Here is a 72089-nt window from a genome sequence, read left to right on the forward strand (position 1 = left end):
CCACCTACTGGCTTCTGAGACTGCATTCATTAGCTCAACGCTTAGAGCAACTTTGAGATGGTTAATAGTAGAGATTTAAGAAACCATGGAGTTCTGCTTATAACAAACACTGTCTCTCACTTTTATTTGTGATGTTAAACTTTTATCAATAACCCCATGTTTGTGTGGCATCTGTTCTATGTACCTATCTATCTATCTATGTGTCTATCTATGTATCTATCTATCTATCTCCAGTCCTAGATTCTTCAATCATTTATATCTATTGCTTAAAGCAAACATACATATACATTAAACAAGAATGTTTAAAAGTACCTAGGTACTAATGCTAGGTGCCTATCGAGGAAATCAAGAACAAATACAGAAAGTGCTTAAACTTCTTGGAAGCAAATGCAACAGATGGACTTTTTAAAACCAATTTTCACATTAAAATATACATACTGAATAGAGCCAGTGAATAGCAAACAAGAGGAGGCTCCCAACAAGTTCTGGTTTCTGTGAACTGATGTTCCTTCCTTTAGTTTACAATACTCGTTACATACTGTGTGCATAGTTCACATTTGCTAGGAAATTAATGGGTCCATATAGCACCATGGTTACTCCATACAGATTTTGTAAATAAAAGCATACTAATTTTCAGCTAACTGTGCTTAGTTTTAGTGTTTCACTTCTGGTATCACATTTGAAATTACATAAGTATTTAAAGCATGCCTATATTCGCAGGGGAAACCCACCAATGGAAAATAATTCCTAGTTTTAGCTTTATTTAAAATTCTAAAGATGGCAATTAAGTGTTTGCAATACACAGAATAAAAATAAGAAACTCATTCAATCTTGTGAAATGAGACCTGGAAATACATTGTCCGGTTTCAAGAGATGCCAGTAAATCGTTGCTCCCAATATGATGTTTAAAAATTGCAATTCTAGTACAATTTTAAGTACCTTCATAAATTTGCCTGTATCTCGTTCCCAGAGAGATTATAATTTAATGTAATGGCACCTGCTCTCTTGACATTCCTGAGCAAAGTAAATGAATGTCCTTTTTAAATTTAATTGCTGCAATTTTAGATATGTAGTGTAAAGTTACCTTAAATATTTCTTCCAGATCCAATCTCATCATTTCCTCACTAATACTTTTCCCTTATAATCTTCTGTGTGTGCGTGTGTGTGTGTGTGTGTGTGTGTGTGTGTGTGTGTGTGTGTGTACACTGGGATTTGAACTCAAAGCCTCAAGTTTGCTAGGCCAGAGCTCTACCACCGAGCCATGCCTCCAGCTCTTTTTTGCACTGGTAACTTTGAGATACCTTTCACCTCATGGCCGGGAGAGTGCTTAGATGGGGATCTGACCATTTTTTCACTTCCTAAAGTAATTAGGAACACACACACACACACACACACACACACACACACACCCTGTCATGCCTGGCTTCTTCCATTAAGAAGGATTTTTGTATAGTTTACTCCCTTGGCTTGGATGAGCCCCTCATCCTCTTGCACTTGGTTTTCCCAGTAGTTAGAAGGATAGGCACGTGTCATCATGTCCATCTATTGATTAAGAGGTGACTTCCCTCCCCCCCACCGCTGCCCCCTCCCCCTCCCCCCTTCCCCCTTCTCACCCGGGCTGCCCTTGAAGGTTAGGTACCATCATTGCCTGAAGATACTTTTCCCAAGTTATCTCCTATGAGCTGTTTTTTTTTTAAACTTTGCATTTTACATTTAAATCTATCGTCCATTTTTAATTAACCTTGTGGAGAGTGGAAAGTGTTTCTGGATTCATTTTTAGCACACGATCCGTTATTCCTGTGATGTTTTCTTGTAGCAGAAGCAAGCCTTTTTCCCATCGAATCGATTTTGACATATCAGTGTGGGTACACATCAAAGGCTTTCTATACTGCTCCATCAGTTACATTGCATTTTCTTTTTACCAATAACACACTGCCTTTATTACTATACGAGCAATCGGGTAGTATTAGCACGACTTTGTTCTTCAGTTGCATATCAAATATTCTTAATCTCTTGACTTTCCAGAAATACTTCAGAATTAGATTGTTTACTTTTATCTTTTTATTTATTTACCATAATTATCCTCCATTTGTCCTCTCCCTGCCAATTCATACCCAGACCCAACAGAATCTCTTGTGCATTCCTGTCATTCATTTTCTTTAGTGTATATTGCCTATACAAAAAGAGTTTTACTATGGGTATTTCACACCTGCACACATTATACTGCAGGGAGATGAACTTCCTCTGTTGCTCTTTCTTTCTTTCCTATGTCTTTAGAATAGACTCTTATCAATTCCAGCTCTCAGCTCCCTTTGTACTCATTCTCAACTTCTTCCCTTGATGTTGGTCATTTTTCAGACAAAAGACTTCATTCAATGTCTGTACACAATTTTCTAACACAAATGTCTATTTTTGGGCAATCTGTAGCTCAGGGTATACAATTATAGTCATCTTTAAAAAGTATCTACACCAGGATGGTTACTTGTATCACATGAATCATCATGGGTCAAACATAAACTTTTCCTTGTTTGCTAACAGTCCATGGCTCTCTAGAATAGAGGCTTACTCTTCTGTAGTCAGCTATGAATTTGGCTTTCTTAGTCTGTTGTAACATTGAACTACCTCAGGAGCTGTCATCCTCATTAGCCTCCAATAGCAATGCACTTTGCCTTTGACCTTTGAACCTTCATAATATTTACATTCCACTCTTCATAATGCTGTCAGTCATTTTGTAAAAGACATCAGCCGTGCCATGGTATAAGTTGCTTTAATGCAAAGACTTGCAATCTGATTTTGTAAATTTAGTGTTCATTGTAGCAGTCATATAGTAGCTACTCAAAGAAATTATGCTAAACTAAGTGGAATTAAAGCCTTGATTTCCTTTCTATAATCATTTAATGTAAGCAGAATTCATATTAAAAGATGTTTAAATGATTGCTTTTTATCAGATTTTTATAGTTTTATTTTCTCCTAAATCTTTATTGAAGAAAGCATAGTGTTCAATACATAGGATATTAGCAAAAGTCAGCAATTTGAACTAGACGGCAAAGCTGAAAGCAAGGGAAATAATGCAACCACTAATAAAGCAAAAACCATTGTGTTATCATCTTAATTGAACTAGTTTTGTTCTCTGGTGTTGCTGCTATGGTTGAAAGACATCCCATTCAATGTGTCTTCTTTTAGTCTATTTCTACAACTTCCTGCCCAAATGCTTTCAGAGCAGAGAATTTTCATGCTTTCTCTCGCGGCCGTCTGTTCCCTGTTGAGGTCGTTAGATATTCCTTTTAATAGCTACGGCATGAAAATTGTTTTTGCTCTGTTTTGTTTTGTTGACTGGTCATGCAGCAAGATTTACAAAAATCTAACCGCAGCCTCGCTTGATGCCAACATGTTCTGAGAGGAAGGATGCCCAGAGCCACAGGCTGGGCCTCGGCCCACTGAGAAGATGAGTCCTCTGGACTCCTGTCGAACTCATTGGCTGAGCTCTAGGCCCCACGCTTCTTCCCGGCAGTCCACAGAAGCTAATCGCCACTGCAGATGGCTCTCCCTGGCTTCTGTGAGCCTAGCCCGCTGCCTAGAGAGCTCTCCTGGGGAGGATATTTTATAAAAATAACTTTATGTAGTGAGGAGAGCCTTCCAGTGTTGGCATACCCAGTGGCTTTTCACACTGTTGGCTTAAACAGAATTTTCAACCTAGGCTGGGCACCAGACTCAAGAAACGGTATGATTTCAAAGACAGCTACAGATTTCTATTTTCTCATGGCATATCTGAGTATCTGAGGGCCCTGATCACAGGGAAGAGTATACAGGGAGCAGAAATGGTTCAAATACCGTCATTGCTGAGCAAAGAATTAGCTTGTATCAATTGCATCACTAACTCATAGTCTAAATGCTCCTACTGGGACTGACGCTCACTACCCAGTTTTATATGAAATCCTGGGAATGGCTAGGGGCTAGCACAATGTCTCATGTAAAGTCTTGATCATCCGAAAAGATGGGTTTCATTTTAGAATGGAAAATATCTGAATATTATAACAACCAACAATATCTAGGTTGGAAGTAAAACAGAAGAGGCAAATATACACACAGATACTCATAATTTATTACATTTCATTATATTATTCTCCATTTGATAATCAAATAAAAATTGTCTTAGTTTGACATAACTTACATTCAAAAATGCTTTAAACAACACGGTAAGTCAGCTTTAAGGAAATATGAGTAAATCAAGCAAGAACTTGGCTTTCATTTTTCTCTGTTTCATGGATACAAAATGAATATTCTTCAGAGACATAATCATGCCCCAAAATCCTTCTATACCAACCACACAAGTTTGTAGATCATTTATAAGAAGATGTATGCTTTTTTTTTTAGCGTCATTTATTTATTTTTTCTTTATCTGTAACCTGGGAATAAGTCCACCTAGCTTACTTACCAGTGAGTAGTAAGGTTTGAACATCATATGTACTATGATCCTTATAGAGTAAACACCAAGGGTAATCATCGTCATTTCTGTCCCCTGATTATATTTACTTGCTTCAGTGCTGGAAAACAAGCAATGCATGATTATCAGTTGGAATGTATCAGTAGTGTATCAGTTTAGATAGACTCCTATTTTGGGGGAGGGAATCTAGACAAACAATTTTTATGCAAATATTTTGTTTTGATTTGGATGTCTGGCTATGTTTCTGAGGCTAATCTTGTAGTTTCAAAAGGTCCTACATGTACAGCCTCTGCCTTTTGACTAGCTTGGACCATGGGCTTGCATTTTGATACCCAGGCTCAAATAACTCACTTCCCTGTGGAATGGCTTTAAGAACTGAATGCCAAAGACAGTAGAACCAGATAAGATCCACAAACAAGCTTTAGATGAGGATAACTTTGACCGCAGAGTCCTCAAAAATATGAGCTGCATTCTTTTCCCATAGTCTGGATTGTTAAGTGAATAGCAAAAGCAGCAACAAAGGGTAAGGGAGTGGAGGGTAGGAAAAGAAGGGAAATAAAGAGTCCAGAGCCTACAATGTCTTTAAGACGTTGTTTTATAATAATTCCAAACATGTTCTCTCTTAGAAGATACTTGAGTGAAGAATTGCTTTATTTGCCTGACCTCAACAAGTTAATGCGTCCAGCCCGGTGTTGAAGTCAGATCTGATTCTCACATGTGAGATTCTTCACTTCCATCGTGTATGCCATGGACAGAAGAGAGAGCTTGAGAACAGCAGATCTTACCTTGACGGCAGAGTGTTCTTGACAGTACGTAGGAAGTAGAATAACTCCCAAAACTTAAGAGAACCTTACACATTTAAGTCACATGACATTTTGCATACGTTTGCAAAAAAAAAACCCCAAGTATTCATGAGACATAAATTTGTTATTCTCCAATTGATAGATAAGGAAACCCAGAAAAGTAAATTGATCAAAATCCTTGTGCGAGGGATTTGCATTGCACATTATGGAAACCACGAGATGCCTGCAGATCACAGCATCATTTAAAGTTAATATCAAACCTAAGTACAATCTCATTCTCCCCCATTGTATTGGTCATTTTTCACATTGCGTAAAAGCCACAGGAAGTGCCTGGACCTGAACTGTACTTCTGGGGTTGTGACGCAGGGTCTTACAGATAGGGGGCTATTTTGTTTCCCATTAGATTCTCCTGTGTTTCCACGTGATTACTAGGTCCCTCAGTTTGCCATCTTTCTGAGCACCTAGCTGTACATCCAGAACTTCTTGTAGCCAAGGACTCAAGCAAGGGTTTCTGTGTGTTGGATGGAGGCTGAGGTAGCAGGTGCCATCCCAGTGCTGGGCCATGCAGTTCTCCCACAAGAGCTGCGCCACACCCCTGCCCTGCTACCTGAGTGCAGTTGAGTGTGGTGAACTGAGGGGTACAAGGGAAGCTGACAGAGCCAACATAATGAAAGGAAACCTGCATCGCTGTGTTACTACTCAACACGAAGAAGCCTGCCGGCTGCTACGAAACATTGTGTTCAAGATGAGGTGTGCAACAGATGCATTGCTAGTCTCTCTGCGGATAGCTTGGTGTTTATTTGTCATCTGTATCAACCAAAAGAGTCCTAAAAATCAACAAGCTTTGCAGCGGTGATTTGAACTGGAGACACAGAGAGGCAGAGCTGTGCCCTCAATTGATAGGGAGCCCAGGCGTGGATCCACAGAGACATGTGATCCACAGACATGTGAGCCCTGCTAGGCCACAACTGCAAAAATCAAACCACTGTCTCTTCTTTCAGGAGTGGGCTACTTGTGTGTACAAATGGAGGGGCAGCAATGATTCATAGGCTTAGTTCTATGCCCCTGGGAAATGGGCACTATTGCATTGAATCCTCACATGGAGTAAGTGTGTGTGTGTGTGTGTGTGTGTGTGTGTGTGTGTGTGTGTGTGTGTGTGTGTGTGTGTATGTACTGTTAGGATCAAACTCAGGTCTTAGCTTGTTCCTGAATAGCACTGTGTTTCCATATTATACCCAGTATGGTTGGGTAACTTGTCTGTACAAATCTAACTATTAGGAACAATCCGACGTGTTGATGGCGGATAATGGGCAAGTACAGGGAGAGACTGAAGGAGCATTTTGGTCAAGGGCTCTTACCCACACTAACACTTCAACAGCACAGATCATAGCTGGGACTGATGATATATGCACCTGAGTCGCTCTGGAGTCGTCGCTGTGAGGACAGCACAGGAGCACCTGCCTAAACCCGATCTCACACATCCAAAAGAAATTCAAAGGGAAACGCGTATAAAATAGTTCCAGAAGAAAGCGGATGGCTATGTTTAATGAAGACAAGGCCTTGTCTGTGAAAGATGACATGTTCAAATGTGTGTACACATGTGTGTGTGTGTGCCTGCTTTGACACACGTGTGCTTGCCTGTTTCTCAAGCAAATCTGTACAAACCCTGACCGCAGTGCTATTTATGTCTGGAGCTGTCGGTGACAAAGGACTCTTCCTCCAGGACTGAGAAACACATGGGCTTTTCCCCACCAAACTTCCACAAACGATGGGAAGACTGGTTTTTTCAAGAGTCTGGGCCCCAGATGTCATCTTCATGGGGTTAAAGGCGGAAAGAACACCTGCAGAGAGGCCCTGTTCTTGCACTGGGTATTTCAGAATAAAGCGCGCCGTGATCGTTCTGCCCCTCACGAAGAACACGGAGGATACCGGGGCCTAAGCGGCAGCATGTCCCCAGGTCAGTGGAAGTGCACTCCTGTGAAACACCAGCCAGACACACGGCAGAGGAACCTCTGGCTGCAGCTCCGGCTTTCCCCAGACTCACACCTTCAGATGTCCCGATGAACACGAGGATAACAAACAGAGCCCCTTGGCTTAATCATCTTTCCTCACGCGTGAGAAAATGGAGGAAGCCAGCTAGAAAATGGCCAGCAAAGGTTACTTCATTCTACATTCAAAATCAAGAATGCAAAACCAAAGCGTTTACACACACGTGCACACACACGCAGGAGCAAATCCAACACGCCTTCTCCATCGCGTGCACGTATCATTTACTACTGTGAATACAGATATTTGGTGAGGAAAATCTTCACACCGCAGCAATTTGTGGTGAGGTATATGTTGAATTGATCAGAAGGATAAACAAGGGCCTATGAATGAATGAAAGCATCATTTCCCTGCTGGCCCTCGGCATGATGCTGTACTAATCGCTCTTCGCAATCATAATTCTTCACACTTGCTCAGTTGAATGAATGCAGTGTATTAAAAAAAAGCAAAACCCTCTAACAAACAGAAGACATTTGCTCAGGGCTTATCTGTGTGTTGCATTAAAAGTCAGCAATCAGAGCAAGGCATCTATCCTGGGTCTTCAAGAAAGGCCTTGAATAATATATGGGGTGCTATTTTAAGAGTTACAAAGCAGTGGTGCTCAGGCAATGGAAGGTGGCACTTGAAATGCAGTCTCTGTCCAGGGGAGCAGCTCCGGTGAGAACTACCTCACAGGAGTGATCATGGGAAATGCAAGAAGAATAGTGAGCAGTTAAAAGCTCATCTTGGGAATTGTTTAAAGCATACCCAGAGGGGAGAGATGCCCTCTGATGGAGGATTAGAACCTTGGCCTCCTTTTCTTCCTTTCATTCACTTCCTAGACACAAAGAACAATCTTTAGTCTACCTTATACATTCCAGTCCAGGGTCCAAAACAACGGGGCTGACCTATCCTAAAATGAAACCTATAAACCAAAGTAAACCTTGTTTCTTTGCTTTAAAAACAAAAAGGAAAGGCAAGCATATAAGTAAACATTTAACCATACAGACAAATGAGTACACCAATTAAAAGTGAAGGGTCTGCATTAAAGGGGTGGAGGAATTTTACAATTTAAAGAATACCTTTACTATCAAGAACACAGAGTGCTATGTCAAATAGCAGTTGGGGTGATCAGGCCATCCACAGAGGAGCAATACAATCCAGACATTAGCCAGCACTGTCCGACAGAACTTTCACCGTGATGGAAATACTCTGTGTGCTTTACTGGCACACATTTCTATTATGGCTAATGTGATTGCAGAACTGAATTAAAAGAAAATTAATGTGATTAGCTACGTGGATGCAGTAGCAACTATCTTGAAGGGTGTGATACAGACTTATATTACTAGGTCTTCTAAATGTTTAAACATAAATATTACAATTATTCACCAAATTAACATTATCCTGAGTTCATGGTAGATTGCAAAAGCACTGAGAGTTCCAATAGTATGCTACACATAGAACTAGAAAATCATTCCAGGTAACTCATGCTTCTTCCCAGTGAGAACTTGATAGCGTGTGGGGACTACATACCCCTTATGTGTGTCTTATATATTTCTATTTGTCTTGATAAGATTTGTTTGGATTTCCAATCTACTGAAGGACAAAAAATAGGATTACTGCCATGCATTGCTCTTATAAGAAGTGGCAGGAAACAGGAAAAAAAAAGAAAGAAAGAAAACATTTGCAGAGTTATCTTGACCCAGATTTAAGAAGAAATATGTAGTGACTCAAATAAGGTGCATTCAGTCATTGAGAAATCTTAATTATTTGTACATGCTGGAATTAGAAAATGCAGGCAGTATTGTTGTAGCGCAGGTCCTTCTCTGCTTGGAGAGTTTAAAAATATTCATGATGTTTGCTTTTCATGAAATTGCAATCGTTTTTTCTGTCCTTTTTTTTAGTGTGTGTATGTGTGTGTGTGTGTGTGTGTGTGTTGGGAGTGTTTGTCAGGTTTCACATTTTAGTGTCATGCTGGATTATATTTTACAGTATCAAAATGATGCCTGTGGTCAGCACTAAATTCTTTCAGCTAGACTAGAGAACGTATTTGTGTTTGGAGAGAATAGTTCCCACAAGGCAGGCCTCACAAACAAGAATGGTTTCAAGTATCTGCACTTTAGTCTATTTGTATTATGTTTTAAATGACTCATTGAAGTAGTAATGGTAAAAACCTGTCTTGGAGATAGGATCAATGCCCCTTGCTGTTACAAAGCTAAGACTGTGTAATAAAGGGACTTCCCCTTTCCTTCCCCAGCAGAGGAAACATTGTGTCTCCATGCAGCAGAGACCCAGATGTGACTGTGCAGAAGTGAACGCATGCCCTGGATGTGACGCTCAGAAGCAGTTGTGGCTCCCGTGCTTTCTGCTTCCAGGGAAAGCATGGTGCCACCGGTGCATCATCGGGGTGGTAGAGAGGAGCCTCGTTCCTCTGTGGATCGTGTCAGCTAGAGAGAGCCCAGCTAACGGGTTCTGTCCTCAGGCCCAGGTCCACTTCCTTCCACCTCTACCTGCTCACCTGATTTCTATTTTTTTTCCCCACCAGAGCTGAATATGCCCAAGATACGTGCAAGTAGCAGATATTGACTATCTGACAGAACCTTTCTTACAGATGGGGGAATGACATGGACAAATGATTGAATACACGCTTTCATGAGCAAATCAATAGCCCAGGCTGACCGTCCCAGTTAGTACTTGTAGAGAAAGGCTAGGAGCCACCCCAGCCCAACAGATGAACTTTTTCTCACCCTTTCTTACACTCTAATTTTTTTTTTTAGAGTGAATACTTCATAAAATCTACATCCAAACTTTCAGGAGTGGCACTCATACCAACCAGCTGCATCACACAGAAAAAATAAATCCCTGCAAGCTTTAGCAAGTTTCAGTCATGATGAATCCACAGTGGACCACACGAAGATCTGTGTGTCCCACAAACTAACACTATAGATTGAAAAGGAATGACTTCTTCAATGTGAGGGAATACAGACACTCATTATCAGCTATATTTATAAGGACCTATCTTAAGGTTTTTAATGTCTGGCACAAAGGGAATATCCAAGTATTTGTTGAATGGATGAAGGAAGGAAGGTTTTAATTCATTGATAAATGATTATTACCATTGTCTTATCTCAGTCATTGGTGTATGTAAGCACTTCTTTCTTCCTTGAGAAGTTCATTTCCTTGTTTATACATGTATTAATGATTTCCTTCCAGGGTATGAAACCAAAATAGGATTTAATTAAGACCAATTTGTATTCTATTTCTAGTATCATTGACAGTTTCTTCCCGGAGCAGTAACATGAAATATATGGAGCAGATGTGATCAACTCCATTAGCCAGGGAAGACGTAAAGAGATTCAGTGCTTTGCTAGTAGCAAATCACCGTGGATGGAAGTGAATGGGCTGAGATCCGTGTGCTTTGGTCACTGGTCCAGTGTTGCTAAACATTCAGCTCACTTGAGTGAGGAGGAGGAATCTCTTCTCAAACAGCAGTTCCTTCTCCCCTCAAGTCAGAGTTCCAGTCTAATCCGTGGAAATGAAATCCATGTCACATGCTACAGACTTAACTGCTAAGATGTTCTCTTTGTGGAACATCTTATCTTTCCAAGCTCTTATCTTTAAAAATCATACATACTTGGAGGGGCAGGAAGGTCTTGAAACTAAGATCTTATCATCATCAGATCTAAGACGTAAGCTAATTCTACATTTTTTTTTTCAATTTGTAAGGTACATCTTGTCACCCAGAGGTCTACAGAACTCCAGAGCTTTGCTGGAATTACTGCATTTTTTATGTGTGTGGATTGATTAGTGCAATTAATTTCATCAAGCAGTGACAAAAACCATGAGTTATTTCAGTTTCAGGCACTCCAATCCAACATGAAAGAAAGCAGTGTGTTTTCTAGGAGTGTTACACTGAGAATGAAGGTTACATTTTATGGTATATAATATTCTCACAATATTAGTCTTTTTAAAAAGATAATTCCTGCTTTTGCTATTTCACTGTGATAGGATTAAGAAGGATGTCTGGCTAATCTAGAATGTACTTACACTGCATGTTTAAGTAAATGTGTGTTTATATATACATGTATGCTTGTGTATATGTATACACATTGTAAGCATATGTGTGTGTGTGTGTGTTGTGTGTGTGTTTCCTAAAGGGCAGTATAAAACACGCTGAATGCAGCATACACACACACACACACACACACACACACACACACACACACACACACACACGTCAGCCTGGCTGAGTTTTTGCAAGTCTAGCCTTCATCAGAGGAAAAAAAAAATGTGGTTTCACGTTCTCTCTCTGTGCTCTGGGTCTTAATGTCCAGGTTCACTTTGCTCTAAGCATAGAAGTTTCCCTGTTTTTCAGGTTGAGCAAGAATTCTGTACATTCAGGGCTTTCAGTCTAGCCTGCACCAATCATACATCTGACAGGAAGGGCGACCTTTCTCCCCCATGTTAAGTAATAGGCCATTTATCTACTTGAACTTTATCTTGCTATTTGTACCCTGCCTATTTTCAGAATAAACTTGTGGTGGTTATGTTTCCACTTTACTGCTGGCAGTGTGACTTTTCAGAGATTTTGAACCCAATGGCCCTCTGGTGAACCTCTTAGGTTGTTCTGTTTGGTTGTTTAATGTTCTTTACTTTTTTTTTTTTAACTCTAGGCTATCACTCTTTTTCACCAGCTTTGAAAAATCCTATAGCTCCTTAAGCAATGCTTATTTATAAGGTTGGGATAAAACTTTACTTTGGGGGAAATTTGATGAGGTTGAATCCGAAAGCCAATTGAAACTCTGGGAATCTTCATTCCAACATCTGGAATTGGAGCCTTCCTCTATAGACACAAAGGAGAAAGAATGTGCACTAAGGTTATTTGCTTGAAAGCCCCTGACTTCACGGTGGTGGAATTTACTCAGGGAGCCACTGAGCTCCCAGCCACTGAGAAGCTCAGCAAGGGGACTGACAGGCACAGAACCGAACAGAGATGCTCAGTACTGGTCACTCCCTGGCCACACCGCTCATGAATGGGTGGGTTTCTCGTTTTCTGGGCCATGTCACACAGAGCTCCACTTCTTCCACAATGCATCCCTCCAGCTCTGTGAAGTCCATGACTCAAGCACCATGCGAGGTTCTGATCATGGTTTCAAAATGAGTCACAAGTCTCTTGATTTCACTGTTGTTTTCTATCCTAAACCCAGGGTACTCATGGACTGCTACGCCAACAGAGTCACAAGGCAGTCAGATTGATTCGATTAGGGCCCAGAAATAGCTGAAAGGAAAAAAGAAAAAAAAAGGGAAGCTAAAATGTTAAACAATGTCTCCCTTCTATTTAAAAGGAAATATTTAGGATTATTCTTTTATTTTATTGAAATAGAAATCAAATCGGGATTCCAGGATTGTGACAGACAGGTCAAGACAGGTTATTTGACTTGGGTAATTAGAGAACAATTTTTATATCTATTTTCTTTTGATTTTCTCTACTAGTGTCATCAGTGATGGTAATAAAAAGTTTAGTTTTGTTTTAGGATAAAACTATATATATATATATGTACTATGCTACACCATATATTTTCATATACTATACTTCATGTTCATATATGCTATACTATATATTCATATATGCTATATATTCATATATACTATACTACATATATTTGTTTATACTATATATTCAATTATACTATGCATTCATGTCTACTATACTATATACTCATATGTAAATATATTCAGAAGTGTTTGATCAACCAGAGATTTTATTCACTTGAATGCATATATCAATGTTTAGTTGTTAGACTGAAGAATCAGACGTGTCATGTATCAGTTTAGTGGAGATAAGAGAAAAGTGACTTCAATGCATACTTGAGGCCTTCTGACATGTATACATGCTTTTTGAAAATATTCAGGTCATTAAAAAAATTCTGTGACAATAAGGCACTATTACCACAACCCATAAACACTGAAAGGCTTTTAAGTTGGACAAATATCCAAGTGTTTGACCAGGTGAATTTTTTTTTTCTGCTTTGAAGTTATATGGCCTATGAAAATTTCCTCACTTTTTGGTGCATGTTTGTAACCGCTACTCTGTGTGTTTGCTCTCTCTTAAATGTGATTTGTGCCTGTCTCTCTGTCATATATCTCAGTGAGCACAAATAACCCAATTTAGGTAAATAAACTAGGTTCTGAACTATGAGTTCAACCAGAAGTGAAGATGTAGCACCCTTTTATTGTTCAAAAATATGAATACACTGAATTACCCCCCATGATGGAAAAGAAAAGAAGTTGTACATTGTGGTTGAACATAATGTAGAGTGATCAAGGACACACCGGCTTACCAATAAAGGAACACCGTAGTTTAAGGGATCAAGTCACCTTGGGTCTGCCACTCCCATGAATTTTTCAGTACAGAAGAGGTGGTAAAAAGTGATTGATCTCGACATTTACAAGGTGGCTCTGGACATTTGTTACTTAACTAGCTTTGTTTTTCTTCTTCTAGCCTGGAAATACAAAAAGTTTTCATTTTCTCAACTGAGGTTATATTCTCCTCAGGTAGAAGGCTGTGGGTTTCCTCACCCATTGTCTTTATAATAAAAAGCCTTGTGAAAGACTTCTGTGAGATAGAATATTGTTATCATGGAGGGTTAGAGGGGAACCAATGGCTGAGTTCTATCGGTCTGGAACAAATTAAACTATGTGTTTTTTCCCGGAGGCAAAATGCCTCCTAAAATGATCAGTCTTAACTAGAAAAAAAAATGTATCTTGTTTTCCTTAGAAAATCTCTACTTCTTCAGTGGGATCTCTTCATAGGACTTTCTATTAAACGTAGGATATGAATTATTATTGATTGTTGCTGCCAGGGAATAAATCTACACTTTGTTAGGAGGGGGGGAAAAGATGGTTATTATAAAAGTGGTCCTGGAAAAGTTCTCCTCCATGGCTAGAGAGATCCAGTCCTTCAAGCTGTTGGCGAATAGCACTTGGCACACGCTAGGAAAAAGTCCTTCCTTCTTTCACGTTAGCAACTACCAAGACGGGGACTCTTCCTGAGAGTCTGCTCTGAGATGGCATTTCCTATCACAAAACCTGGACCAGAGGACACACTGAACTGCTGTTTCTCACAAGCGAGCCAATGCCTTACTGACGGATGGAAATGATTGACAATGGGTTCATGAAGGGGTATGTACAATCAACTAGACGAAAATTATTTCTGTGAATTTCCTGTTTATTTTAGTATTTTTGAACAATAATCATAATCTATACCATAGTAGACTTTAAAATGATTAATATTGTAACTATTCTGATTTTTTTTTTCTGTGATGGGTCTGGAACTCAGGACCTGAGGCTGTCCTTCAGCTTTTTTTTGCTCAAGGCTACTGTTCTATCACTTTGAGCCACAGAGCCACTTCAGGTTTTCTAGGGGTTATTTGGAGATGAAAGCCTCATGGACTTTATTTCCCCGGGCTGGCTGTGAACTGAGATCTCCAGCTCTCACCTTCCTGGATGGATAGCTAGGGTTACAGGCATGAACCACTGGTGTCCAGCCAATACCCTAATATTTTAAGTAATATTTTTTCTCTCGTTTTGGCAGTTAGGTTTCAGATGGATTCCAATTACATCTAGGTTTTCCAAAAGTACCATGGTGAAATCACTGTACGTACGTATATAAACCCTGCATGAATGTGTGTGTAACTGTGTAAGTACTTTCAATAAGCAAAACAAAATCTCTGAGTGACTTTACTAAGAAACCTAGGCTCTTAATTTCCTGTATGTTCCATTCTAACAGGAAATGCCCACGCATGCATTTGATTAGGAATTTCAGTGGGTGTGACTGGAATGGACATATTCCTTCACAATGAAGACTTGGGGAACCTGAGTCAGCATTTCACGAATTAATTGAATGTCACTTAGCAGACAGTAGGGGACAGAATAATAATGTCTCCCAATCACTGTGCTAATATAACTCAAAATCCATTTGTGGGAGCAAGTCCTACCGGCCGGGGGATCTGCAGGTAGGGACCTCATCAGAAGCCCATTATCGCTCACACATCATCTGCTTCCTAATTGCACAGTAATTAGATAAGGGACAATGACTTTTGATTTCTATTATTATTGCTCAGAATACTTTAGAATTTTGGAATCATGATGTTTGAGGGGAATTGAAAGCTCATCATTTTTAACATCCTTATTCAGAGAAACTAATAGAGACCAAAGAGTTTAAGTGATCTCTCCAATAGAAGACCACACAGTTATTAAGATTACTTAAATGAGTTATAGCACCAGATGATGGAAATTTTTAACAGTATCTGTGTTTTCAATCAAATAGTCACATCCACTTGCACCTTGACTTATGGAGAATGAATGCCAGCGATATTAAATTTCTTCAGCACATTCTGTTCTTACCATGTGTACTGTCTTGACCTGCAACTTGTTATTGGGACACACACACACACACACACACACACACACACACACACAGAGCTATCTGTCTATCTATCTATCTATCTATCCATCTACCTATCTATCTATCTATCTATCTATCTATCTATCTATCTATCTATCTATCTATCTATCTAAATGGTTTTTGAGTGGTTACTTGGAGATAAGGGAGTCTCACAGGGACTCTTCTGCCCCGGCTAGCTCTGTACCACAATCCTCAGATCTCAGCTTCCTGAGTAGCTGGGATTACAGGCATGAGCCACCAGCGCCTGGCTGTACATATGATTTTTTAAATGACTGTCCACCACCATTGCATGACAGATGGGTCCAAGGCAGCATCCCCAGTTCATCTTTAGGGAATGCCTACGCAGTGACTTGGCCCTAATTAGAATCAAGTAGTATATACTGCAGGAATAGGGAGCACCTTCTTTCCTTAAATCAGCTAGCTAGTCCTCTGTTCACACGCAGTCTGCATTTCACACAATCCTGGGGTCAGCTGGCTCGGCTCAGTCATTGTGCAGAACTTTGTCCTGTACAGCAGGTAGTTGTGGCGGCTTCTTCACGTGTCTCTCATCCAAACAAAAAACTAAGAGCAACTTTTCACTGTGTCAACAGCCATGATTTGTCCTTCCTTCTCCCTTGTACGAAGGGCCGAGGCTGGGCAAACTCAGGCTGTTCTCCTGGGGATCAGAAGAGGAAAGGCAGGCAGGCTAAAGACGCTTCCTTTCAAGAAATAGCACACGAAAGACGTCAGGATAAAGCAGATGAAGAGCACACAGGCTCAAACTCGTCAGTCGAAGGTGAAATCACTCAGATTCCAGGACCGAAACATCATCATGAGGTCAGGAGGTAGGAGGCTTCCCCAGCCCCCAAGGTGTCTGCTGTTTGCTCCAGTGTGTTCCTGGGTCTTCAGGACCAGCGCTGAGGGTGCAGACAGGAAATTGCCCTTCCTGGCAGGGACACTGTGATCCCAGGGAGTGTAGCATGATCCACAGCAAAGGCTCAGACTTTCTTTCAAGCTTAACTTCAAAAACTGCCACACTGTTTGCTCAGTCAGAGCCTCCCATGAGGATGAGAAATATAATAATTTTTGCAAATATGTCAGTCACTTGGCTAAGTTTTAACAGGCTGTTAGCAGTGGGTAATAAAAGCAAAGTCTAAAAGAAGAGGGGAAATCTTGTTATCTTTTGAGGGGGGAGAGAGAGAGAAAGAGAGAGAGATAGAGATAGATAGATAGAGAGAGAGAGAGAGAGAGAGAGAGAGAGAGAGAGAGAGAGATACCTTTCTGAACAGATTCTACAGGGCCAGTCTAAAAGAGTAGACCTGAACCCACAACCAATGAAAAATATTGAGAGAAGCATTTTTTTTCCCCACCATTGGCCATATTGCTCCTGTAAATTCAGCATCCAGGGTATGTTTATTTTTAAAATTAATTATCAAGCAGTACAAGGACTTTGGTTTACAAGCCTGAATAGTCTCTGTTCCTTTTGCTTATTAAAAAGTTCACCTGAATGTCTTATCTGTAGGTACTATTTTTTTTTCTGGGACAAAATATTTGTGCTAGGTAGGCTGGGAAAACGTCCATGGACTTTGTCATTAGTCAGAAACTCTTTCCTACTGCCCTGAATAGTTCCACCTATGGCAGGGAGGAAAACCAGCAAAAAACACCTGCTCAGCTCCATCTGGGCTCGGGGTGTTTTGTTTTCAACGATCTGTGTTTATGTGTACGGGTTCCACTGTCTTTTTCCTATCTAATTAATTTTAATCATTAACATCGTTTTTAGCCAATAGGCAAACACAAGCTGGCACAATTTAGACCTTGGTTCTTGAAACGTTAATTTTTCCATGTTTGCGCTTTTCGTGGTTCCTAGAGGTTCAGCTCATGGAAGCGAGTAGGTCATTTGGTGGTCTTTCTAGATTGATCCACCCAAGGTATGGCATATGTAGTAGGATAGGAAAAAACAGATGTTAGATATTGGGATGATTATGGAAAACAACTCAACTGTTTGTTAGCTTCCAGGAGCCTGACTAGATTTTTCACATGGAATTGACTTGCTCTGAATGTGGCAAGGGCCTTTCAGCCACACATGAGATAGATGCAAGGACAGCCCTAGATATGTGAACGCATGGGCCACATATTGATGGTTGTTGGGAATGGAAGGAAAATTCAGGAAGGAAGAACAACAGGTCACTGTTGCTGGAGAAGGTGGGATTGTTAAATAGAACCAATGGAGACCACTGGGTTCCTAGGAGTACCACAGTCACCCATCAGCCCCTCATGAAAGGATATATTTAATTATAGATATCTATTTCAAACCCAGTGGAAATACTTAATTATCTAGATCCTACTTAGCACCCAATAGACTATGTGGTATAATGCCACAGAAAGTGAATGTCTATTTCATTTTGTTTGTGCCTGCTCTTTCTTTACAAAACATTCGTAGTCATCTGAGGATATCAAGTTCCAGCAGGTGGGTCGCATATTGTATATTAGTGTACATGGCTGCTTTAGAGTTCTTACATGACTACCTAAGTTCTTTCGGGTAAAGCATCCATTCATTGGGTGCTCTCGTCCCAACCGGTTTTGTTTTGCAAGCTAGTGACTGTGATACACTGTTCACATTTTAAAAATAGAGAACGGCCAGTGGATTTTCCCTGTACTCACTCTGAATGTTTGATGTTGGAGTAATTCTACAGCTTAATTTCAGCTCCTTAGGAACAGATGCTAGGAGTTACAAGCACAGCCACGTTTATTTATTTTCACGTATTCCATTCCGTATCTGTCATTCTCCATAAGCTCATGTTAAAGGAGACATTTGCTTTGTGAAGCAGAGAATGCGGTGGTGGAAATGTCTCCATAAAGATCCAGAAAGAATTTACAAGACACTTGTCCAAAATGAAGATATGGAATCAGTGAATTCCTTAGGAACTTGTCTGTTAATTTCTTTAAATCATTGCTGATTTGTTCTTGGCAGGGTTCCTTGCATTTACAATGTTTGGATCTCATCTGAAGCTGATATGGTGGTTGGTAACCAACAAACCAACATCTTTATCACACTTCTGCCCCAGGGCAGTATAGATACTGGCGGGCCCTCAGATATTTGTTAGCAGATGGTCACATATCATCTGCCCAACCACCGGCATCTGGGGGCCTTTGTTTACCTCACCATGAGTGAAAAAAGCACGAGATGGAGTCCCGAGTATCATCCCTGCTCAGAGATTAAAGCTTCATCACGTGTCTGGCTGTGCCTGTAGCGCGCATGGAATGTAAGGATCAGGTAGCTTCTAGAAAATGGCACTGGGGAAGGAAGTGACCGGGCTGTTCACAGAAGTGCTGCGGTGTGTTTTGTAAATGCCATGTCTGCAGCTGGGTCAGCTCCGATTCCCAGGAGTCAGCTGCTCCGTCCATTGGCCTTCCCTCTCTGTCCTTCTAGCCACACATCCTCCTTCAAAACTGGAAGACGTTGAAAGTGTCGCATAAACAGTTGCAAGCATTGTACAAAGAAGGAGCATGCTGGTTTGATCTATCTATCTATCTATCTATCTATCTATCTATCTATCTATCTATCTATCTATCTATCTATCTATCTATCTATTATTGTGGGGGTCCTGGGGCTTGAACACAGAGTCTAGGCACTGTCCCTGAGCAGTTTTATGCAAGGCTCTGTCATTTGATCCATAGTGTCACTTGCAGTTCTTTTTGTGGTTAATTGGAGAAAAGAGTCTCATAGGCCTTCCTGCTGGGTGGGCTTTGAACTTCGATCCTCACACCTGAGTCTCCTGAGTAGCTAGGATGATAGGTGTGAGCCACCAGTGCCTTACTTGTTTTGAAAAACTTCACTTCAAAGAAAAAATCCAAGCAATGCTATTCCACCATGTTTCCAAAAGTTAGCAAGACCATTTTTTTTATCTTAAAATGGGCACTTCAGTCTGCCCTCTATGCACAGAAGAGAAGAGCAATAAGGAAGCACTGCACTCAGAAACTCGGGTCGAATTGAAAGCCCTTTACACAACTGCCAGTGATAGTAAAAAAAAAAATTATTTAATAGCATTGCAGATATTCTCCACTTTGCCGAGTTTCTCACATTGAAGATCAAGTGAAAAATGAAGCATTTGCTTAATAAACACTTGCTGACGTTCTCCTGTGTGTTTAACTGAACTGTCAAAGCCTACCTCCTAAATACATCTCATACTTTGGATGTCAAAGTAAACCATCTCCAAGGAAAGGCTTCAGGTCCACTCCAGAGATTAGAAGCTGCTGCCTGCTAGAAGCAGAAGGGCTAGGAATGTGAGAGGGGACAGATTGTCTTGGGCAAGAAGCTCTAAATCAGTGTCAGACATTGAAAGACGACTATTAGAAACTTTGCTATCTGTAATCCAAGTTACAGAAGCACTGCATAACTCACTGAGATTGATCCACACTGGTGAGGGGGTGTTTAACTTGGTCAGGGAGCCTTATTTGCTGATTTCTGGTGGTCTGAAGCAGAGTGCTATATTTGGTTTGTCTGGTGCTGGAGGGGGGAGAATAAGGCGGGAAGCTGACTTTCCAGTGAATCAGACTCATGGGATTAGCAACCTCAGAACAGATCTGCATCCAGATTCTTTTAGGAAAGCCTGTTGCCTGTTCTTGGGAAATTCCAAACATAATTTTGCAGGCTACAGAGATTTAGATAACAAGTTATTTATTTAAAGCCCTGTTCCTATGTCTATACTGTGTTCCATGCTACAAATATTTGGCCAGGCAATGAAATGTTTTATTTAACTTGTATCCAAGTTCTGTGGAATTCTTATTTACTTCAGTGAACTGAGTTCCTTCAGTCAGTAAATCCTGCATCATTGTTAAATAGCTTTTCTTTCTCCTTTAAGATTTCTGCTTAAAAGAGGAAAATACATACTGGAATTCACCTTTTCACGACTTTAAATAAAACCAACTTCAATTGGTAGAGCGGATATGTTACTCAACTGTATCTAGATAGATAATCCTTTGAAAATATTCCCATTGTAATTTTTGAGCAATCAATATTTGTTTGCAGGGAGATCTCATGTTAAACTTTGATTCCAAGAAAGAAGCTATATGTATATTTAATTCATTTCAGCTATATGCCTTTGTACTATACACTGATTAAATAATAATTTTTGTCTAGAGCTAAAAGGTCTTAATGGAAAATAAGCAATCAGTGGTGGAATTTGGTTTTGTGTATCTTTTGGGAATGAGTAGCTTAGAAAGAATATACTTCGATTTAATCCTTAGTAATGGGCTTTCGGAACAGCATTCTTTGATAAATATAGAAGAAATAAGAATCACTGAGAGTAAATTGCTATTTGTTTTAAAAAGTATGTCACACCAATTGATGGCTTTGTAAGAATTCAGTGACAGATTTTCACATGTCGTCTCTAGCTAAGGACCATTTAAAAGCCTGAAACACATTTCTAAGAGTGAACGGTTTCTTCTCATCCTTTATTTTGTCTTCTATTTTTACTCCACAATAATTAAAGCATACGCATTCTAATATGTGTAAGAAGCCTCACTGAACTCGTTTCCAATCTTCTTCAACTTTTATATCATCTCTATAAAAATAAAGACCTATTATTCTCATTTAGTTTTTCCTCTTATCATCCTCCTCTTCTTCTCCTTCTTGTTTTCCTCCTCCTCTTCCTCCTTCTTCTCTTCACTTTTAATGTGATTCATCACTCTAATTTCATTCATGTATGCAATGTACTTTAGTTATGATTTATAGGACGTTGCTTTTGTGGAAACTAGGATCTGGTCTGAGGAACTCCTGTTTGCTTGACGTTGTTTTCTCCATGCCATTATACCACTTGAGCCATATCTCCCATCCATGGGTCTCAACCTGATTCTCCCCCTATCACCTGTTATACATTTGTATATTAAATTCTAAACATTTTAGGTCGGAAATGTTAACTTGTATCTCCCCCATTTTCATGATTGTACAGCACATTCAGTGTTGTGTTTTCGGGAGGTGGGAAACAAAATGTTGGAGAGATTATTATTGTGATGGGAAATGGCCACCTGTCTTGAGTCGAAGCAGTACCTCTTTATTTTATTTATCTTTTCCTCTTGGAGTCTTCTGATAAATTGTTGAACTCCCCAGAAGATACTAAAATTGCCCTGCATGTGAATGAAATTCCCTTCAAGGAAGCTGGTGAATTGAATCAAACCAGGATCTAGAGGGAAATTCTGTGCTCCATAGTTCACGTTTTTGAATTTAGGGTTTAACATCAGAGAATCACATTCCTAAACTTTTTACAGCACTGAACCCAATGTGATTGGGGGAATCACATTGATCTGTTCTTAAAAGGGGACTTCATGTTAACAAAATGTTAACATCGTAACGATGACAAAATGTCGAGCTGATGGGCCCACCACAGGACGACTCCACGTATGTGATGGGCATCATTGAATAGCACGTGTCAGAACTGAAAGGCATCACTGTGTGGGGATAAAGTGTTACTCAGACAGTTTACACTTCTCCATACAGATTTTCACATTATGCAATTGAGTTCATAGGGACTGGGGTTGTCAAAGTAGCACATTTCTCTAAGTAGAAAATATCTATTTCTGTCTAGGTCTGTGGAAACAGTGTCATTAATGAGAATGACATCTGCTGTGGGGGGAAGAGACACAGTGACTCAAGTCTCTTTCACAACAGCTCTGGCCTCTGCTTTTCATTTGAAAGTTGCAATTTGGGAATCAGAGGAGACGCACAGAAGCCCCAAAGGAACCCTAATGCCGAGGTTCCCGGGTTGAATTGCTCTGGTATCCATCTGTTGGGTGCAGCAGTGTCCAATCAAAAGTACATATCATTCAGTAGCTGTGCAGAGTGGTTTCCACTCAACATGTCAGTTTGTGGGGTATAATGCTTCTTGACCAACATCACCCCTTCCGCCATCAGCAACCATTTCTCCCGGTCCCACCGATCATCAAGGGTCACCTCATATCATTTTCACACATGCTCATCGAGGGTTATGTCTGTATTAACCCAACAGCCCTCTCTCTGTTGGTCTCCTCTCCTCCCTTTAAGCCCCAGTTCTAATCTGACAATACATATAGCAGCTTCCTGGTATGCATTCTATTCAACTGCAAGTTAATTTTTTCAAAGGAATCATGTCATGGACACCATCCCCTCTTTATTCCATCTTTTGGTCAACTTGCATGTTGAGCATATATGCATATGGCCCCATGTATGCTTTCATATATGTTTATAATTTAGATCTAACTTCCACATATATACAGGAAAAAAACAACCCATATGTCCTTTGTCTCTTTGAGCCTGACATTTAACATAATTTGTTTTTCCAAGTCTGATCCCACATCAGGGATGTTCTCTTCACTTAGCTATAGTGAACAGTAGAGCAATGAACCTGGGTGTGTGAATGTCTTTGTTGTGTCCTAACTTGAGCTCTTTTGGATAGATATCCAAGAGCCTGGATCATTGGAGAAGTTCTATGGTCAGTGTTTGGAATCTCCAAGCTGCCTTCCACCAGCAATATAACATGGTCCTTTTCACCCATGTCCTCGCCAGCATTTGTGGTTATTTGTATTCTTGCTGATGGCCATTTTTCTGGGGTGAGAAAGGTTAAAGTGCCCTTTTTACTTTAGCCAAAAGGGGAAGAATGAGGAGAGGATGTGGGTCATCTAGCTCAGTCCGTCCTGGGATCTAGGGCTTTGTTGTGAGAAGGGAATCTACCCTCCTTTTCCATTTCTCTCAGCAGCACATCACAATGGCGTCCATCTCTTAGCAGCCATGTGCAAGGCCCAGTTCTGCGGGGCCACATCCCACTCCTGAGTCCTTTGTGGATCTAGTTCCTGGAGAAATCAGCCGCTGTGTGCAATGCTAAAGGTGCCAAACCAGGGGCTGTCATTTTGCTGGGAATATGGCCTAGTGGCAAGAGTGCTTGCCTCGTATTCATGAAGCCCTAGGTTCAATTCCCCAGCACCACATATATAGAAAATGGCCAGAGGTGGCGCTGTGGCTCAAGTGGCAGAGTGCTAGCCTTGAGCAAAAACAGAAGCCAAGGACAGTGCTCAGGCCCTGAGTTCAAGGCCCAGGACTGGCAAAAAACAAAACAAAACAAAAAACAGAGGCCGTCATTTCCACAATGCCATGCACAGATTCTGTTTCCTGTTTGATCTCTGGTGTGTGTGGTGGGGTGGGGAGGGGGGGGAATCACAGACACAATTTGTTTTCAAAACTCAGATCAAACAGAGAGAACATCCTGAAAGTCACAATCAAAGCTGAGGGAGACGGAGCTTGGCTATTCCCTCCTGATTTTCCAGAGAAAATATTCACTGCTGAGAGAAAGGAATAGTTCCTCTAACAACACAGCTGAGTGACCCGCGAAGGAACCAGCATAGCAATTGTACCTAAGCCTCTCTTACTCAGCACAAAGACAGCATTTCTGGGTTCTGCTGGCTTTCCATGTTTGGGGATTTCTCCAGCCCTGCAGGCCAGGGTGGTGGCATTCCTGTAGAAGGTAAGTTGTCAGATTTGTCAGTTGGATGTAAGCAGAGCATCTAAAAGGAGTATTGCTCGCTCTCAGGTCCTGATGGGGGAGTGGTGGGGGAAGGAAGTCTCTCTGGGAAAATAAAAAGCTCCGAGTTTCTCCCTACATGAAAGGCTCGAGTGACGCTTCGTCCCTAGCTGTGTGAGATGCCTGTTCCCTTGTCCTGGGATCCTGGGCATTTCTCTTCTAAAGACTTGCTTCCTCTTACCCTTGAGATCAGCAACCTGGCTGGGCACAATTAGATGCGTTGCCAACGGTCACTTGGAAACCTCTCAGGGAAATCCACATTCGGTAGAAGGAAGCACGCGACACTCAGGTACCGGTGAGAACATCATTCCTAAAGTAACTGGTAAATACTAAGGAATGTAATTATGCTCATGTTATACAACGTTAGGCTCTGTGTGATGATGTCAGTCAGGTTACTAGGAATCCAGAAGTCCTTTACGTAAAACAAAACTAAACAAAATGCCTTGAGCCTATTTTCCTTTCTCATGCGTTTCGGGTTTTCTTCTGTCCCCCCAACTTCTCCACCCAAACTCAGTGGAGATTTTGATTTGTGGTCCAAGGCTGGGTTGCCCTTTGACACAGTGTCACTGAAGGTGAGGAGCCCAGACTTGATTCCCCAGCGATCTCCTCTCCTCCTCTAAGATGTGGCAAGTTGTTCACGAGCTGAGATTCAGTGGCAATCACAGACCCAAATGTCACCATTCAGGACAGGATGGTCTTCTTGTTTTATTGCATTGTTTCTGACAAGCAACCCATACCCACCACAAGCAGGCAAGGAGTCACAGCGTTTTAAGCACATCACATTTAAGTCTTTATTAGTGGTTACTTTTCTCTAGTTTCTCCTTGTCTTGCTAGATTCCTAGCGTTTTCCTCTCAAGAGGAACTGGAGTACTGCTTAATGAGAAGATCCTCATTTGATGATCAGCTGTCCTTGGGACGGCAAAGTGCTTCTTTGGGGGGTGAGGGGCTGGATGTATAATCACAAGGAAATGTTCAGATCCATGGGCTACTCACAAACAAGACAGGAACAGAAGGTCTCTGAGCAGAGGAAGTGTTATTCTTAGATTCCAGCTGAAAGAAAGAATGTTGGAAGTTGGTGACATGCTTTACTCTGGGTAACATGTTTCTTTTGAATATTGCTATCACATAATCACACACACACACACACACACACACACACACACACACACACACTCTATCCCTCTTCCTCACTTCCAGGATTTGGCTTTTTTTTTCCCCCAACATAATTGTGACTATAGTGGCATTGGGTGTCACTCGTAAAACAATATTATCCTGGAGTATAATCATGATCCTCTCCATTGTGAAAACACTGAAAATCTATCTAGTAAGTGAACAACTGTTTGTTGCTAATAATTCTGATGCTGCTCTGAAATGTTCTCCTGAGGATTCATATCCTCCGTGTGGGTTTTGAAACATCTGTTCATACCAGAGCTAGCAATGGAAGCATTGATTTGCTCTTTGTGGTTCGATTACACATGAGTTGTATTTGTGTACTTTGTACTGTAAGTTCAATTACATACTGTGATTTGATTAATTTTATTTATATGCCCAGTGAACCTAGATATTTAAGAGGAAAAAACTTCTTGACTTATTTCTAAGGAGCTATGTGTGTGTGTGTCCGTGTGTGTGCACATTTCAACTAAAACACTCTGAGTTTACTGTTGAAATGTGTGTGGCGCATATTACTTAAAAAAGGTTGAACATTTACTCTGAATGGGTGCTCTATACCTAAAACAAGTGACTAAATTATGCAATTATGCCTTAATTCGTGACAACAGTACATTGGCCATCATAGAAATGTAAAATACAATGATTTTTCTCATTGATCACTCTTTTCATAAAATCACTTATCTATTCAAATGAGTAGAAAAGATGTCAATTTTCAGATCATTTTTGCTTTAGAAGGAATAGGAGGCTTTAGAGCAGTGGTCTTCAAATATTTGTTACTATTTAACTATTATTTTTCAAAGGAGCACTTCTCAATCATTTTTATAGCAACATATACATTTTCTGCTACATATGGTTAGTTGCCCACCATGCAAATTTCAGTATACAATAGACAAGTAGATTAAAAGATAACAATAAAATTGTCCTTTCAAATGTGTTCAGAAGGATTTTAACAGCAAGAGGATTGTACTCTGACCATCACCTATTATAGGAAAGAAGACAAACAAATTCTACAATTGCAGGAAACTGAACATTGTTCCCATTTCTCTTTGAACTTACATCCTTATTTTACTTCTCCATTGGTTTTAGCCTAATAGAATACATTTTACTGAAATAATTTCATTGTTTCATGATCCTTCCTTAGAAGAAAACATACAAATTAAAAATAAGATATTGAAGTACGGGTCATACAGCACTAAATTTTACATCTATTTGTTATTACAATTACCATTGTATTAAATATTTATCCAATGCTGTCAAAACAACATAAACACAACATAATTTTATGTATTTAACATGAAAGTAAAATAAATAAGAAATTCATACTTCAATAAGTACATAGTAATACTATTTCTGTTTAAATTTTATGTTTAATCTTTAGTTGTACAAAGGTAATACTTTTTCTGTAGTACATTTTGGTGTTTCCTATAACATGTTAACTTATGCATTCATAGATAATTGTTATTTATTAACGAAATGAAGTAAGTGTCACATTAAATCTATTTTGTTACTATTGGTGCTGGGAAATTTTGGAATGCTATGGAATTTTACTGAGGTTTATAAAACACTTTTGGAGTAGATAGAAAGAAGCAAAAATGTGTAATTTTTACACAATGTCATCACTCACTTTCAATCTCAATTAACATCTCCTTGAAAACAGATGGATAGCACCCAACTTACAAAGCGAGGGTGCAGTCCACTCCTGAGAGCACTCTGGTGTCACTGTGACTAATTTGTGTATATACCTCCTTCTTTTTGAAGACTTTTGGCAGTCTCGTCCTTGAACCCGGGGTTTCGTGCTTGCCATGTTTAAGTGTCTCACTGCTGCTGCTCTACTAGACATTGTTTTTGCTGGTTGTTTTTGTGATTTTCTCATTGTGCTCCTGTTCTATGCTTCCCATAGGAACAAGGATGGCAGGTTCAAACCACCATGCCCAACTTCTTTTCTTTTCTTTCTTTTTTGGCCAGTCCTAGGCCGTGAACTCAAGGCCTGAGCACTGTCCCTGGCTTCTTTTTGCTCAAGGCTAGCACTCTGCCACCTGAGCCACAGCGCCACTTCTGGCCATTTTCTGTATATGTGGTGCTGAGGAATCGAACCCAGGGCCTCATGTATACGAGGCAAGCACTCTTGCCACTAGGCCATATTCCCAGCCCTCAACTTCTTTTCTATGGAGGTAGGTCTCGGAATATTTTCCCCCTTAGGATAGCCTGGAACCATCATCCTCTTAATCTCTGGCTCACAATTAGCTGGGACAAGGGGCAAGCACCGGGCCATTGGTTGAGATAGGGGAGCTCTCATAAACTCACACAGGAGAACCACTCTCATGAAAGTGTCCTTACAGAAAAACACACACCAGCATGCATTCTTGCTGGCAAGTTTCTGGAGTGATTTTAAACACATGTAATCTTCACTTTAAATGTTTTGTTCTATTTATTATGCAAGTCGATGAGTTGGCCTTGATCAAAGCAAAAGATTCTTGTTACCTTCACAGCATGTAACTTTTACTAAAAAGCCCTGCCTTGGGAATCAACCATTTAACTAAATCCCATTGAATGATCCACTGACAGCATGCTGTCCCACTACGACTTCCATCCGACTTCACATGAAAAGAACCTGGCTATTCTCACATTGATGTGTGTCACATCAAGACCACGGGATGTGTTCTCCTTCCTATTCTTGTGGGTTTGGAGAGGGCATGTGGTCAGCCTGTCCTCTGATAGTGAAGAGAATTAGAAATACTGAGCTTCGTATTTCTAGCTGATGCAAGAGATTTCAATCCAGTTTTCATGGAGTCAATGATCTTTAACTCTGCATACAGAGTGTTCTATGGCAGACACGATGGCGTATACAGTTCCATGGGGGTTTGTTTTAGCTTTGATTTATGTATGGTGAATGGGATTGATGGAGGAGCTTCTTTAACCACTTTGTCAAAACTTCTCTTTCCTGCATTGGGGGAGTCTGTTTCGTGGTAGCTTAATCAATGCCAACGTTTTGTACCAAATCAGCAAAACTTGTGAATCTTTTGGCAATGTACTTAGATGATATGCTCCTCTCTGTCATTTTTTCATCAGGTCTTTCCAAAGCCACTTCCTGATTCACCCTTAAGATTCATTTCTTAACCTGAATGAATTAGTTTGTAGTATCACCTGAAGAAATGTTTATTCCCCTTGGCTTGCATCTTCATCACATGTTTTTTTAAAGTTCATCCTGTTTTTCAAGCCTTTCTTTCATCTTCCAGATAACAAATACACTGAAAATGATTGAAACAAACCTGTGACCTGTATAAGTAAGATGGCAGTCATTTCTTTTTTAACTTTCCAAGTCATCCTTTCAAAGGAAGACTCACAGCTTCTTCAAGTCATATTGTTCTTTCAAACCAATCCAGTCGAACTTACGTATTCTTGGCTTCCTTTGCTGATCCTTTGAAAAGCTCTACTTAGCAATTCTTAAAACACCACGAATCCCAATTTGTAAGGCTTGGAGACTGTAAGTTATGGGCTATTTTACTAATCTTAGACTAACGTTTATACCTATAAGTGGACCCAGAGGGAAAAATAAAACATAAAATGGTATTCAACAATTTCAGATGCTCTCCACGAGGTATGTTTCCTGACAAGATGAAGGAACGAAGCTGGACTAAGCCTTGCTGGGTATACCTAATATCCCAGCACCGGATGATTTGATTTAGGTAGGGGAGAAAGGTGACAACAAACTTCCCCTTTGTTGATGTAGTAAAAGCTCATTTGATTTGACAAACAGCCACACAATTACAGGCTAAGAAGCCCAACTCAGAGTAACTGTAACTCAGTGTTGTTGTTGTTGTTTTGTGTGTGTGTGTGTGTGTGTGTGTGTGTGTGTGTGTGTGTGAAGGCAGAGATGACTTAGATTTCCCAGCTTCGTGGCACAGAACCCAGAGGCTAGTGAAGTTGTACAGTTTAGAAACAAAGGCCTCCAAACCTGGTAGGTGAGCAGTGAGCATGCCCAGCCCAGCCATGCTTCTGTCCCCAAGCGTGCGGATCAGCTTGCTGTTGCTGCGATGAAACTCTTGAGGTATGAGGAGGAGGAGGAAAAGTGTGCTTGGCCTGCTGGTTTCTGAAGTTTCAAGCATGGCTGCTTGGGCCCATTGTTTCGGGTGTGTGGAAAGGCAGAGAGCATCATGGTACAGAGTGTAGAAGAGGATAGAGCTGCCCACATCACGGTAGCGCGTAGACCTTTAACATTCAGAAATGGAATTAAATATGTACATCAAGATGCCAATCTCTTCTCGGGTCTCATCTGGGCAGTAACTTAAGTTCAGCTTCTCACTGAAATTTATCCAGATGTTTAAACCCTCTTGACTGGAAGAGCTAGGAGGTAAAAGGCAAAAGAACCCAAAGGCACATAATGGCACACAACTCCCAAATAAGCACCACCCAAATGGCATTCCCAGTGGAGAACCAGGATGCCACTTCTCTGAGGCAATTCTGGAATACTCTAGGATTGGGAGGACATTTCCTAATTAACGCTCCAAGACGAGCAGCCCTCCCTGTCTGTGGCTCCAAATTCATTTGGTGTTGGTATTGGAGCTTGAACTCAGGACCTGGTGCTCAGTGCTCTACCAGGGGAGCAATTCTCCAGGTAGGAATTATGCTGGCTTATTTGTGATAGAGTCTTGAGACTTCTTCCCTGGGCTATCTTCACATTCAGGGGTCAGTCTCCGGCAGAGCTAGGATTACTGTTGTGAGCCACTGGCTCAGGCTTGGTCTTGATTTTTGGACCTTGATTTTGCCCTTATCTTTTCTGTCTGAAATGGGATCAGTGCTCTAAGCTGGGGACTTAAAGCCTGCCGACGACCAGAGAACGTCTATTGTTGTATGTCCAAGGTTCTTTTGATCTTCACTCACACCTCCTTTAATACTGATCCAACTTCTCCTTGTGTCTCTCACTTCTACTGTAATCTGCACCAAACTATTTAACGCAGCATGGAAGTTTAGCTAGACACTTGGAGGTCAGAAAATCACATTAATTGTTTTCTCAGGCGTGCATGGGCTTCCTTGTGGGAAGTGTTCAATCAGGATTCCAGCTGGAGGAGCTTTTTGGCTCCTGAAGATTGGCTTTGGAGATGCAGGATTCATGGTCACAGAAGCTCATTGACAGGATGGCTCATTTATTTCTTGTTCATTTCCTCCTCCTCCTCCTCCTCCTCCTCCTCCTCCTCCTCCTCCTCCTCCTCCTCCTCCTCCTCCTCCTCCTCCTCCTCTTCTTCTTTCTTCTTCGGCTTCAGATGCTCTTCACATTCCTCTTGACTGTTCTTAATGACATAGAGGTTGGTCTTGTCAGTGTGACATTCAGGAGAGAATGCGGGATGGGGACATGACAGGGTTCTCATGGGCTTATTCAGTGGCCACACACCACACCACCACTTCCACCAGACTGCCCACTAGAGGTAAGTGACTAAGTCCATCCTACTTTCAAGAGGAGGAGAAATTACAGGTTGGCATCTGCAAGCACCATTGTCAGAGAACTTGCACTCACATTTCCAAACCATCCCCCAGTGGCTAAATCGTGTGTGGATTGTGTGGGCTCACTTCCTAGTGGGATGTCTAGGCCAGACAAGGGTGGTGTGTGCTTTGAGCAGAAAGTTGGCTTCGTTTCTTGGTAATTCTCACGTGTTTTCCTTCGTGCACGAATCCTCTTTGTCTTCATTTTTTTGTGTGTGATGAAAAATGGCCACAAAATTCCCAGGAACTGCACTTCCATGTTGTTAAGAGGAAGAGAAAGAACTTACCTCTTTGGAAGTCTCCCTAAGTTTAAGGAAATAGGAACTTGGCCTGGGAGATATGGAATAATGATGCTCAGTTATCTCCAGTCAGGATACATAGGCCACACTGCAACATATAACTTGTGAGACATACACAAGCTGTTTATTGTTCCACTTGAGAAGTTCCTTTTTTTTTTTTTTTGGCCAGTCCTGGGCCTTGAACTCAGGGCCTGAGCACTGTCTCTGGCTTCTTTTTGCTCAAGGCTAGCACTCTGCCACTTGAGCCCCAGCGCCACTTCTGGCCATTTTCTGTATATGTGGTGCTGGGGAATCGAACCCAGGGCTTCATGTATACGAGGCAAGCACTCATGCCACTAGGCCATATTCCCAGCCCGAGAACTTCCTTTTAAAGTCAAAGTGTACCTCAAGTCTTCATTTTTAATTTGGAAAATACAGAAACCAATGAGACTATCTCCTTTTTCCCCAGGCCGATCTATTTTATTATGTGATCTATTACAATAGATGACTAAAACAGTGAGTCTGCTTGGCTCTTTACAGCCAAGCTAGGGTCTAAAAGACAGCCTTACACAGAGTAGACCCTGAATAAAGAGGTTTTGAAATAACCAAGCAATGGGAGAGAAAGCAACCATATTACATGACTGTAAGACAACATAGAAGGAAAATCTCTAGTGCAACCCTGATGAACAGCAACCTCTGAGCTGCCTCTAGCATCTTAAACATGCATCTCTTTACTCTTGCACATACTTGATTTTATTCACTACCCTTCCTCCCTTTCTGTTATTGCCTCTTCTCCCTACAAACACGTATCTCTCTGGGACAACACATATAGGTACTTCCTTTTCTGCCATGGAAGGAAGTGACTGCATGCTTGGACACGTCTCCCGTTATTAAAGGATTCTATTTCTGTCTTTTTCTTCTTGTACAGGAAGTTGAGAGAGCTAACTAACTCTTTGTCAGCAGGTTATGGATGCTCATGGCATGTTAGTATTCATTGCTGAGGTCATACTGATTCACTCCTATTCGGTGAATTCATGAAAATAAAGCAAAAGGAGGGAGTATTTTCCCAAGAGAACTTTAAAGTGATCGTTTGTATTGCTTGGGAATGGATTGACAATCAGGAACATCACTGGTACTCTTTTAACTGTAAATAAGTTGTTTTTTCTCTCTTTAAATTTAGATATTGAGCCATTCATTTTATTTTTATTTTATTTTATTTTTTTGGCCAGTCCTGGGCCTTGAACTCAGGGCCTGAGCACTGTCCCTGGCTTCTTTTTGCTCAAGGCTAGCACTCTGCCACTTGAGCCACAGCGCCACTTCTGGCCATTTTCTGTATATGTGGTGCTGGGGAATCGAACCCAGGGCCTCATGTATACGAGGCAAGCACTCTTGCCACTAGGCCATATCCCCAGCCCGAGCCATTCATTTTAAGGAAAACAGAAAGTTCAGAAACATTAAAAGGAAAAGCAGCCAATTGTTCTATTGCAAAGGGAGAAAGAGACACAGACTAAAATTTTCATCTTTTGATTATCACCAGGGAGGACAGACCATGAACAAACACATATTTCATTTCTAGGATGAAGCTAGTACCAGTGTCAGAATCTGACAGTTCAAAGATCCATTTGGGACAATGAACCCCTAAGGTACCCGTCCCTAAGGTTTCTGTCTCTTTCCAAAGGACAGCAGTTTCTGCATTGCTTTGAAGCTCATGCTCAAGTTCTCTCTGAATACTGATCAGCCAATTTGCTCCATGTTCTGTCCCAGCACAACTTACCATGAGGGAGCTTCTCTTTGTGAGAGATGGTTTCTTCCAATGCCACTGGTGCCTGCACAGAAAGTCTATGCTTTGGGGTTCTCTTCCTCTTATCTCCACATAATCTACTAAGGTGTTTTTACCTCTCTGAACCTCTTTCCCTTACATGTTCTGGCATAAAGTAGAGGAAATCAGACTCCCACTACTGGGCAAGCTCCTATACTTTGACACATGGTGTTCCTGATCCTGGCAGGATCCATTGATAAGGTTCCATAATAAACACCATAGTCAGGATGGATTAAAAAGAAAGTGTATCGCTTCAAAATCCTCATGATGTCGGAGGTTGGTTTCTCCTGAGGTCTCTTTCCTTGGCATGTAGGTGCTCATTTTTTCTCTGTGTATTATGACGTCATCTGCTCTTTCTTTGTGTCTCTCCCTACTATTTTCTTATAGAATCACTCATCATATTGGATTAGAGCCCACTCTGTGGCCTCATTTTAATTTATATCCCTTCTCTGTAAAGGTTTTATCCCTAAGTATAGTCACAGTCTGATAGAGTGATGATTAAGAATTTATTATTATATGGCTTTGTGGGACAAAACTGGGTTTATGTAAACCAAAGTTTATTGAAAACAGAGGATAATCTCCTGCTTGTTTTCTCCAACTCACCATTTTAATACTACTCTAATAAAGTGTGGAACATTGGTAAGTATATATCCAAAAGTGAATCAGCGCTCAATTTACCACGTGTACCGACCACCAGGCCTTTCTATTCTTAACTGGAAGAGGTTAATTACATCACATTGTATTTGTGTGTGTATGTGTGTGTGTGTGTGTGTGTGTGTGGTGTGAAAAATGTCAAGATTGGCTGGGATTTAGGTCTATGGAAGAGATCTTGCTTAGTGTGTTCATGGTCCTGGGTTAGACTCCAAGTTGTTAAATCACTAATGGTGATAGTGTTCGTATGTTTTGTCAAATGCCAATTCCATAAGGTCAGAGAATTTGGCTTCTTCTTCATTGTATCCTTTCTCAACAAAATGTCTGACACAAAGTAGGTATTCAGTTAATATTTGTTGACAAATGAAATGTAAACACATGAAATAGTCCACTAGTTTGTATGAAACAAGCAAACAAAACCAAAACAGATGAGAGGTTACTGTTCACAATATTTTTTACCCATAAAGAAGTTCAGCAAGTCAAGCAAGCTATGGAAAAATGACACTCCCACGGGCTAGGAGCCACTTTTCTCACCCACAGAAAATATTGTTCTACTTGATTCTCTTCTTCCAAATGTTGAGCTACTCAATGTTTTCATCTTAGCTGGTGGCATGAATCTTTTTTATTTTTATGTCAAAGAAGGTCAGGACTTGTCTTTCATATTCTTTGCAAGAGAAATTTACTACAATGTATGGAAAATAGTCTAATCCTTTCCATCTTTCTCAGGCTTTTAGCTGAGATAAACAGTAGGGTATTGTGACATTCAGGTCAGAGAATGGATTCGAGCTCTGATAGCATTTTACATATTAAAATCGTTTTGAGCTCGGGCAAACTGAAAGAACCTGCTTTTCTAAGCAAGTGTGTTCTGTGTACCACACAAAGCAAGAGAGTCTTCATGTCGTGTGGAAACGCATTTCTCTTCTTTTGCTCCTTAGGTGATGCGTCCATTCTGCACTCAGTTCTTTCACGAATCCTCTGATAACAGCTTATGATGACCCAGCGAGTTGAGAGCAAAGCAACCACGCGTGTGTAGCTATGTTGCGCCTAACAACGAGGCAGGTGATTACACGGCTTGCATGTCAGTACCAGAATAATAGTGCAGAGTACTTAGCGTTTTGACTGGCAACTGAATTTTAAATAACATCATTTTCCCCTGTGTAGCCGGAATCTTTAGCTTTCAGATGCAGGCTTTTTCAGAAAGTGGCAATTTAAAATTGAACTCACATGACAGATTTCAAGCAGATTTTCCCATTAATTGTTAGACATTTTGACTTGGTCAAAGACCATTTATTTCACTGATGATGAAATCTTTCCATCCAGTAGTTGAGTGTCCAATATCCAAATAAGCTGGAAAAAAATAAATAAATATGTAAATCCAAATACCTCTTTTGTAGATCTTCTTAATACAGTACACAGACTCCTTATTTTCTTAAGGAAAAAAAAAACCCACATTGATGTGAAGAGTCTTATTAAGGCATCTGGACTTGTTTCTGCAAACACTTATGTAAGATTTTAAATTGAGATTTTATAGGGAGAGCTGCCAGATTGGCAGCAACACGAACTTTATCAAACAAGAATAACCAGAAAATCAGAATTACAAGTAAAACCACATGATTACTTTCTTTCGGTCTCGCCCCTTTGTTTTGTGTTTTATTCTTCTAATTTAATTAAGGGAGGTACAGCAGTGGGTGATTTATATCTGGTATCGTGAACTTATTTTTTTTTTTCCTCTAACTTCTCTGTAAGATCCTTTGACAATATTCCAGCAATTGTTTTAGGAGGATAACCCCCTTGCTTTTCTAGGAGGGTAACCTGCTTGGTTAACTAGAAATTCTACCATTATCCAGGAGTATAAGAATTGGCTTGTTGAGTGGGCAGTTGGTTCTGTGAGGATTTGTTTTGGAGGAATTTAATTTTTTGAGTTCTACATATATGGTCATGTTTGTAAAAGCACAGAGTGAATCATTACCAGAAATTAAGTGCAATGACGTTTGCTATGCTATCTCCAAACTTCACATCATTTTATATTGTGGAGATAGTTGGAGGGTACAAATTTTCTGGATTCAAGTAACATGTTGCCTTAAATTAGTCTTAATAATGGTCCGATTATTTGCATGTTTATGTGTTGCTTAAGTATTACACTCATTGTTTTGGTGCAGAATTTATCTTTATTTTACAGGAATTATTATTTCCATTTTATATACCTTGAGGCTGAGATTTGGAGCTTATCACAAACATCGTAACAGCTAACATATCAAGTGTGTATTGAGGTAGGCTATTCATTTGAACACTTTGATATACAAATCAGTATAAACCTCAGATCAAACCATGGCATAGGCCCTGTCCATTTTATAGATGAAAATTGAAGTGTAATCTATGGAAGCAACTTAACCAAGCATGGTAGTACACGCCTATAATCCTAGCACTTAGGAGGAGGTAGAGGCAGGAGGAACATGAGTTTGAGGCCAGTCTCATACTTACAAACTAATTAAGCAACTGTTGAACACCATACAAGTGATGATAGGAGTCTAATTACTCTGTTGTAAGGGACTTTGTCTGCATTACTCTCATTCCAGGTCTACCCCAAGTGTCTAATTGCCCATGAGAACTACTAGGTCTGTAGTAGTCACTTGAATTTCTAAGTGTTGTATTCTTTGCATCACTCTCCATTATAAGTACAGATCAGTTTGCTAGAAAACTCTGGAACAATTTGACCACATGCCTTCCATCTACGTCTTAGTACCTCCTTTTGCCATATTGCTTCATCATTACTGCTCTCAGAGACCCCTTTTAATCACAGTGACTCTGATCCTGCACTTGCTCCTAGAGAACTGAAGAAGTTTAGAGTCATTGGCTTCCTTTAAGGTTCTATTACTACTCCACGGGATTAAAAAGCTTAATCAGGCTTTCATTACTCAATTGATGAAAAACCTACTTGTAAGAATAAGTAATTCTTGGAAGAAAGTCAAAATTGCTTTATTCCCTTTTTTTCATTTCTCTCCCTGTAGATCTTTTCCTTTACTAATATTCTCAATGCGCGTGATAATAGCTGGTATCATTAATATCTAAACAATTCATCTGATAGAGAGTACAGATAGGAGATTCACAAGGCAGGATTTCCCCGAGTTCATTTTTCATTCCAGCCATGTTGACCTAACTCTTGGTCATAAATGGTAGCACAGAACACCCTTGGAGATGTCCTTTCAATTATCTACACATCCTTAGGCTCCTGAGTGCATCTAACCTGCATCCAAATATCAGGCGGACTGGAAGAAGGAGAGGGTGGACAAGGCCTCTCTTGTCCTTCTGATGGTGCTGAAGTGTTCTGCGGATTGACAAGTCCATCAAGGGTGGAATTTCCCGTCTAGTCTGAGATCTCAGCATCCACGGGCTCCTGGGATATACGTTCACATTCACTGGCTCCGCCATTGCTCTTTACTGTGGGATGCTGGGCTTCCATTGATGTCTTTAAAGGGTTTTGAGCTTTAGCTCCATCCTCTTCTGGGACCAATGGCCCCTCCAGGTAATTTGCCTCTTATGTTGAGTTTCACTCTAGTTTCCTTGCCAGCTGCTATGTTTCTCCATGACAGTTTGGTAATCTTTGCTCAAACAAATCTTGGCTGTCATCCTTTTACTTGTTACCCTTTGACTAGCGTTTTCCCAGACATTGACTTCTGGGTTAAAAATGGATTCTCAATGATCACCTCTTTCAGGATAGCTTGCTTACCTCACACCAACAGGTCTAAGATAACTCTAAGAATCTGTAACATAATAGATTGTTCGGGGGACAACCTTGGCCACAGTCCACGGAGTCCCGTTCAATGTATGTGATGTGGCTTGCTACCTCTCTGTGTACACAGGAAACTTCCAGCATAATTTTACAGATGTTCAGTGGTTGTGTCTGTTTACATGGACTATCAAAAGCACATGGAAAGCACCACGACAAAACAGGGTTGTTGGCATTTGGGTTTTTTCTTTTTTTGTCTGTTGAGTTGCAGATTGAAAAAAATAGGGGAAAATGGATGCTTTGTTCTTTATCTGTGGGTTTAAAATCGTTAGAGTTGTTTTATACTGTAATGTGTCCACATAGATTTAAAGCTTCTTTAGATTACCCATATCTATGTAAGCAGACAAGTTCACAATAGTTGAAAAGTTCATAAAAATTGATAATAGCCGTTACAGGAAATAAAAGCATTACAGTGTAGCAGTAGGAGATTGCTGAAATAGATCCTTTGAAATTTATGCAAGGTGCTATTATGTAACCATTAAAATGACCATTGATTCTATGTTGTATTTATTACCATTTAAGAATACACTTAGTATGTTGTTACTGATAAAAGGAGGCAATAGATATACTGCAATATATTCCCTCTCTCTAAGAAAAACTGCACACAAATACTAACATCAGAGAAACCATTTCTGGCAGGAAAGCAAGAAGCCATTGGTGCAAAGCTGAAAAGAGATATGACCTATTCTACTACAATTACTTCACATTACAAGATAGTTACAGGTAGGTGCAATTACATTATATATTGACTTCATCTAGTCATGATTTTATTTCACCAAAGAAGATCACACTTTTTATTCACTTGTTTTCTGTTGTTTTTTTTCACTTGTTTTTATTTTCTTATATTTTTGTCCTTTGAAATGATTTAGTAAGAATTATAGCAAATTCTCTCCTCAAAGGCAATGAATAAAACTGACATTTCAATAAAACAACTATTCATTCCTCTGGCAAGTTTATGTTAATGTGCTCTAATCAAATTAAATGCTATAATTAAATTAAATGCTTAATTTACAGTTTTCAGCTCATGTATACCATGAGCTTTGAAGAGAGACTTAATATTCAATGTACAAATGTAAAAATGGAAGCAGATGTCTTGAGGGGGACAGGTGGGGTTGGTTTCGATGGGGATAAATGATGGAAGTGTTGGCACTGATCAAGTTAGATTGTACTCATAAATTGATATGCAGAATTAAATCCCCTTTGTACAACTACATGCAGATAACAAAAATTATAATAATTTTACATTCTGAGTATTTTCAGTCTGGTTATGGTATCAAAGAACAAGAATGGACAGAAAATTTCCCAATCATTTTCAGTCAGCGCCTCACAACACACATGTCCTAAAGTTGAAACGATCACGATCCCCATTCTCTGAGTGATTATCACAGAATCACATTTCATAAAACAGGTGAGTGGTAGAGGTAGGATTTGAATTTTGGTCATCTTATAGGACTACAAATTGTTCTGATAATTGGGAAGGGATGTGATTAAAATACATTGATTTATTTAAAAAGAATAAAAGATACCATTTCTCTCTAATCTTTCTAAGTATTGGATGGTACTTATCTTCTTTACCCACAAAATATTAAAACCAAACAAAGGCAGAATTAGGCAAGGGATTACTGAGGGTTTTGTTTCTCGTTTTCCCTTTCCACTCAGGGGTCTAGCGTGTTTTGCAGTTAATTTTCTGGTTACTGATGACATCTTCAAACTGAATAGTCCTTTATTACAAGGAGCGATCAGCTGATTTCTGTTTCTCTGATCTGCAGAAAATGTGCTCTCAGAAATTGTCCTTTTCAAATCTTCCCCTGAGCATATGAAAATAAAGTCCCATTATCCAGGTGACAGAATGACATAGGCGGTCACACAGCAGTGTTGGTCAGATGTGATAAAGCATCTTGGCTCTTGCCAATGGTGCATGGCATACCTAGTGTTGAGTGGTGGAAGCTACCACTGAAAAGTTACTCTACGAACCACTGGCCGTCTACAGTATTTCCAAGAACAAGGAAACATCGGTAGTTGCAGGAAGAAGAAAATGACTTTCTGCCATTGCCGATAAAAGTTGAAAAATCATATGTGTGTTATTTAATGTTCTTGAAAGCATACTTCTAAGTGGTTAACATGCCAGATGTCTGGCATGTGGGTTGCAGAACATGTTTCACATAGAGAGAGGCCTGTACGTAGGCACTTTATCAATTATCAATTTGAGGAGAAGGCAGAAAAGTTGCTCAGGGGCAATATTTGCATAGGAGTGTTGAGATGCCAGGTCATAGGTCCCAGCTGGACTATTGTCTGGTCTACACTGGCTCTCAGGGAACAGAATCTCTCTCAGGACTTTGGTAGTTAGCTGTTGGGAGGGCTGTGTTAGAGGGGGCACCTGCAGAAGACTGAGGAGACTTCTTTCCTATGTTGCCATCACAGCGTCTCTGTGGAGGCTAAGTCTAAGGAGCACTTTCTTTTCTTGGTATCTTTAAGTGGTTGTACAAAAAAGTGGTCATTTAACAGAGCAGTTCATAAACACAATATGTCTTGATCAATGACACCTGTTCAACATTCTCACCCATCTCATTCCTTCCCATCCCTTCCCTCACTCTTCTTCATTTTGTAGGATATTCACTGGGTTCTTGACTCCATTCTCCCTCTCTTCTCTTCATTTATCTACCCTTTTCCCTTGGCTCCATCCCACCCTTATCACCTACTTCGCTTTGTTGAACTCGGACTGTAATTTTTTTTAAGGAATTATACTATGTGAGTGCTCCTTCGAACCTACCATACTTCGAACCTCGCATACACTTGTATACCACCCAGAGTATTTACTTATCAGTTTGTAAGCTAAATCTAGCTTCCACATAAAAGGGGAAACCTGCATCCTTTATATATCTGGGCCTGACGTACCATATTTTCCAGGGCTCTTCATTTCCTTACAAATGGTTCAATGTCCTTCTTTCTAATGGATGAGGAAGATTCCCTTGTGCATATATCCCACATTTTCTTGATTCGTTTGTCCTTCGAGGGGCATCTGGGCAGATCCCTGTTTCAAGATCCTGGGCCCTGGTAGGCAGCCTCTCCTTTAGTGTTCCTGTCCCTGAGGAACTCCAGCTGGGATTCTATTCATGCGCCAGAGGTACCCTGTCATCTCGGGCCCAAATGTGGTACCCGCAGAGGGGCCCTGCTTGCCTTCATGGTCCCTGCATCTCCAATGGAATCACAACGCTCCTGTGCCGTGTTCCCTTTGTCCAGAGTAGAGTTCATTGTCATAATACATATGACATCACTAAATCAGTCTGGCTATCTAGTCCCAAGAAGCAACATGCCCCACTTTCCATTCTCAAATAAGCCATACATTGTAGAAGCTTAGCCAAATCTCAGTGAGACTGCTCCAGAGCTTGGGCATAAGGAAAGGCTGGTGTGCAGCGTGAGGAAATGCCTGAGACTTGGGTGTGCCTCTCGCCGCACCTCAGGGTTGGGGCTTCATGAGGTAGCAGCAAGAGCCAGAGGCACTGAGTGGTGAAACTCACACCTTGACTTCCTTGTGTGAAAATAGACTAGAAGTCTTGAATAATCCTGCCCAAAGATGGTGTTACTCCTGAAACTCACGTGTAAAGGTACCCAGGCAAACATGCACATGCGCACACACACACACACACATACGTATGCGCACAAGCTGTCACAAAGGCATTCAGTGAAGGGGCCGCTGTTCTCAGCCTTACAGTACAAAGGCCTCCCTAATGGAGCAATGGTTCAAATGATTCCCTATTTGTTTTGGAAATATTGATAGTCAATCCAATTGTAACCTTATTAAAATGATTTCCAAGAAGGAGTATTAACACGTTAAATTCAGACCATTAACCACCACCAATTCCTGTTGGTTCAGGAGAAGATAGAGGGACAATAAACATTCAGAAAATGAACAAAAATCATGAAGACAATATATTTAGGTCAGTGGATAAGAGTGGGAGAAGGATAAGATACTGATTCTTCATAAAAATTGATAGTTTTAGGTAATAAAATAGTATAAACAAGGTATATATCATATGAGAGAAATTTGGAAAATGAATGGGGAAAAGGTAAAACTTCATAAATCCAAAAGCTATCAAAAAAGGAGAACCAAAAATATAGTATAAATAGGAAACATGGAAAACTCCAAATGAAATGACAAACTTAATCTCAATATTCAGTAATATTTGGTGAGCAGCCTGAGTTTCTGTGAGGGGAGTGGAAATATATTTATTTCTTTTTGAAGCATTCTGGGGGGATGGACTGAAGGAAGATACAGCTCTGTTACCCTGTTCCGTTGGGAAGATTTTCTGGTGAGCAAGAAGAGGGGAAAAGCAGTGGAATTTCCTTTCAGAAATTGTGGCCTGGCTAACTGAAAGGTGCTGGTGTTTCTTTGCTTAGACCTACTTATTCATAACGAAGCTTTGGAAGTGCTCAGCTGAACAAGGGACAAAAGAAATGTTCTATGAATAAGTGAAAAAAGAAAGAATATTGACGAGACATTGTGCGATATTAAGAGCAAATATACCCCGGCTCCCTATCTATGGAGATAAGTTCTAAGCCCTCCCCAGCAGAAGGCGTCTGAAACTGAAGAAGGTGCTGAGCCCTGAAGTACAAACACGGAGAGGAGCAGGCTGATAACGAAGGAGCTCCGAGGTGACAGAAGGGAGCTCAGTGAAGCTTACCCAGCGCGTATGACTCAGAACAGGGGAGCGTTCACATCTTTAGAACGACAGGGCAGGCCGCTGCAATTCAAAACGTACGGTCTATTTATTTCTGGAACTTTCCAATGAATATTTTTGGACGGTGGCTGACCAAACAGATCTAAAACTGTAGAAAGAAAACTGGACATAAGGAGCGGCTACCCACTAGACACAAAGTATCCTGGTCAAATGCAAATTTTTTCGTACTAGATTTAAAAGCATGTAGCCACTTATTATTTTCAAGAGACATCCAAATTATTAGAATTTAGAAAAACTGGCCAAAAATTGTTTTTAATAAGCTGATTATTGACCCGCATTTGTTTCTTATAGACATATATATATGATTACATGTGACATACTCAATGGTTATATGTGTATTTAAAGAAGTTTACAAATAAATACCATATATGCACACATAGATACATTAGATAAATAAAGAAGGAAACCTGGTACCTCTTGTTGTTATGAGGCAAAAGAAATTTAAAAAGCAAAAATTAACATTAGAAAGAAGAGGGACACTTTGTAACATAAAACTTTCAATTTTCTCAAGGAAGATACAACTAAACCTACATACACTTAATAATAAAATCTCAGAAGAAACTGTTAGCAAAATTAACAGACTTCAACATTTCATTAGGAGTTTTTTTTTTTTTTTGGAGTTTATTTTTTTAATAGGGTGGTTTTTGATTTGACTTTCCAGCTATGTGATGCTGGATTGTTACTTAAGCTGTCTATGATTCATAACAGTAAAATAGTACAATAAAATAAACACTTCCCAATGTATCATATGAGACTGGATAATGTATGTAGCAAAATATTTAGCATGTAAAAATTACTCCATAAAATTTAATACTGCTATAATTATTATTATAACTTTTGTGGTGAAGGTGGTAGTAAGATAAAGCAATATTACAGACTGACAATTTTAGAAAAACAATTTTAATTGTATTGCAAAATCACAGAAAGTAAACAAGGAACCCTGAGCAAAAATAGCAGGCATTAACATGGATATATTTGGAAGCTATTTTAAGTAGGTCCAAATAGATAATAACCTTTTCATTTCAGGTTGCTTCTATGACCATACAAAAAATAATGAAGAAGGCTACCAAAAAAGCAAGAAACAAAAATCTATTTGATAGCAGAGTTTATTGCATTATTTGCCTTGGAGGGAAAATATTTTTCAAAAATGAAATCCTTTCCCTTCAAATTTTTCCCATTTTATCTTTAGATCTATTTATTCCTTAGCAAAATGAAGTCACAATCTCACACAATGAATACCAGGAAACTGGCACTTGAAAGGTGTTGAAGGGAAGTAAAAGCGGGGGCAGTAGAGGAATGGAGACAGGAAGAGGGTTGGTAATATTCAATGCATAGCCAATGAAACTAAGAGAAGTGAAAGGAGAGGTGGGGTTGGGGTGAAAAGGGGAGCCAATGAAAGAGGTAACATGGATCAAGAAGCAGTGTGCACAGAGTAATTTGTTTAATGGTAACTCCTTTTCTGTACAAGTACTTGAGGATAATAAAAATATATTTAAAAAAAAATCCTCATTACTTCACAGCACAATAGATCTTTGTGAGCACTTCTAGAAAAAGTTACCAAAAGAAGAATCACAATCTCACTAAAATCAAGTAAAACTATTTTTTTTTCCCAGAGAATGTGACTGATGAGATTAATAAAAAACAAACTTGTATACACTGATTGTAGGTGGAATTTTCTCTGGTTGGCTTCTAAATTTTAATAGAAACATGAGATTCTACCCGGAGTTCTTGCTTAGGGCCATGAGTGCCATTATTGTGGCCTTGCTGAATCTTCCAGACCTATTTCAACTATTTGCTCCTGGAATCTAAATGAGCGCCATCTCTGACTTCATTCTGTATTATTGCCTTGCTTAGCATTCAATGGCATCAATGCCACTTAACTTCAGATTGATTCTAAGTATCGTTGAAAATCAGGCACACGGAAAACCACTGTCTCACTTCCCTTTGGGCTTTGTCAACTAATAGCCCTATTGCTTTGCAAAGAAAAGAGAAGAAGAAAAAAAAAGCCCAAAGTGGTTGAACGTGTGTGTAGTCTTTAGAAAGGCATATTTGGTTGCTCTAAAACAGAACTATAAAGTTGCACCATCTAAAGAAAGGAACAGTTTGTTTTGCCCTTTTCATTGCCAGTTAAATGCCAGAAGACTTTTAAAGTAACAGCCACCAGGGTAAACGAGAGAAGAAAAAAATCTAATAAAATTTTTATACTCTTAAACTAAACCTATTGCTCTTTCCTTTTCCATACTTTTACAAAACTTTCTATACCTTTTGGCACCAGAAACAACATCTAATGTTTTTGCTCTGCAAATACCAGCAAGGCATCGTATAAAATTATGGCTGTTGCAACAGAAACACTATAAAACCAAACAGGAAAACAGACCATGTTCATACAGTGTAAAAACAGTGCCTGCTATTTTCACTCTAATAGAGCAGAATTTACGATAAGAGGACAACAGTCCAATTGAATACATTTTTTTTTTGCCTAAATAGAACCTTAAAAGAATTAGCCTGTTGGATGGGTCCGATGTTGTATGCTTTCATTTTTGCCTAAATAGAACCTTTTAAAAATAGCACTTATGATGGGTTTTATCTAGCAGGAAAATGGCTGCTTCTTCCATTTTGTGTCAGACATAACCTTTCAATCAGTGTCAAACACACATTTTCAAGAGAGCTTTGTCTCTGAGAGTTCCATGGAGTGACTTGGGAAACTTAATACATCTTGGGGGTGCCAGAAGAATTTAATTGATATAGGTTGCCTCCTGGGAGATTTCCAACTTCCCAGGGGATTCTGCAGATAGTCAGCATTGAGAATCATCACCTTACAGTACATTGAGGCCGATGTGGAACTCCATAGAAAACCAAGCTAAACAGCATTTTGGAACTCCCTGTCAGCATCTCAGCTTGTACCCTATGGCACTGATTCCAACGAACCACAGTGCTACTTTTGATCACCAGGCCTACTGTTCCCCTCTCCTTCTGACCCACCCCAAACTTTACCTGAAGGGGAACAGAACGATGATCACTGAGGAAATGATGTGAACCACCAAAGGATAAAGGAGCATCGTTGGTTTTCCTCTTTCTTCCTCATTGAATGCTCACATACTCTCAGGAAGTGGTGTGCTCTTCTCCAAATGGCAGCCCCGTAGGCTTATTTAGTGTGTATCGCTCCACAGTTCTACTTATTTTGGCTTTCTTTCCCACTCCAAAGTTGTGTACGGCTTGTGCTGGGGAGGCTGAGCTGCCAAGCTAGGCTCTTGTGTAAGGGATGGGGGAGAGAAGGCATTAACCCATGCCAGGTGGGTGATGAGGAAAGAGGCCCCCTGTGGTGAGCAAGGGGATTGGCAACCAAAAGGGACAACCTTACCCAGGGCCACAAGACAGCAGCAACTCGAGATATCATCCGGTAAGGAAGCCAATGCACACTTAGGACTTAGTTCTGAGCATTCCAACCTGGCTAGGAAAATCAAACTGACTAGACACTGGAATCTTCTCATCTAACACTTAATGGAACCACAATTGTATCCCTGCCCGTATGGTTGGGAAAGTGTCATGGAAGGCTGAGAAACTAACTCGGAATAAAGACTGATCTTTCTGATTTGGAAACTCCAATGCAAAAGATATTATTTCTTGTCTGATTTGCAGGGGACACTGATAGTTTGTAATGATTTCCTTAAAAATAACACTTCTTGATACTATCTTAAGTTGATGACCATTTATTGATAGTATCATTACTGATACTAAAAATACTATACTGTTATCTTAATGTATAGTAATAAATTCAATCATAACTTATATACTACTTTTCTAAATCAACATATTAATTTGTGCACTGGGCATGGAGAAACAGTCTGTATTCCAAGCTACTCAGGAGTCAGAGGTATGGAGATTGTCTGAAACTTCTCCAGGAAGAATCCCAAGACATGATCTCAAAAACAGAGTAACAGCAAAAAAAGACTGGAGCCATGAGTCAAGTGGTAAAGCAGGTGACTAAGAATGAGTCCCCAGTAACATCAAATGCTAATTACAATAATGAAAAATAAGGTGTAAACAACTAACAAAGACAACTTCAAGTTGGCACATTGAGAATAAGAGCAGTAATGACACTAACCACAATAACATTTTCTAAGCTCCATACATTATATGTATATATATACATATATATATAATCCATTATCATTTAATACTAATATAGTCATCCATCAAGAATTTTTGACCTGGCTTGCCAGGTGTTGACTGCTTGATATGTGAAGTATTTGACCATAAAGAAATGAATTTGGGAAGTAGCACTGTGGTGGAAGTGGTAGAATGCTAGCCTTGAGCAAAAGAGCTCAAGGACAGTGCCCAGGCCCTGAGTTCAAGCCCCAGGACTGCCAATAAAAAAAGAATAAGAAAGAAATGAGTTTGGTCTCTGTTCTGGACAAGTTTATAGGTAGGGGAAGGATAAGAATCCAAGTGAATATATCATTGCAAGGTGCCTTAAAGTCTATGAAGTAAAAGATCCAAGGGAGGAATGAGCATTTTTACAAAAAGAAAAAAAAATCATACTTGGATTTGGGTGTTCTGCCTATATGGTTTAAAGAAATGACACTTAAACAGCATTCTGAATCATGTGTAAGAATAATTGTGGTAAGGAAAAAGTAGTTCATTTTACAGTTAGAACGCATCTGGTGCAATGAGATAAAAATATATCATGAAGAGTTATATTCATATCCGTGGGTCTGCACCCTCCACAACACACACACACACACACACACACACACACACACACACACAGAACCGAACAGAGAAGCTAGACAATCATGTTGGTGTCCGGATGCCTTCCAGAATTTATGCGGTAGAAGGAACCAGTTGGGTGCCAAGGAGCACAACTTTCAAACACAAGAGCGCAGAAAGCCGAAGTGTCTCGGCAAATACAGCTTGCCTTTGATCTTGAGTATCTCATGAATTCATTTCAGAACATTCCTGTGGAGTCTCTCCTTGTACTTGTAAAAATCTCACCAGCACCCAGATGGGCTACGTTTACACGTTCTGTTAGGCTTTCAAGAGGCAAGATGGTACAGGATGGTACAGACTCAGCTCAGAGTCCCACAAAAGTAGGTTTCTGCCACTGCAAGAGGTGAAGACTTTATTGAAGAAAATAAACAAAATATTTTTTTGCTGTGACTTGGAATGGCTGCTTGGGGAAGAAATAAGACCACTAATGATTTATTTTCTGCAAATAGCTCTTCTGGTTTTAATGGCAAATAGAAGAAGGAACTTGCTGTGAGTCACTGAGCCATTTTTTGCTGTGACTTTGTTACAATCAAGTATTTGAACATTACGTATGTGTTCTTCTAAGGATTCTTGGGCTGTGCTGTCTTCCCACATGCTGAAGCTCCTGGCCTTCCAAGAAAAATGCTACAATCTAGTATTAGAATATGAATAATGGGAAGCGATGGGTGGGGGAAGGCTGGTGAGAATTGCTCCCAGGTTATCTGGGATATTGAGTTTCCCAGGCCCCACTCCACTTGTTCAATATAAGGCATTTGGCTAAGATCCCTAGGTGATTCATAGAATAAACTTGCAAGGTTGGTTTTTACTGCGTTCCCCTGCAGAAGGAGGTGGTCCTGGTTGCAGTAGGGTGGTCTGGGAGGCTGGCTCTGGGAAAGGCTCTGGGGCACACAGGTGAGGTGGTCTTGTGGGTAGCCACCCCTGTCCATGGAAAGGCATGCTATGCTCCCGCTGGGCTGGGGAACCACCCATGGGGTTGGAGAACAAATGATTACAGAGAGTAAACTGTCAGAGGAGTGTCAAAGGCAAAGGGAGAAGCTGAGAAGTGAATTCAGTATTCTAGGCTGTTCTAGAAAGGTAAGCTCTGAATCGGGCCTCCCTCTGCCTAGCCAGAGGCAAGTCAAGGCCTTAGGATCTGAGGGTGAAGCTGTCTGTATCCATAACCAAGTTCAACTGCCAGCACTTAGATTCCCCATTGGCTTTCCTGCCTGAAGTTAGAGCGCTCCTTTCTGTTGTGGTTTAGGGGGAATGAATGATCAGAACGAACACAGAGATGATTTGATGTTCAGATTGTGTGTGTGTGTGGGGGGGGGGGTCTTGTCCTTTTTGATTTAAATGCACCTTTGACCTATGTATAGATGAGCTGAAATCTGATGTACATTTGACTCTGAAGTAACAGGAATTTTTAAAGAGGCATTTTACTTGAAAGTCGTACCATCTGATCTCAGAACAACAGAGGCTAAGAACTGGGGAAGAATGTGTGTATTTGTTCTGGGATAAGTGCTGGTCACCATCAGTCATATGATAGAAACACCCCATCCGCCGCTCTGGGGTCTTCTGCCTCCAGCTGCCAGTCAGCTGTTTTAGCTGTTTTCTTTGTCCTCTGGGGATGAAGCTGATGTTGGAAGGAAGGCTGCCCTCAGTGAATTATTTTATCACGTTATTTTCTCTCTGAGCAATCTTTGCCTCTAAGTTAAGCAATAATGTCTCTATTACCTTGGGGTGTTTAAATCCCAGCTATTTGTGTCCTTTTTTTTTAAATTAGAAAGACTCTATAATAAGGGAAAGGGGCCTTTAATATTTGTCTCCACTGGTCAGATAGACCTCAGGCATACTCCATTGCCCTATGATTCTTCTTGGAGTATGATTCTTCCTGAGTACAGCTATTACAGTTGAGGAGAAAAAATAAACTTGAAAGAGAATCTATTCATCCCTAGAGATCATCTCTCTTGGGAAGGCTTTTAGGTGAAGGGCAAATGTGAGACGCTGACTCCAGTAATGGCCCATTTTCTCTTGGATAATAGCTTTGCCTTCACGATAGAAGGGTTATGGCTCTGGGGTTAGGAAAGCCTGGGGATTCTTTCTGGTATCAACCACACTTAGTGATTTGGACGACTCAGGCTTTTGTACCTTCCATGAAACAGCCATAAATGTGACCCACATAAATGTGTTAAACTCAAGTGCAATGGACTGAATGTTTGTGGGCCCCTACCCTCCCTGAATTTATACAACACAACTTAGTCCCCAGAATGAGGGTCTAGGCGGTGGAATGGCTCAGAGGTGATTGACCATAGAGCTCTTCGGGATGACACGAGACCTCCTTAAAGGAGATCCCCAAGTGATGTCTTTCCTACCATGTAAGACGACACACACTATCTGTAGGTCAGGTAATAACTTCAGTTGTGAGAATTAAATATCTGTGAGCTCCAAACCACTGAGTGTGAGGTATTGTACCTCAGTAGCTCATATCAGTTAAGAGAGCTATCAAATCATTTCCTTCTCCACTTTCTCATCATGGTGTCCCCACCCACGATGGCACAGAGACGTAGACGGTGGCCTTATCAGGGTGTGCGTGCGTGCGTAAGAATTTCTCCTGGCTCACTGTCCTCTGTGAAATCTTGCTCCTCAGCTGAGACCAAAGCAAGAATGCATGGCTCTACCTTCATTCACATCCCCTAACTGCACTCGAGCATCGAGCAAACATCAAGGTTAGGGCTGATCTGGCATCTGAGAAAGCACCAAGGTTCTGAGTCGTTCCTGTGTGTCGCACCTGGCCTGGGTCCCCTAAGTCGTTATTGTGAGCATGGGAGTTGAGTCGCCCCAGATCCAGTCTTGGTTTCCTTTGTTCAAACGTTCCAGGGTTGAGCCGAGTGCTGGTGGCTCACACCTGGCATCCTAGCTACCTCAGGAGGCTGAGATCTGAGGTTCATGGTTCGAAGTCAGCCCAAGTAGGAAAGTCTATGAGACTCTTCTCTCCAATAAACTACTCGGAAAAGGCTGGAAGTGGCATGGTGGCTCAAGTGATGGAGTGCTAGCCATGAGCACAAAGAGGCTCAGAGCTGGGAATATGGCCTAGCGGCAAGAGTGCTTGCCTCCTATACATGAAGCCCTGGGTTCGATTCCCCAGCACCACATATACAGAAAACAGCCAGAAGTGGCGCTGTGGCTCACGTGGCAGAGTGCTAGCCTTGAGCGGGAAGAAGCCAGGGACAGTGCTCAGGCCCTGAGTCCAAGGCCCAGGACTGGCCAAAAAAAAAAAAAAAGAGGCTCAGAGACAGTGCAGTGCTCAGGCCATGAGTTCAAGGCCCAGAACTGACAGAAAAACCTTCCAGGGTAGGAGGTGCTGTCATTTGGTGCTGGTTAGTGAGTGAAAACAGTGCATACTAAGTTGGAGTCCTGGTCTCAGACCTACAAAAAAAAAAAAGAAAGAAATATAACAATCCCTTTGGTGATTTTATGAAAAGTAGACAAAAAAAAAACCCAGAATATATAAGCATGAAAAAAATCTGTGTTCCTTCATCTTCAAATGAAACTTGTGATCCTAGGTAAACATCAGATTGTGAATGTGATTTGGTCTAATTTTATCTATAACTAGTTACATGTAAGAACAATTAAAATGGTGCAAGATGTTCGGTTTTTAAATTAAATAGTTGGGATTTTATTATTTACTATACCTGCTAATTTCTCCACAGCACGCAAAGAACCTTGCCGAAACTGGGATTCTGACCCAGTATTTCACGCCTCTGCCCACAGGGGAGCATTTCATTGCCCGTTCTACGCCCAGCTATCAATGTTTATGGATTTCCTCCAATCTCACAATTTTTAACTTCATTTTGCTTTTATTATCTGGTCAAAGGACACAACCTCGATCTCATTACCAGAAACTACCCCGCCCGTTTACTTTCTCAGGAATTCCCCTTTTCTGAAGGTACCTTCCTGAACATTCTTCTCTTTCAACATCCTCACCCTAAGGGTACATACACCCCAATCTTTGGTCACCCAAGTTCTTCTATTCCATCAGCCACATCTTGCCATGCTTCTGAATTTAGGATAATAATAATAATAACAACAATAATAATTTCCCTTGACTCTTGTCCACATTATTACTCACTCATCAAACATTTACTAAATAAATGACATTGCTGCTCCAAGTGGTTTCTCTCCACTTCCTTCATTCTGCACCTTCATATCTGCTTAGATTATTTCCTCTCCTTAGCTGAGTCACTCCTCATCCACCTATATTTTATGAAATCTTAAAGGCAATATCAATAAGAAAGTTCACCATTATTGCATTATGCCTCTCATAGACTGGAAAAAATACTGCCAAATAAGATAGTAAAGTGCCATCCATTGCAAGATGCATTCTGCCTGTGAAGCTGTTAAAATATGAAAATATATGCGATGTGTAACCTACAAAGCAATGCTGTCTTTTCTTTTTAGATCAATGAGAAGATACTGCCTAATCTTCCTTACTCACAGACATTAGATTTCTTGAAATAGATGGGACAGTCAAGTTCTAACTTCTTACTTCCTGGATATTCTGTGTGCTTCCAATTTGGCCAAATATGACTGTACTGTTAACAACCACAACTCTGTTTTCTTGCGTCCGATTGGAGGTCCTGTCAAGTTACAAGCAGAGGGTGAAGCTCTTCCCAGTCCTTCCTTTTGACCTCTTCCCTTCATTCAGAGGATCTGTAGTAACATGTACATTTGTCTTGTTTTTCTCTCTCTCTTTGTTTGTTTCCACACAGTTTGCTCTTCTCTTTCAGCCACTTACGTGGCTATGTGTCTCATGATTTCAACTGTTGTCCTCCTCTGGACTTCCTGTCCAGATCCAAAGCCCTCTCATCGGACTCTTCTCCCAGCATTCCTCCCCACAGCTTCTGTCCCCATGGGCTACATTCCCACATCAGTTTCTGCCGTCACCTTTCCGGACCTCCCAGGAGATTGCTTTATCCTTCCCAGGAGGTGTGTCTTCCCATGCAGTGCAGGAAGCATGTTCTCCTGGGGTGCTGCTCTTGTCCTGGGGTTCCCTCCTTGGCTCCAGGCATCCCCATGGGACATGGTGACACTCTTGCTCTCTGGGTGACCCATCCACCCCCACTGTGTTGCAGTGTCCAGCTCTCCTCTAAAGACTGCACACTCCCGTGGCCTCTCTCCTTGGGCCTCAGATTGCTCATCTTCACCTCCACTGCATATTGCCATGCATATCTGTGTGCTGCAAGGTACTTACTTTCCTGGAAAATATCATCTAGTCCTTTGACCTCGCTTATTCCAAGGTATTCTCTCCCTCCTTCCCATTCTCTCTCTCTCTCTCTCTCTCTCTCTCTCTCTCTCTCTCTCTCTCTCTCTCTCTCTCTCTCTCTCTCTCTCTCTCTCTCCTCTTTCTTTGGAGAGACATTTGGAATATCTTAAGCCCGATCAGTGATTGAGAACTAGAATTGGAATAACTCTACTCACAACTCTACCCCTTAAGTCTATTCAAGAAAAGAAGACAGTCCTTTTCTTCATTAGATCCTTTTATCTTATTAGGTGTCCCCCTAATGATCATGCTGGGAGAGCAGAATTATCATCCTTATTATAAGTTAGCGCATGCTCATGACCGACAGTTACTACTACATAATTATAATTATCTTAGGTAGAGGTGGTGAAGATGTTCCTCTTCAGTGTCTCTCTACCACTGGTCCTGGTCACTCTTCTGCTGAGATGCCTACTTCCTAGTGACTCTTGTAGGAATCCAGCTGATTGTCCCTAGTGTGTGCTCTATTTAAATTATTATTTTCTATTTATACTTGATTATATTTACTTTTGAATGGGCACATAAGAAAATACAATTTGTGGGCTGGGGATATGGCCTAGTGGCAAGAGTGCCTGCCTCCGATACACGAGGCCCTGGGTTCGATTCCCCAGCACCACATATACAGAAAACGGCCAGAAGCGGTGCTGTGGCTCAAGTGGCAGAGTGCTAGCCTTGAACGGGAAGAAGCCAGGGACAGTGCTCAGGCCCTTAGTCCAAGGCCCAGGACTGGCCAAAAAAAAAAAAAAAAAAAAGAAAATACAATTTGTATATATTAATAGGGTATGGTGTGATGTACTGATGGGCTACATATTATTGAAATTGGGATAAACATATCTATGTCTTTTCAGACAATCAACACTTATTATTTCTTTATGGGAAGAGCATCAAATCATTTCTTCTGGCATTCTGAAATACCCTGTCCATCGTTGTAATCTAAAATCATCACTTATAAGATCTTCTTTCTCCTCTCTGCCCATTTTATTTTAAGAGAAAAGTTTTTAGGCAAGGGAGGGTAGATAATTACTGACTCTCATTTTATAGCTGGTAATAAAGTTATTTGCTAACAACTACACTTTTATTATTACTAAACAAAATATTTTTGTTATAGGCACTATTCAAATTGCTTAAATAAACTACAATGTAAGTGTTACCGTTTCTGTTTTTCCCTTTTTATTAGTTCTGGGAAAAGCTGGGCTGGAAGTAGTCACAAAAAAAGAGAACTGGTTGGTCTTTGAGGATCTGGCACTAGGATCTGCTAAGTTGCTCTGGCCTGAGACTTTTGTACACCAACATTGACTATTTATAGGGTATGGATTTTCCCAAATAGGGAATACAGCTTTGGGTGAGAATATTCCCGGCAGCTAAGGTAACGGACCCAAATTGACTTCAATCTCTTAGCAAATCTTGGGCAAGTGGGAAGTCTAAAGGCCAAACTTCCTTACAATCCTCCATTGCATCTATTACATGTTGACAGACTGACATGCTTGTGCAATGGTGTGTACATGCACACGTGTGTATACACATAGACAAATACATGAATACCTATGGGTATTTTTACACATGTATCACTAAGCTACCTTCATGTAAAATATTTACATTATTGTGTAATGTACAACAAAACGAAGTAGAAATGACCAAATACACTATGGATCCTCTTAGGTAGTCTTTAAGTCATGCTCCTGGAATCCACACCTCAGCCAAAGGCTGTTACATGAGCCTATTTCCATTCCCCAAGAGGCTTCCCCTCTGATCGCAGGAGCACAATGTAATAATCCATCAAATGTTCATGGCAGTGACAGGTAGCATCAAAATGAGGTTATAGGAGGAAGAACATTTTCATCCTAGCATGAGGAATACAAGTAATAATTCACCTTTGCAGTCATTCCAGTATCACAGGAACCCCTTCTGGGATGTGAATTGATCTGAGCTTGGATTCGCTCTGCATTTGCCAGCATGTCCTGGGAGCCTCGGACCTTTTCTTCTGTCTTGCGCATCAGCCTTGGGACTCACCTTGTGGACTGTAATCATTTTTATTCTAGAAGGATGGGCTTTGCCTCAGCAGATGACCATGGGCAATTCAGTTCCACTCCAGCCCTGACAATTTAATTTGCTTTGCCAAAAGCTCTTTTGTGTTACCTCTAACTCTTTCCAGATAACTTCTCCAGGAATAATTATATCTCTGCAATACTTAGAGATGCTTTGTTCTTATCACAAAGACCATGTGAAAATGTGTGGGTTAGAGAGATTCGTTTTGTTCTGTTGAAGGTCAGGTTTAACTTCTTCATTGGAGCCATAGGCAGCATTTTTAATCAAGCAGACTTTTGTCTCTGACAAAATAGGAATACAGGTGGTACCTTACAAGGAAGATACAGACTGGACTTAAATGATAATTTCTAAAACAACAGAAGGAGTCTTGATGTAAGGACAATGTTTGATAAGGTAAACAAAATTTTAACTAAATGAGCCAGTCTTTCTCAAGGCAGCTTGGGGCAGTATGGAGGTCGTTTCCTTGAAAGCCCAAGACAATGAATTTCAGTCTCACCTCTGCTCCTATTGATTGCATGAGCTCTGAAGAATTACCTCTGAAAATGTGAATTTCTACAGAAACCAGAACCATTTCTATCTATAGGGTGGTTGCGGAGCTTACATGAATTCGTATATGTACGGTGCTCAGAATATTAACTGGCATAGAGTAAGTACTAAAAACCTCACTAATTTGAATGAACTCTTTGGGAGCAAAGTTAACTACAATTTTACCAGAGTGTTAGGATCTTAATATATACTGTATGCCTGATTGGATTTCTTCATAATTAGAATACTGCATTCACAAAACGGATTAAAATACACATGGAAAGAAATTATTTCCTCAGTCCCTAGAATGTGTTAGTGATACGTCCATCACATTAGAATGTTCACAACCAATCTTCTTGCAGATACGGATGGAAAAAGCAAGATAAAATGTTTTTGCTGAGATCACATGGCTTCTCATAATCAGATTCATAAATCCGGCATTGCCGCAGAGCCACTTTATCAAATGACCTATAATAAGCAAATGCTGAGTCAAAGAATATTTACAGAGCCCTGGGATGGCTCCAACTTGTTTTCTTTCCTCTTTGTTTTCCAAGCCTACCATTGAGAACATTGATTGAAAAAAAAAAAAAGAATGAAGCCATTGACTTTGTATCTTCTGGCTGAACACATAGTAAGATTTGTTACATTAAATACATTTATCTTTTCTGCAAAGAATCTAGTGTTTTTTTTTTTAATTGGCTTTCTTTATTTTGTGTTTATGTGGTACCAAGGAATCAAACCCATCCTAGGCAAGCACTCTACCACTAAGTCACAGTCCCAGCCCCTTGAAATTACTTTTTGAAAAGCTCTTCGAAAGTCAATAGTATCTAAATAGCCATGGGGTTTTCCAAGCTTCCTTCTGTAAGTTTTCTTACTGTTGTTACTTTTCCTTTTGATGTATGTGCTAACCACATCATGTGGTACAGCCAAAGGAGAAATTACATCCGTATATTTCCTCTTGGGTTTTTCTTTTGCTTGTTAATCAGACTTTGTTCTGGTGGAGAATGAGTCCTCGTTTTTAGGGAATAGTGTTCTCTGCTCCTTATGGATGGCCTTTCGTGGACACTCACCTGCACGGCGCATTCCTGGGTGGCAGCTCATGGTGGCCTCCTCCCCAGTGAGCAGCCAATGCGGGGTTTCTGTCTCTCATTCAAGGATGAGGCTCTGGATCTCCTTGTCAGTCCAGGCCGATCCTAGGACATTATCGGCACATGAACATTTTTTATTGGGATTTGTAATCACGAGGAGGCTGCTGATGGTTAACTGTGGAAGACGAGGTTAGACTCAGGACGGGCATAGTCCCGCTTCACAATTTAGCTGGGACACAAAACACTGACTTTCTTCAGTGTATGTGAGCAAGAACGAGCTAGGTTTTCCTTCCTTTACCTTAACAACTCAGGAGAGCAATATTGCCTACAAGATCTGCTTGAAAAAGCTGGAAATATTGATGACTTCTAGAAGCTTCTGTGAACACCCAAGGCCTCACGGGGCTGCAGGGATATGCATAGAGGAATTCAATTTAATTCTTTTTCCTTTAGATGTCCAATTATCTGAGATGTAACAATTTCATTTACTCAGGTAACCAAAGCACAAATTAAGACAGAGAACCTTTTCAGTTACCCAGAATGCCCTTAAGAACTCATCAAATACATTTTCTCCCTGTATTGTATTTCATATGAGAGAATCATACAGAATATATGCTTCATCTGATTTTTTTCCTTTTAAAGTAATAAGGATAAGATTCAGCCTGGTGATCTGGTGTGTATCATTTTGTGTAGAAATTGTGGCAGCTTTCATGGGGCAGTGCCAGTTTGTTTATCTGGTTGCTGCTTAGGGGTATCTGGGGCTGTTTGGGTTGGGGCTGTGAAGTATGGGTTTAGGGAACAGTTCAGAATGATCTGGAGATGACTGCCTGTTTTGATGGATCACTGAGATGGTTCACACAGCCAGTCTCTGCATTGGGCAAGGAGAGGTTCCAAGGCTGTACACCACGGGTTGGGTTGTTTAGGTACAAAAAGAGAGGGTGAGGAAAACATTCCTAGCCCAGGCACCCAAAGGTTCCAAGTCCTGGGGCTCGACAAGTGAAGGCACATTCTAGAAACTGAAACATTTTTAAGACCAGAGCTTAGAATGCTAAGGAGAGCCATGAAGAGGAGGATGGGAAGATTCTGGAACCAGGTTGTGATTTGCCAGCATGACAAGGCAAGTTAGGGCAGCTGAACTTTATTCTGAGGGCAATGAGAGGCATCTAAGGAAATCACGTGATAGAAATTTTCCATGATAGAAATCTCTGTAACTTCTCTCTATGTTCCTCAAGTGTGTAAGAAGAGTATCTTGGCTTTCCTTTGTATTTCCTTTTATAATTTTAGGGGTTGAATTGTGGCCTGTGAAAAAGACACATTGGGGCCCTAACACCTAAGTCTTCATGATACGATTGTGTTTGGAGCTAAGACCTTCATAAACACCATCAAGGTGAAAGAGGTCATTAGGGACAGCCCTGATCCATTCTGACTGATTTTCTAATAGAAAAGAAAAAAAATGTAGACACTCACACGGAGAGAATGCCAAGTGAGAATGAAGAAATGCAGAAAAAGGGAAGATCAAGGGAATGAAGCCGATTGCCTGCTAAACACTACAAATTAGGGAACCGACAGCAATGCCCCCCTTTCTTGCCCCCCCCCATGCCTACAGGAAGAACCAACTTCACCAATACTTTCATCTGGGACATGAGGCCTAGAGAAATTTGAGAAGATGAATTCCTGTTGTTTGAAACAATTGCCTTGGCTTGTTTGTGGTGCTCAGTTATGTCATTTTCAGGGAAATGGATGGACTGAGAACAAATCATGCTAAGTGAGGTAAACCAAGCTCCGAGAGACAAACCCCACACTCTTCCTCTCCTATACAGAAGATAAAAACAATGGACCATGCTCAGTTATGCCCGTCTCTAGGCATTCATACACCATGAAAGCCAAGGAGGATAAAATTAGGAGAGGAACACAAAGGCACAATGTCTATGTGCCTCTGATCATATCATATTTGTGGAAATCAAGTCCAGCAAATGGAAATGAGGGTTTTTTCATTGTTGTTTTTGTTTTCTTTTCTTTTTGTCATGTTTGTGAATCAGTCTTTGGCCTCCCAAAGAGGAGACACAGAAATGGAAGGACAAAGGGTAAAGAACTGGAGTGGTGGCCCCACTGTACGCTATGTTGAAAAAGAACTATACAACTTGTGGGTGGGGATGGGAGAAAGAAACTTGGCGACAGCAAGGGAGAAAAAAGTGACATTTTCCAAAAAGAAATGCCCTTTTTACTTGACTTACGTAACTGTAACTCCTTTGTACATCACCTTTATAACAGCAATCAAAAAAGTTGCTCAAACCAAAAAAGAAACAAGTCTCATGGTACAAGGGCAATGACAGCTTTCTCGTGTAATACTCAATCTTGAAGATCTATTTTCACCCAAAACACCAGAAGAGACTGCAATAAAGTCGTCCGATAAAACTGGGAAAAATTTTCAGTTCTTTATAGTGCATATGGCAGCCACCAGCCACAAATATCCCAGGAACTCTAAAAGTGGTGTCAATGCAACCAAGACACTGAAGTTGTAAATTTTATTCAGTTACAATTAATTTAGATTTAAATAGCCACATGATAGTCGTGATTTCTGTATTGGAAAGTGCAGGTATATAAAACCACTACATCAGGGGGCTGGGGATATGGCCTAGTGGCTAGAGTGCCTGCCTTGCATTCATGAGGCCCTGGGTTCAATTCCCCAGCACCACATATACAGAAAATGGCCAGAAGTGGCGTTGTGGCTCAAATGGCAGAGTGCTAGCCTTGAGCAAAAAGAAGCCAGGGACAGTGCTCAGGCCCTGAGTCCAAGCCCCAGGACTGGCCAAAAAAACAAACAAACAAAAAAACAAAACCACTACATCACACACAAAGGGGCATAGGGGCAGGGGTGATAAGAACATTTGTGTGTGTGTGTGTGTGTGTGTGTGTGTGTGAAAGAGAGAGAAAGAGAGAGACAAAGAGACAGAGAGAGAAAGAGAGAGAGAGAGAGAGGAGATTTCTAAAATAATCAAATCAAGTCCAATATGTTAGGACACACACTAGGAAAGAATGAATTTCTAGACAAATTAAGAAAGGCGTCTCTGAAACTGTACCGATGGAATCAGCGAGGCGAGGGCTGAAGCCTCCTTGTGGTCAGCTTCTCTGTGCTTATGAAGAGAAGACGACACCAGCCTGACAAAGGCCTAGGGAGGCTCTATGCACTCAGCAAAAGAGCCACAAATGCAAGGCGATGATGGTTTCTGTACAAGCAGACAGATGTGTTTGGCTCTGTGCTCCCTGTTCAAGTCTTCTACTTTAGTGATGGGGAAAGAAGAATATAAGCAGAAAGAGAGTTTACAGAGGTCTTATTGGGTACTGGGAACTCTGCCAGGATATCTCTAAATATATTATATATTTATATAAGTATAGATATAAATAAATATATAGCACATATTATCATAAATATATAATATAATAAATACATGATAAATATATATATAAATAAATATAATAAATGTATATAAGTATAAATGTATATGATATAAATATATAATTCATTTAGTCTTTATCACAGCCCTCCTGAAATGACAATTATTCTCAATCAGTAGATATTTAAATGAGACATCAAAAAGATTTTCAAGTAATCATTGTAATAAACAATGATAGTAAAAGTAATAATAGTAAAATGGTTGCATTATCATTGATTTTGTATCATCTAATGGACATGCTACACTCTCAACATGCATTGTCTTTATTTCTAACAGCTGTATTGAATATAGCAGACTTATCAATGTGTAGATGTGAATAAGTGCATGTACATTGTCTTATATCTCATGCATATTTACTATGGGAGCCGAGATTTTTATCCCAGAGTTACTTAGCTCTAAAGTGACATTTTAAGCTGGTTATGGTGAAAGGGAAGTTTGTGGGCACAAGGGCAATATGGACTACTTACTGAATTTGAGGTCTGCTCAGGTTATATAGTAAGTGCTTAAGTAAAACCGAAATGTATTAATTAACAGACCTCTCTCTCTCTATATATATATGTACATATATATTACTTTATGTATATATAAAATTAAATCCACTATGATTATGTCTGTGATTATTATGATAGAAACAGTCCTAGTACATGTTACATATATCCATAGAGCTTCATGTATGTTTACATGTATAAATATCTATGTTTATATCCATATGTATTTTATTGGGAAAAACTTTTTGGTTGGGAGTAATGTTTTCTAAATGAGACCTCACCTTTATAAAAATATAATGGCGGGGCTGGGAATATGGCCTAGTGGCAAAAGTGCTTGCCTCGCATACATGAAGTCCTAGGTTCAATTCCTCAGCACCACATATATAGGAAGGGCCCAAAGTGGTGCTGTGGCTCAAGTTGGCAGAGTGCTAGCCTTGAACAAAAAGAAGCCAGGGACAGTGCTCAGACCCTGAGTCCAAGCCCCCAGCCATGGCAAAAAGATATATATATATATATATGTATATGTATATGTATATAATGGTAAAGATGTGGGGCTCTGAGGCCATATCTAAGAACATTTATGTAAATTATATGATGTATGTATGCATTTTCCCAATTTAGAAATTGTTTATAACATAGCATATTTTTGTCACAGTAGTATAAAAGAAATTAAAAAGTTGTTTTTCACGTATCTGTACCCATTTTTCAGTATCCAAGTCTGTTTTAGTCTTTGAATTTCCTCTTTAGATAATGACTGTAGCCCATTATAATCTACCATTGTCACTGCTGGGTGTCAGAAATGTAACTTCTGGTTTTTGTTTTGCTACTCTCAGTGAGATTTGAAATATGAAACTCTGAAGCAAGAGAAGGAAGAGATTTCTTTTTCTTACAGACTAAATCTCACTCTAAAGTCTCATATTGTGGATCACAAAACTAGTTTTTGATGGGAGTGTTTTATACCTCAATAGGTTAGATATTCAACTTATGATTTTATGACAGTGTTGATTTTTAAGCTATTGGTTCCAATTTTTATATAGCGTGATATATATCTTTCTTAACCTTACTTACTTCCTGTAAAAAAAGAAAAACAATGAAGAAAGATACATCTACTGATATTAAGGATAAAATTTCTGTAAAAAAAAAAAGAACAATCAGGAAGCTTTTTAAATGCAACAGCTTTTGCAGTCATAACATAAGCAGGGAGTGAATCAAGTAAGCTATGGTTTGAGTGGCAAATATCTCTCATACCTGCTGTTGCACCTAGATTCCTGCACTCTTTTCTAGCAATGAAGAGTCATACGGATTATTGTGATAAGTGGCACCGGTAATTTGCTGAGCACTTGCTTCACGTACCGCTGTGTGTCATTGTGGTATATGTTATGGTTTTCCCAAGAACCATAGGAAAGTACAATGTGAATTAGATAGCAGGAAATTACTTTCTCTGTGAAGTCTGGAGTCCCATATCAGTGTTCTAGAAGGCTGGGGTCAAGTCTTCTTGGCTTGGAGACGGCCATCTTTGCCTTCTGTTGTCCTATGGTTCTTCCTCAAGGAGCCTTGTGTCCCAATCTTTTCATCATATAAGGACAGCACTTACATTGAATTATGACCTACTCTGACTTAATATCATTTTCATTGCCTTTTGATGTTGGTGGTGCTGGTCATGGCCTTGAACTCGGGGTCTGGGCATTGTCCCTGAGGTTTTTTGGTCAGGCCTAGCACTCTTTTATTTTGAATCACAGCTCCACTTGGGGTTTTTGAACAGTTAATTGGAGATAAGAGTCCCATGGAATTTGCTAGCCAGACTGGCTTCGAACCATGAGCCACAATCTTCAGATCTCGGTATCCCCAGTAGCTAGAATTACAGGCCTGAGCCACTACTGTTTAGCTTTAATTGCCTTTTAAAATTTATGTTCTTAATTATTTTAAGTGGTTGTACAAAGCCTTTATAATGACCTTGTCTCCAAATACAGCCACATTATAAAAAACTGGGACACAGGATTTCAACCACACTGGAATTTTGGAAGCACATCATAGTCTATATTTATATAGTATATATAATTTTTATGACAAAGCAGTAGGACACTTCATAGTATCCTTACTTTGTAGAAATGTAAGTTCAGACTTATTAACTAAAGGCTTAAGAGCATGCAATGTATGGCAGGAAGCCAAGCATAGATACTATCTTTTCCTTGTTCTACCTTACCCTAGTTACTGCCATGAGATAATGTACACCTGGGTCTGGTTGCGCAGAAGGGACATACATATTCAATTTAAGACATAGAACCAGACATAGAACTCTGTCTAATAGTGAAAAGTCAGCTTTACAGAGATGTCTCAAACCTTCTGTGACTTCAAATGACGATTTCCTTTGAGTTAAAATTACAACCCTGGGACATTCAGATTCACTTTCATTTTCCAAATCTATGTGCTGAGTATGAACCATAAATGTCTTGCTGTGTGTGTGTGTGTGTGTGTGTGTGTGTGTGTGTGTGTGTGGCAAGAGTGTGGGTGTACTCGACTTCCAGGTCCTTGTGGGGGAGGAAGAGTGGATACAAGAGCCATCTAATAACCAAAGAACCAGGCCCGATTCTGCAGTGTATCAAGACTGTCCAATCTTAATTAGTGACTACTTCATAGACAGTAGCTTACAGACTTTAGACTGAGCAGTAGAAAGACTTGTTTCAAGAGCTACAGGGTGAAAATGGCCTGACATGGTAATGACCTTGGCAGTGTGGGGACATCAAACAGATCAGCATAGCTTTTGGAATCTGCAGGATTAAGGAAGTCAAACACAACCTTTCTCTTTGAGATGCTTAGGGTTCTCTTTTGATAGATAATATTGTAATCCCACCTAAATAGTGGAAAAAAAGAAACCGTGTTTAAACACAAAACAACAAATATGTTTAAAAGGAAATGGTGCTATTTCAGAGTACTATGTATTTAATCTTGTACATTTGCTACTGTTTGGACATGTTGTGCTTCATTATTTCATCGGTCTCTTACACTAGAAAATAGTTGAAAGTGAATTGCTATGAATCAGTGATTCTAATTTTCATTTCAGACTTTCATATTTAAATAAAAGTTTTGATTTGGGTGGAGCCTTTCTTTCCCGTTTTCTGCTTGCAGAAAATACAGAAGAATTTATTTTATTTCACTTATAAAAATTATGTTTAATTAGAAGTACAAAGGAGTTCCAGTCTAGTGGGTTCATTTATGAGCACTTCCCATTTTGATCAATGCAAAAGAAGAATTCTCTTATTTATCATAATTGGGGGGGGGATAGTACAGTATAATGTAGGGAAGAAAACAAAATCCATTTCCAAATCGACTGCAGAGAGATTAAACACAAGGTGCATTTTAATGTAGGCCACTTACATTAAATGTCATAAATTTTTTTCTCTATCATTTGGCGTTATGCTGTTCTCTGTAAGGCTTTCATCCTTGAAAACTTTTCCCATATAAGATCTGACTCACAGGAGCTTCAGGTAAGAATAACAATTATGACAAAACGTGCATACTACCTCATTTACTTCCTCAACATAATTTTTCTTTTCTGTGTGTTTTTATTTTTTACACATAATTATCTTTAATGAGTTGCACAAAGGAGTTGCCACTTAACAAAGTAGTTTATGAATGCAATGTATCTTGTCAATGCCATCCCTTCTGACATTCTCACCCACCCTTCCCCTACTCAGCCCTGCACTCATTCTTCTTAGTTTTTGTGGATGCACCTTGGGCTCTTGACTGCATTGCTTTCCATAGAGAAGGGAGAACCTGGACATCTGAGAAACAAATATCCCATCAATGCATCAAGGCCATGCTTGAAAAAAAATATCAAGTCTAAGCTGACTACAGCCTAGTCAGTTAGAGCTCTCCAAATTCAGTTTCCCTGTCTCTTTCTGTTTCCTACTGTAACCAGTGACCCTTGTGAGCCGTGACCCATAGCTATCACAGACAAGGGACAGACACTGAACTGTCACTCAAAACTCATGCGCTGTGATTCCTATTTGAGAAAAACGTTTAATGAATTTTGATAGGCCCTTGGAAATCAATGTATGTGCCCATACTGGTGCGTGACCCAATGTGCACATCTCTTTCAAGGAGCATTTTCACGAACTATGTGTTCTGAGCAAGTGCAGGTGTGACAAACAGACCCCAAGTCCAGCTCTAGTCACTGGGCTGGATCTGATCTTGTCTTTAGAAGCTGCTCCTGTCATTTACCACGGACATTCAGAGGTGAAACCACAGAGAACGGCAGCTGACAAACAGCAGACGTCTTCGGAGTGGTAAATTGTGATGTCTCATGTTAATATATCTTTATGGGAATTCACAATGTTCTTTTGGCAGGGGGCCATGAGATAAGCACCAGAGCTTTGAATTAAGGTATTAGAGATGGGGTTGGCTGGGCTGTTGAACTGTTTTCCTGGCATACCAAATCAACTCTGCAGATTCGGCCAACGAGAGCTCTAAAGCAGGGACTGCACCCAGGACGTTGTCATGGGTGGTTTCAGGAGGCCGGCTAAGGTTGTCCTGGCTCAGAGACCCCAAGCAGCCACCTGGTTTCAGTGGGCAAAGCTCTCCGTGATTCTTTGGTGCTTTGGTATCAAAGGCAGAGTGGAAGCAACTTGCTTGGATACTGTGTTTCTTCTTACCCGGTGCTTTGCCAACCAGGGGATGGGCAGCGTTCACCTTTCACCCCTCTACTGTCCCTGGATACTGCAGTGGTCATTTCAAGAGCTTTCGCAAGTGTGGACAAGGCCATTTTGCAATGTCTATTGGCAATTATGGGCTTTCTGTAGTAACAAAAGGAAATTCTCTTGAGATGGTGAACTTCCACCAATTGCCTAAAAGTGACATTTTTTTAGACATTGCCAATGCCAACTGGCCTGGTTTAAGAATGGTGGACTTCTTTTATAACCAAAAAAAAGCAACATTACTATAAAATTTTCACTTTAATATGTTTTGATTCACATTCTCTAATTAATTTGTAAGGAATTAACTCATTTTAACACATAATAAAGTAAGAATTAGATAATTCAAGAATTTTGTAAATTATATTTTTGTAGTCAATATTCTTGTTTTGCTATACTATTAATGTCATGTCATAACGTATGGTTATGACAGAAATATTTATTGTTTTAAAGAAATAGTGATGTCAATTAAAATGTATCTTTTTATTTAGGTATTGTAGGTGAAAATGCAGGTTAAGACATGCCTTCAGAATTGATCTAGTTTCTCTCACTGTCTAGAGAAGAAAGGATAATCATAAATTCCTTTGTGGAAGACCCAAATTATGGTTTAATCAGAATTCTTACCTGTGAAATTAGGTTCATTAGGGGTAGTTATAAGCACCAAGAAAAGGAGTTATTTTCAGTTCGCTTTAGAAAAAATGGAATAGAGATGGGAAAAATGATCTTTGTTTTGTTTGTTTGTTTGCCAGTCCTGGGGCTTGAACTCAGGGACTGAGCACTGTTCCTGGCTTCTTTTTGCTCAAGGCTAGCACTCTACCACTTGAGCCACAGCGCCATGTCTGGCTTTTCCTATATATGTGGTGCTGAGGAATTGAACCCAGGGTTTCATGTATACGAGGTGAGCACTTTACCACTAGGCCATATTCCCAGCCCTAAAAATAATCTTTTTAAAAGAAAATTAGTTAAATTTTCTTTATATAAATTAACCCACCACATGTACACACACACACACACACACACACACTCTTTTTATGGCGCTGGTCCTGGGTTTGAACTCAAGGCCTAGGTGCTGTCCCTAAGCATTTTTGCTCAAGGCTAGCACTCTACTACTTGAACTATATAGAGCTCCACTGAGATCTTTTTGGTGGTTCATTGGAGATAAGAGGCTCAAGTACTTTCCTAAGTGGGCTGGCTTTGAACCTCAATCCTCAGATCTTAGCTTTCTGAGTATCTAGGATTTCAAGTATGATTCACCACATATGGAAAATTCCCTTCCTTTTAATCTGCCAATATATAGAATGACACTACCATATTGACAGGACCCAAGAGCGCTATTTCAATGGACTGTAAATCCCTTTCCTGTCTGTTGGGCCACTTCTCCATTTTCATCCAGGTGGAAGAGCTGCTCTCCTTTAGCTTGGCAGAGATTTAATGCATGCTTTCTCCCAATTCTTCCTATAAGTAAAGGCATAGTCTCCTTCACACGAGATTCACATAGTTCAGGATTCCATTACCTCCATTTGTAAAGCTAATTCCAGCCCCATTCATAAAACCTCCCATGGTTTTCTATTTTAACTATCACAACTCCTCACTCTCCATTTCTAAACCATCTTAGATCTGTAGCAGAAAAATCCCATTTCCTCCTGACTTAACATGCCTCTTCCAGTAACTCTCATTGTTTTAATGCTCCTTCATGTCTTTCCTTACTTCTTGTCAAAGCCTCTAAATGATCCTGAAACAGAGCCACTTCCCAGGACTTGTGATTTCTGTCACACTTTTCTCAAGTTACTTCCTCTCAATCAAAATAGTCTGGATCGTTTAGAAATGTGAGCCTTTTCTCTATTTTTTTTCCACCCACCTAACCTTGCCAATGTGTGGCTCTTTCTTATATTTCAAAATAAAATGCACTGTAAGAAAGTGTGCATGTGTGTCAGAAAGAGAGAGAACAAAATAATTTAAATGCAATGTGTGTATATATATATGTTATGTTCACATATATCTCTATAGATATCCATCTGTAGTAATAGAGATATCTACAGAAAGAGACAAAAGAGTGTGTTTGCTATATTTGTATAAATGTATGTATTCTTGCTATATATGACCTCTATCTGTCTATGTATCTAGCAAGAACAATAAAGCAAAGCCTGCTTTAAAAACATCTGAAATATTTTAAATATTGAGTGGGGATTGAGAAGGCTAACAAAGCTGCAATAGCTCATGTAATAATGGCACCTATGGTTCTTGTCACAATCACAAAGTTAGGAGCAGGAATTCAACTGAGGGAGGAGGAAGGAGCTGCCCAGGGGAAAGGTGGAGTTGAGAGTGAATGGAAACACTGCCTCCTCACAGTAGAGGAGACATCTTCGATTTCCTTGACCGCAAACTCTGGGTCTTGGTCTTACAATGCTAGCTCCATTCTTCCTCAAGCCTACATGGTGTATCTGTTGCTTCTCAATAGAAGAAGAGGTGTGGCTGACACATGTCATGCTGAGTGAAACACATGGGGCAAGTTTCTTTTTCTACAATTAGGTCAACCTTGTAAAAGATGTGCAGATGGGGAAGAAGAGGGAGGAAACTAGAACTTCCAGGACACGTAACACTGGCTTTATTAGGATATTCTTGGGTACTAAAAGCTCTTTTCCAACTTGCTGTGTGTTACTTCAATGACAAAAGTACTTTTAATAGGCATGATGTGAAAGGCTTTTAGGTGGATAAAATGAGATCCCTTGCATATCTGGGTGCTCTATAAATTTTTTGGTATTTCAATGCTCAGGGATGTAGAAAAATATTAAATCAAGAAAATACTGCTGAATAAGATTCAGTTAAATGTACATATATTACCCCAAAGTTGCGGCAATGCTCAAGGAGCAAATGATATTAATTTTTTAAAACTCAGCTTATATACCAGAAATACTTTTCATGAGACAAGCAAAGCACTTTCAGAGTCCTGAGTTTGTCCCTTAAACTCTTTTTATAGAGGGACAAAAGATCAGACAATTCAGTGTATGGAGCAGTCCATTCTTTTATTTGGTTTCAAAGATGTTTTAATTTTCAGATCCTTTTAAAAGAAGTATTGAATCCTTTCAAAAAAAAAAAGAATTCAATAATTTACATTTGGTCCTAGTTGGAAATAAGCGAATACCTCTCCTTTACTCTCCTGGATGTAAGATCAGGAAGACATCTTCTGCAGATAATCTCTCTTCACCAGGAGTCACCTACATGGTAGAACCATAAAGTCTCATAGATGCTTCTCACGCACGTTCGAAGGGAGTCAGGAAGTATGCAAAACCAAGGGAGTCAGAGACATTATGAGTCCTACCCACTAACGTGATGATTTTAATACAACACAACAGGCGGAGCAGAGAGATGGCTCCTCAGCTAACTCTTTGCAAGTCAAAAGAACTTTTTTGCTTATGTAGACATACTAGCAAGAGCTGGGCCATCAAAGGTCATGCATTTGAATCCCTAATCTCTAAGGAGTCTCTTTGCTTTGGGAAGAATTCACTTGGGCTGGGTCACTGCTCTACTTTAGAGTCTTCTGTCATAAATTAGCTTAGACGCTTTCCACTGGTCCTTTAAATGTCCCCATGTGGATATTGTCCCCAGGACACTGGGTGGGAGACCCAACATGGAAGATCATGGCTAGAACCTAGCACGCAAAGAAACATTCCCAAGTCTCTGTCTCCAAAATAATCAGCACAAAAGTAAGACTGGAGGCTTGGTTCAAGTAGTAGAACTCCTACCTAGAAACGGTGAGACCTTGATCCCAGTTCCCAGTACTTCCAAATAAAAATTGAAAGAGAGAGAGAGAGAGAACAAGAGAGTGAGAAAAACACAGAAAAGAGACTTCAGTTATAGATAAACAAATGAACTATTAGAATATAGGCCAATGCTAAGTGGGAAAACTTACTGTACATTAATCCTAGAAGCATTCACTTAATAGATCATCGCAAAGGCACTATTCTAGGTCAAGCATTGATAGGAGCAATACTCAAGAACATCAGTCTTATCTTCTAACAATCACTAATACACAGAGGTTAAAGTTCTTGGAATATGAAAGATGAACACACAAAATAGGGTCTACTCAGTATTCATAGGCACATGGTATGATTAGGAAAAAAAAATCAGATCATATTACCCTCTCAAATCTAGAATTTGTGCTGACTGGGTAAGTGAACACAGTATTTACAGGCATCTATTGAGACTGAAATATGACAATCTTTCATACTTCACTTTGCCTCATATCCTGTTGCCATAATGCCATATATCAAAAATGCATTACCCTGATGGATGTCCAGGCACTGTAAAGAAGAGCTTTGTAGATAATTTTTGATAGATATTTGACACATTCTTTGCATTTTTAAGTGACCTAATTTCTCCCAGGCACCTACATGTATCTAAAAACCACATGCATGGGTACCTAAACAAAGTTGTGGGTACATACAGAGCTGTGCTTGAGAAAATAGAGGTGTTCACAGATATAAGTTTGCAGAAGAATTCCCAAGAGAAGGTGGTTTATTTGTGAATGGCTTTCCATTCCTTCAAATGTAGAAATATACTTTTCATGACCATATATTTAGAAAGAGATTTTTTTTAGAAGAACATTCACAATTAGCCTACAATCTGTTAGAAATCTGTCTGAGTCTACACTCCGGGGATATATATTCAAAAGCATTTAGAACTTAGAAGCTGAGTTTTGTTGGCATTAATGGCCTGAGAAAGCGTCCCACTTGAGTCATGTTCTACTGGTTCTGAGACAGAATGATCAGTCCTAATGGCTTTGAAGGAAAAGTACTCTGTTCATGACTCATGAGTTTGGGGAAGGCACAGATTGTACTCTTCTCTTCGGTCCGCAAAGGGGGTGCTGAGCATTTAATAGGCCACCCAACCAACACTTGAACGAGTGAAAAATTGGACTTGCTCAAAGTGTGCATGTTGCTATCTGCTCCTGAGTAGGATCCAAAAGATGTTCAGAGAACATGTCCCAGCAACAGAAATGACACATGCTACCAGGAAAACAAGCACAATATTGAAAAGATCTGGTAAACAATTGTAAAAGTGATCTGAGCAGTAGGTTATAGGAGGAGTGGAGCACACTTGCATGATTATATAGCCTAAAAAAGTGTAGACTGTTAAGAAGTTGGGAGCATTGTTTGTCTAATGAGAATAAGGCTTTGCCTCCTGAACTATGTATTTGTGGAGCATAGAACTGAGCCAGTGGTGGAAATTGTATGGAAGACTAAGTTGTTTATTTACTTATTCATATACATAGTTACAATTTTTTGAGGCAGGGACTGGGTCTTGAACTCACCATTCTGTTACCTCCAAATCTTTCATCTAAGGTGTGCCATCATACCTATCAAAAAAACATAATTTAATTGTAAATTAAACACTGTCATATTGACTCTACTACATTACTGGAATCAGCTTTTGAGGAAGGAAATGTCACAGGACACATTCAGATGGACCTTAGATAAGTTCAACGTGAATATTGTGTATTTCTCACTTCCAGTGAGAGGTTTTACTGTAACAAGAAGAATGTAAAACTGTATGAGGCGGCTTATACCTATACTTCTAACTATTCAACAAGCTAAGAGCAGGAGAATCATGGTTTAAAGCCATCCTGGACAAAAACTCCTAAGATACTATTTCAACCAGTAAAAAGTTGAGTCCTATAGCAACATCATCTATACTATTTGGATATCCCATAATAAGAGGATCGTGGTCCAGATTGGTGTGGGAAAAATGAAGCAAAATCCAGAAGGATTGGGCTGTGGCTCAAGTAGTAAAGTGCTTGTTTAGTAAGTGCAAGCATTGAGTTCAAACCTCATTACTACCAGAAAAATAGAAAGGAAGATATGCTATTGAACAAAAGACCAATTGTGTTGTTGTTTTTTTTTTCAGTTTCACAACATGGTTTTGCTTCAACTGTGTGATTATTGTTTGGGAGTCTGCAGAGGTGCAGAGGGACTACCATTCTGTTGAATTTGCCTTTTTCCCTACATCCTGTCAAATTAGAGTCCTTTCTATCATGCAGAAAACAGAAAGAATAAAAATTCAAATCAAGTAGATTACCTTTCAGATGAGGTTGACTCAGAATTTCAGACCTCACTTTTTCTGTTCCTCTGACAATCTTCTCCAGAGAGGACTTCAAGGTAAAGGAAATTGATATGCATAGATTCTGAAGGAAAAACATTTGGCATACCAAAACCCCACGACTACAGGAGAAAGCAAGGCCGGATTTAGGAGAAAAACAAAGATGAGACACTTTACACAAATACTTGCAATATGTGCTTATTTGTCTATCCTTTTACTAAACATTGATGAATTTTCCATTGAGTTATTAAGTCAGTCATTTAGATTCATGTATAGGTAAAATATAGTTTCTGTTTTCAGTACGTTTCTGTGTTTAGAAAAGGAAATAAACGTTTTAAAATGTAGCTATAACTCAACAATAGGAAATCATACGACCTGATTCCAATGGTCTTCAAAGACTTAGATATTCTTAGAGAGAAAATGTAAGAATGGTTAGTGAGCACATGAAGCAAGACGCTGAAGATCTCTAATCACTAGATAAATCAAATCAAAGATAAGATGATGGCTCATACTCATTTCAATGACTCCTACTACAATAATGTTCCATGTACTACAGATAGGAATGCAAAATGGCACAACCAGTATGAAAAACAAAATGGAGGGCTGGGCTGTAGCTCAGTAGTAGCAAAGTGCTTGCCTAGCAAGTGCAATGTCCTGGGTTCAATCCCCAGTACCCAAACACAAAAGACAAGCAGAAAAACAAAACGGAATTTTCCCATAATCTAAAAATGGAATTATCATAGGGTTTGGCAATTCCATTTGGGGAGTCTATAAAGGCGAAAAGTTGAAAGCAGAGAGTTGAAGAGATATTTATTCATTCATGTTCATAATCATGTTATTTAAAATAGCCATGGAAGTAACCCAAAGTGACCAATGAATGAATAAAAAGAATATGGTATATTTATACATGTGAATACATGTCAATAAATCTTGAGGGAATAATAGTTAAGTGAAATATAGCAATGACACACGAGCAAAAAAACGGAATGATTCCTCTTGACTGCGCTGCTTTCTACGCAAGCATTCTACCACTCAAGCCACGTCTATAGCTCATTTTCTTTCACTGTTTTGCCAACAGAACCACAGGCTGCCCCAAACTCCTTGTAACGCTTCCTATGTAACTTGAATGAGAATAATATGCCATCCCTCTGTCCAGCTTTTGCATTGGTTGTGATGGGCTTTCAACGTGCGTTGGCCTTGAACTGGGATCTTCCCAATTTCAGTCTCCCAAGTAACCAGGATTGCCACATACACCCAGCCCCTTGCCTTCCTGCCTGCCTGCCTTGCATCCCTCCCTCCCTCCCTCCCTCCCTCCCTTTTTCCCTCCCTCTTTCCCTCCCTCTTTCCCTCCCTCTTTGACCCTCCCTCTTTGACCCTCCCTCCTTCTTTCCTTCCTTTCTTGCTTTCTTCATTTCCTTACCTCCTTCTCCCTTCCCTCTTCTTTTAGT

General features: G+C 40.1%; 1 long non-coding RNA gene across 1 annotated transcript; it reads right to left on the minus strand.

Moving 5' to 3' along the window:
• Nucleotides 1-34004: 34004 nt before the first annotated feature.
• LOC125367188 lies at nucleotides 34005-45377 on the minus strand. The gene is made up of 3 exons (XR_007214002.1): nucleotides 45184-45377; nucleotides 42133-42277; nucleotides 34005-35010 (listed from the first exon to the last, which is right to left on the minus strand). It is a non-coding gene; the product is annotated as an uncharacterized LOC125367188 (long non-coding RNA).
• Between the last annotated feature and the right edge of the window lie 26712 nt (nucleotides 45378-72089).

The sequence above is a fragment of the Perognathus longimembris genome, chromosome 18 (assembly GCF_023159225.1).
Source record: "Perognathus longimembris pacificus isolate PPM17 chromosome 18, ASM2315922v1, whole genome shotgun sequence".
Classification (NCBI taxonomy): domain Eukaryota; kingdom Metazoa; phylum Chordata; class Mammalia; order Rodentia; family Heteromyidae; genus Perognathus; species Perognathus longimembris.